The sequence below is a fragment of the Cottoperca gobio genome, chromosome 14, assembly GCF_900634415.1.
Source record: "Cottoperca gobio chromosome 14, fCotGob3.1, whole genome shotgun sequence".
In the NCBI taxonomy this organism is placed as follows: domain Eukaryota; kingdom Metazoa; phylum Chordata; class Actinopteri; order Perciformes; family Bovichtidae; genus Cottoperca; species Cottoperca gobio.
This window is the reverse complement of record NC_041368.1, coordinates 5,730,920-5,803,008: the sequence shown is the minus strand read 5'-3', so window position 1 is coordinate 5,803,008 and position 72,089 is coordinate 5,730,920. Positions and strand designations below refer to the sequence as shown.

Sequence of the window (72,089 nt, the reverse complement as noted above, 5' to 3'; positions counted from 1 at the left end):
TGTTGGATGCGCCAAAGCCAAATCTTAATTTTCCTCGTTTGTCATGCTTTGTTTCTGTCCACCCGGTGTACAACTTTTTTTTAATAAACAAATCGATCCATTTGACGTCTGTAGAAACACGCGCTAACTAGCATGAAATGGTGAAACGAGTCGCCAGTATGAAGTACCAGGTTGGTGAATTATCCTCCAATTTAGCGATATAAATTATTTTTTAGCAAATGTCCATATTCATAAGCATGCTTATGATAACATATTTTTTTAATGACCTTAAGTGTATTTATTTCTATACTAGCCCATCACGTATCTACCCGTCCAAGAGCACATTCACCATTGTAGTGCTGATAGACCGCCAAAACTGGCAACTCCGCAGTGAGTCAGTGTTCCGGCAGAGCAAGTTTAAATATCTTGTTTCTGGTCTATATTTACATCTTTTATCAATTATTATGATCAATTATTTGTATTATTTGTAGGCTAATAGAGCAGACACTGTGTTTTAATGGGTTATATGTAATAGCCCTGCATGTTTAGTGTTTTTATGAAATAGCTGTATTGACTCCATAATCATATCTATCACCCCTTTATTTAGCCTACTGCCATGCAAGCCACCAATCAAAACCTCTTAAGAGGTGGATCTGAAAAAATAAATAAATAATAATAATAATAATAATAATAATAATAATAATAATAATAATAATAATAAATATATATATATATATATATATATTTATTTTTTTTGGAAAGCTTAGAATCTCGTCCATTTTAATATTGAGATGAAAATCACAACAGCGGTACAATCAGCTCCTCAAACTAGCAAGTACACTCAAAATCAAAATCATAACTTTGAACCCACTTACCTATAAAGCCTCATAAATATCCTCTTTTCAGCAATATTTTGAAAAATAAGGCATTGCCAGAGGTCCACACGTTCGTTTCCGGTAAAAAGATATCCACTGTGAACATCGTCACATCGATAAAAGCCCATGAACAGGTGTTGCAATCTGTGAAATCAGCTGATCGATTTTTACATTGTGTGATCATAAACTTTCATAACGTAATATCTCGTGCGTTCAGCGCTGCCCAGTTACTTCCTGAATGTTAGACGGAAGCTTAGCGTTAGATTGACACTTCATTTGAGCCAATCGGAGCTTCGATGGGTTTTTTACAACCTTCATGAGCCAATGAGTGTCAACTTGATAAGAAAGTGCCCACCCTCTTCTTTTGTTACAGACTGACCCTGGATCAACTCAGCGTCCTGGTGGCGCGCGCATCGTATAGAAAATGAGCGCCTCGTTCGTCAGATGCTTCACTTCCTATGGTTTGTTTTTTCAAAATAAAATTCATTTTCAAAATGATATTTATTATTTAGTGTACAGAAAAAAATACAAAAAAAACATAAAAATATTAGAATAAAATGTAACACTTGATAACACTTGGTTTTATGTTTGTATTGTGTTTTCCAGTCCATACCTACCAGCTATACCCATCTTCAGGCATCTTTTTCAACAACAAACTTCAGGCGGAGTGTATTTTCTTCAAATTCAGTATATTCAGACCACTATTACTCAGTGCCAGAAGCACTTGGAGTGATTATTCAATGTTTTGCAAGAACAAAAAGAGAGTTATCTTTTGAATGAGACCAAAATCATGCAGCTGGTGCAAATGGTTGAAAAGCAGCTTTCAATTTACTTTGGGTACTCCTTAAGAGGTGAAAGCTTGGCGAGCCACAGGAGGCTCGCGAGCCGCGCAATGAGTAACACTGCGGGTTAGCGCATGCGTCATCGTTGTGGTTGTCAGCCAGAAGTCAAAAATGTACTTTGTATTCCGTTTTAAGCCACATTTTACAATACACTTTTTAGAGCTTAACCAAATATTTAAGACGTATGAAGGATTTTAGTCATAGGAAGTCTAAATCTTAAGTTATCAGAGAAACAAGCTGAGCAAACTTTAGCGGCAGCTTGGCACGCAGCCCATCCTAGACGTCCTTCGTCCGCCGAGCTGCGTCGGAGAAACAATGATTTTTAACAAGAAACTGCTTTTTTACTGGCCTGTTTGTTCTGTAGAGGAGATAATTTGGCTCCCTGTAAAAACCTCCTGAATGATGAACAATGAAGGAAACCTAACCCGGAGGAGCTGACTGCCTCAATGACGGCAATGTTGGTGAAAACAACAATTTCATGATCCCACGCTAATTCACCAAACTCTTTTGTTATTGCTTTGATTGAGAGACGTCTAGCAGAACATTACATAGTGTGCGTTTAATTATAGACCATCTTTTTAGTACACTCAGACCCTTTAATGGATATCAGAATCTTTTTTATTGCCAAGCAAGTTTTCATTTGCTGTGGTACGTAGGTGCTAATCGTCAAATATATAATAAATTAACAATATATACAAAATATAGACTGTAGACATTGTGCAATATACAATATAAGCATTACGTTAATGTAACGTGTGGAAGGAGAGAGTGTCAGCGGGGGTCTCTGGCCTTGTTGATGAGGCCAACTGCAGAGGGGAAGAAACTGTTGACAAAGCATCAAAACCTGCTAGTGCCTCACCCCTCTAGGTCATGGTTATGCAATGATTTCAGTTTTCATCCATTCTGAGTGCTTGTAAATTTCACACACAAAGCATCCAGAGGTGTAGCGTACTGATTATAATCAGTCGGGGGATTCATCAAGCAATTACATATTGAACAAATGTAGGGGACTTTTGGTTTGGCACTACCTGCAGATTGTACGTGGCTCTACAGTGATTTAGTGATCACAATCAATTGGTAAACTGCTCATGACATTTATTAAAGACACTACTATAGTAATGACGATATACACATAAACCTACTCACACACAAACACACAATGCTGATTTCCTTTCCCCCCGCCTTACTCAAGTGATTTCCCAGAGGGGCTGAGGGAGCTGGGCGCTGTTTGACATGTCCTCTTTTGCAGTAGCTGGGTCGCAGCTCTGCCATGATTACCAAAGCCCACATGAAGTAGTGTTACAGCCGTCAGCACATTCAGCAAAAAATTAATGGGCAAGAGATGCAGAAGTGATACTGTAGTTGCTAATTTACACCAAGTAAACCCTATAAAACATGCAAACACAAGTCGAAATGACTCAAAACATTACACCAACACCTTGTCAGAATACATCTCCTTCCTCAAAAGGAAAATCCACACAGAGAAAAATAACCCATACTAAAAAGAACAGCACATTTCTGGTAACATTTTGTTGTCTATGTTTTGTTCTCCTTTTACATAACCCGGAAAAACCACAGTTTTGCTGCAAGATTCAGAGTACAACAGGATATGCGTTATGCAAGGCAGTCCCAGGATCCCGGGTTGTTAGGATTGGAAAAGCATTTAATCTCGCTCTTAGTCCCGATACACATCCGTCATACAATGTGTCACAGTCCCTTTTCTGGCATTTAATGCTCATAAAGTTGCACACCAAATATAATATGAATGCACAAGAACAACGATACAAGCCGCCTCCAGCAGAACTGATTCTTAATATTGGCCTCTGAAAATCCTCCTACTGTCAATAGAAACCAACCAAAAGAGAAACTGGTTGTCTCTTTGTTGAGCAGACACTATGCCTTCATCAGGGGTTAAGAACACAAGTGGAGACGTTACAATAATTTGTTGCATGTCATTCATGTACTCACTGTGTTTCTAGGTGCATCGCTGCTGGAGAGTCAACTTCTTTTGAACTCATCCTTCGGTAAATTCAAAGAAACAATTCAGCCCTGTGCCTCATGAATGAGGGATTAAACGACTCATGAACGGGGGAAATGAGCACCACTTGAGGCGGACATGAAGCCATCGCTTGTCATGTCAAAGCACGGAAACTATGTTTTGTTGAGTTGTTTTGGCTTAAAACAGAGAAAGCCTGAGTAACTGAATAAGTAGGGGCGCTACTCACAAGTTTCATAACAATATGATATTGTATAGAGACTTCGGAAAACAATACAATATTTGCTGTAATCATAAAGTCTGCCATGATACGACATCCATTCATTTTAATTCAGGGGCCTGTGATCTACAATAAGAGACAATATCAGATGCCCATACAACACAATCATTTACACTTATATCAACTCACAAAAAGCAACTTAAATATGATTTGATAATTGTATTACTGGGCTATTCCAGACATTTAAATTAAAAACAAATCTATTTTTTTTTTCAATACAAACACAAATAGAGCTATATAAAAGGCAGCACATTACTAATGTGTAAGCACTGTTTGAATGTTTAGAGAGGAGGTGTGCTTAGAGGGATATGGTGATATGTGATGTGGGAATTTCAAAAATAAAAAGGTGCATCTTAAAGATGCTATGTTTCAATGTTTTCACTTTGCATAGAATTTTGTTTTTCATAAGTTGATCATTGAATCGATACATTGATCCATATCAATGTATTGTTACACCTCTATTAATGAGCTCAAAGCATTTTACCAAATAGGCCTTATCAAAATAACAACCATGCAGCTACTATTACAGTCATACTGAACATATTCATTACAGCTGCAACAAAAACAACTATTAATACTAATAATACATATTATTGGATAATGTCCATTTTTCTTATTAATTGTTTAATAATTTTGTGAACAAAATGATATAAAATATGGAATAATGTTCATTTATTTTAACCAGAGCTCATTGGACATTTTAAATTGCTTTTTTTTGTCCAAAAAGATACAAATACTCACATTTGAGAAACTGGAACCAGAAATGTTAGGCATTTATTCTTGATAAATGACTTGATGATTAATCATAAATCAGTAGTGCTGTCTGTTGACTAATCAATTAATCGTTTCAGCACACATTTTACGTCAGGCATCTCAGATATATACACACACACAGACTCGCATGATCATGGGCCAGAGATGGGAAACTGCCTGTCACTAGACTCATCCCTAAAACAAATTATTGGAGACCATTTGGGTCGGCTTGAGAGGTCCCTGGTGGGACCCCGGCCCCCAGTTTGTAAAGCATTACAATTAAATGTCCTATAATGCCGAGTATGAGGATTCAGCATTTTACTACAGGTGCATGACACGGTTAAATAGCACATCATAGGGCGTGCATTTAAGTGCGGCTTCCAATTTCACGGTGCAAAGTACGTGTCCGCGCGCGTGCGTAAAGTAGTTCAAATCCAGTGCAACTGCAGAGCAGTCAATATCCTTGTGTGCCCTCCAGTGAGCAATTCAAAACAAAAAAAGACACAGCGAGGAAACACGTGCAGTGAGGTCCATCTGCATTGCACTAGCAGCTTTACTTATATATTTACACAGCAGCTCCGAAACACACAGCCGGCCCCCGCGAACCATGACTAAAAACACTAATGCACTTGAGATGAGATGATGTTAAAAGTTTAACTTACCCAAATGAGTGCTCGGGCGTGTTTGAGCCCCTTTAAGCGTTTCCAGTCAAAGGGATCCAAAGGGAGGGATGTCCCGCTTGTTTGATTCACTCCACTCACAGCCGATGATTAATATACACTCGCAGGAATGCAAACATACAGGCTTCTGTGCGAGCGAGAAGGCAGGATCAGCTGCTGACCCGAGATGTGTCCCATGTGTCACACCCTCTCTTCCGGAAAATACGGACAGACCGACCAGACCGACTCTGTTGTCTACAGTGAAGCCTGAGTGCAGACACCCAGCGGCGGAATGTACACACAGCCCGCAGCTGGCTATTGTTGCACCACCACTGCAATGTGCACACAGCAGAAGAAGAAAAAGGGCTGCTCACACACACTTTGTGACTGCTTTGAGTCACGTCGACATCACATGGATTACACCAACTTTTATTATTCCACCATAAATGAATCCACGGGTCCTAAAATCCGCCCTGTTCCCGCAGCATGACCAATGCCGTGCCAGTATCCACCGCACTATTATAATCTACTACTATCACCATCTCTGATTGACATGATGTACTACAGCATTATGCTGCAGGGAATTAGATTATACATTTTATAATCGCAGGTGCCACATGTGGGATTTTCTTTACTGCTCCTCTATTGAATATTGCATTTAAAGAACAGTGGATTTATGGAGCAAACGTGCAGCTAGCGCCTCTACTGGACATGTTTCTAAATTTCATTTTCCAATTGAGAAAATTGGATCGAACGTCTCAGTAATTAGTGAAGATAAGCAGAGCGGTCATTTGTGACTGCTGAGGGTAACAATCTAATTACTGACTCCACTGTAACATAGACACTGAACATATTGTTCAATAAAACCATCTCTGGCCATCGCAATCAGGGATATTACCAGTTTAACCTTCATTTCCCCAAGGGACACGTGGTGAGCAGTGGTCCTATTATACAGGACTGTCTCAGAAAATTAGAATATTGTGATAAAGTTCTTTATTTTCTGTAATGCAATTAAAAAAACAAAAATGTCATGCATTCTGGATTCATTACAAATCAACTGAAATATTGCAAGCCTTTTATTATTTTAATATTGCTGATTATGGCTTACAGCTTAAGAAAACTCAAAAATCCTATCTCAAAAAAATTAGAATAGTTCCTTAGACCAAGTAAAAAAAAAGATTTATAACAGCAAAACAAAATCAAACATTTGAAAATGTCCATTAATGCACTCAGTACTTGGTTGGGAATCCTTTTGCACGGATTACTGCATCAATGCGGTGTGGCATGGAGGCAATCAGCCTGTGGCATTGCTGAGGTGTTATGGATGCCCAGGATGCTTCAATAGCGGCCTTTAGCTCATTAGCATTGTTGGGTCTGGTGTCTTTCAGCTTCTTCTTCACAATACCCCACATATTCTCTATGGGGTTCAGGTCAGGGGAATTGGCAGGCCAATCGAGGACAGTAATGCCATGGTCAGTACACCAGTTACTGGTGGTTTTGGCACTGTGGGCAGGTGCCAGATCATGCTGGAAAATGAATTCCTCATCTCCATAGAGCTTTTCAGCAGACGGAAGCATGTAGTGCTCTAAAATCTCTTGGTACACAGCTGCATTTACTCTGGGCTTGATGAAACACAGTGGACCAACACCAGCAGCTGACATGGCTCCCCAAACCATCGCTGACTGTGGGAACTTCACACTGGATTTCAAGCAACTTGGATTTTGCTCCTCTCCAGCCTTTCTCCAGACTCTGGCGCCTTGACTTCCAAATGAAATACAAAACTTGCTTTCGTCTGAAAAGAGGACTTTGGACCACTCTGCAACTGTCCAGTGCTTCTTTTCCATAGCCCAAGTCAGACGCTTCTTCCGTTGTCTTGAGTTCAGAAGTGGCTTGACCATGGGAATACGGCTATTGTAGCCCATTTCCCGGACACGTCTGTGAACAGTGGCTTTTGATACCTGGACTCCAGCTTCAGTCCACTGTCTTTGAAGCTCCCCCAAATTCTGGAAGCGACTCTTCTTCACAATGCTGTTAAGGCTGCGGTCATCTCTCTTGGTTGTGCAGCGTTTCCTGCCACATTTCCCCCTTCCAACAGACTTTTTGTGGATGTGCTTTGAAACTGCACTCTGTGAACAGCTTGCTCTTTGAGACATTTCTTTTTGTGTCTTACCCTCCTGATGGAGGGTGTCAATGATGGTCCTCTGGACAGCAGTCAGATCAGCAGTCTTCCCCATACTTGTGATTTAGTTTACTGAACCAAGCTGAGTGTTTTTCAAGGCTCAGGAAACCCTTGCAGGTGTTTCGAGTTAATTAGACGATTCAAGTGATTCGTTGAACACCCTACTAGTATACTTTTTCATGATATTCTAATATTTAGAGATAGGATATTTGAGTTTTCTTAAGCTGTATGCCATAATCAGCAATATTAAAATAATAAAAGGCTTGCAATATTTCAGTTGATTTGTAATGAATCCAGAATGTATGACATTTTTGTTTTTTTAATTGCATTACAGAAAATAAAGAACTTTATCACAATATTCTAATTTTCTGAGACAGTCCTGTATACCTCACATTCACATACACAGTGTAGGAAAGCACATTTACTTAAGCACACAGTACTTGAGTAAATGTGCTTAAGTACAAATTCGAGGTACTTTGACTGCATCTCAGAAGGAAATATTTTACTTTTTACTCCACTACATTAATTTGCTATACCTTCAGTTACTTTGAAGATTCAGATGAATAATACAAAATACAATCAATAATGAAAATATGATGTTTTATTGGATGAAGATAAGACTTTAATGTTCTCTGTGTGAAATCACAAGCTGTCCAGCCGTATATATGTATTAAAGGATAAACAGCAACATTAAAGTGATGTACACATTAATGCATCAATAATTAGTACTCAACATAATATAATATAATGTAATATACATTATTCTGAATGGGTCATTTGTGTACTTTAAGTATATTTTATACTTTTATACTTTCATTTAAGTAAGATTTTGAATGCATGACTGAGTTGTAACAGAGTATTTCTACACTGTAGTATTGATACTTTTACTTAAGTACAAGATCTGAGTACTTCTTCCACTGCTGCACATACATTTAAATTAACACTTTAGAATTATAGTCTCCTACTGTTAGATATTGAGCAGCTCCAGTGGAGCGATAGATAATGGAGATTGGATTAGCAGAGAAATAAAAGAGCCTCCATGTTGGTGACATTCTTATTGAATTCTTATACTAGAAATACAGTATAAACCTAAACATGCCCAACATATATGTTTTAAGACATATAAAAATACTTTGCTTGGAATAATTATTTGTATTAAAGTTAAATTAACTACTTAGAAATTCTTAAAATTGCATCTACACATGTTCCCTCTCGAGGTTTCAAGTTCCAACAATATGTCCAATATGTGACTTTGTGTGTAAATATTGGATAACGAGTTGTGATGTCACAAAATCATCATTCCTTAAACTCAGATTTAAGGTGAGTACAGAGAAACATAACAAATATGTAAACAGCCTTCTAGTGTTGAACTCTGCACATACATCATTCTGCTCAGTGACGCATGCAAGTGAAGGAAACATAAACGTAACACATTTTTGAGTGGAGGGGGACTTTGAAGCTTTGTTGGTCATCCAGGAACATCCTGAGCCAAGATATTCTACTTAATTTGAAACATGTCAGCCTTATGGGAATTTGAAATGTAAATATTTAATACAGTTATTTTGTGTCTGTTTGTAGTCATTTGGAGTCTCTTTGTGGTCACTTTGCGTCTCTTTGTGGTCACTTTGCCCCCTTTTATAGTCGTTGGTAGTGACTTTGTGTCTCTTTGCAGCTGTTTTACATCTGTAGTTGTTTTGGTGTCATTGTCTGCCATGGAACACAGTCCATGGTTGCTTATTTAATGACTATCTTTGTTAATCAAAATACATACAACATACCTAACCCTTTACTGTGTTCTCTCTTATGTCAGCTGTATGACAGCAGTGATGGATCACTGGGAGGAGACACATACTGCACAGTGTGATGACAAACTACACAGTAATCTAACATACTGTTGGACAGCACATAATTTATATGTTGTGACATGTAATTAAAACATCCACACTCTAATAAAAAAAAGCTAGTAAGACAATTCTTGCAGGCCTGTGTCGACATGATTCAGTATCTCTGAATCTATTAATCCCACAGAAACCACTATCCTCCTCGAATCCCAAGAACCCTTCTGTATACTCTAACTGCGTGATCATTTATTTGATGTAAAAGTGATTTTCTTTTCTTTTTCCTCGTAACAGCACAATTTTGAATAATCTATGTAACTCATCCCCTCATGTAATGCTCACACTATTACTTATTACTGCTTGATTATTATTATTATTATTACTATGTACCCATGAAAGTGTAAACAGCATTTTACTGTTTTGAATGTGGTGGAGCTAATTAGATTTATTTTCTTTGTATCTTAAAACGGAATGTTTCACCTACTTTTATATATTAATCAATAAATTATTGGATTGATTGTTTGGTTTGTGAAACTTCAGAAATGAGTGCAAAATGACCATCACAATTACCCAGAGCCCACCATGACACATTGTTTGTATCATCCAACAAATGGTAAGACAAAACAAATAAGCTAACAAAAAATTAAATGAATAAAATAATTTCAAGGCAAAGCAGCAAATCCTATTATTTGAGAATATCATTTTTCATGTTTACATAGTAACTAATAAATGTTCTAATTGATGAATTGACTAAGCATTTCACCTCTAACTATATATATACTGTTGGGTAGTAATCTAGAACAAAGCATAATGAAAAGTAGTAATAATAGTAAAGGTAGAAAAGTACTAATACAAGTACTTTTTTTGCACTTCAGTACAATACTTGAGTTAATGAACTTAGTTACATGTCACCTCTTACCTACAGTCACTGTAAACACTGTATGGTGAGATGGTCGACCAAACAGACACTGGTTGTGTAGCAGTACTTCCCCTTCCCTGTCGCGGCCTTGGGGGAAGTTCATTGCAAGTTCAATTAGTTTCTTGGCAACAGCTTCAGCCTCACAGCACACCACTGGTTGACACCATGGGATAAGGGGCAGAATGTCCTCCCTCACAGCACAATCACCCCCGAAATGTAAAGTATTTTCCTGCCTTTTTTCTGTCTCAGGGCGCTTTCCTAGCTGTGTGTTCTCACAGAGCCTGCCGCACAGCAAGCAGCCTGTGCTTGTTCTCACATGAGTCATCGTGCAAATGAGCCGGCATATAACCTTGTATGTGCATAGTAAGATCGGCCACATCAGGCTAGTCTGTAGACCTAGTTCATTTCCAGATCATTATCAGATCTGTGACTCTTGCTTGTGTTAGAACTTTGTCCTCGTTTGACAGTAGTGACGTTTTGAATAATAACTTGTGTGGAAGCATGGACGGATTACTGAACAGGCCTACAACCAGGCACAGGCCCAGGGAAGTGTCAGAGCCCCCCCCTGACCTTCACCTACACAATGTCACAAAACAACAATAAGAAGAGGCTAAACACCTATAAAGTCTGTGTGTGTTGCCTCTATACAGAGGTGCTGCTGCCTTTTGTATATCTGTGCCCAGGGGAACATCGTCTCATAATCTCTGAATAAAATACATTTCATAGTCCCACAGAAACTACCATTCCCCTTGCTGAATATTACATTGAGTTGGTGTTGATTTCTCAAAGGTAAATATAATCACGCTCCCAGCAATCATAATCATTGTCGGGAGCAATTATCTTGCCAAAGGACACTTCAGCCTTCTGTTGACCGCAGGGGCTGGAGACCAAACCACTGACCCTCGGACTGGTGGATGACCACTCGACCTTCTCTCTCTGTGTGCGTGTGTGTGTCAATGGTCTTGTTATTTCACCTGGACAAAGTCCAACATGTTAAGTTTATTTCTAGTGTTTTATAAACATGCCTTTTCTGTCTTTTATCACCATTCAGACCCCATTCAATCCCGACACCTTCGTCGCCGCGTGTGACCTTTCCAGTTCTACATCATCGAGTTATCTCAGCTGCTATGTGTGTTTCACTGGGGCACCCTACTGACTTTCCCTATCCTGTATCCCTCTGAGGCTCAGGGTGGAAATAAGGGGCTGATACTGGTACTAATGAGATCCTGCTTCTATTTCCTCTGCAGCTCTTGGGATCCCACCTTCAATCCAGGAACTTCCCCTGGAGAGAGTGCGTGTCATTCTCACATGTGAGAGCTGTAGCAGCATGACAAAGTACTTCTGGCTGTGTGGTAATTGTTAGTCAGACAGGCAGATGTAGGTGCATGTTATTGTGTTAATGCAGACAATTTAAATATCTGAAGGCCGATGGATGCTCTCTGTTTTATGGAAAGTCTCGTTGACTGTCCTGTTTGAGTGGGATTCATCTGTTTGTGTTGCTAGTGTGCTTAAGGTAAGACACTACGAGCAAACACATTATTTATTCATACAATTGTCAATTTTGAAAGATTGGGCTATTTTGATTCCATGACACATCTTCTGTCAGACTATTGAAAATAAAACATCCAAAATACACATTTAGGTGTTTGTTTTACTTTGTCTACTTGTATCTGTAGATTTTTCCTAAATTCACCAAATGTTAGCATTAGATAATGCCTCATTTGCATATTTAAACAATTTCAGTTTCATCATCTATATTCTGAAAGTTTTTACAGAGGGGTTTGTTCATACATCATTCATAGGCTGATTTATTTCATATTTTATTCCTGAAAGCATGATGAAAATAGATTTTTTTTTAATGGTTGCTTACAGTATTTTCAGATTGATAGTCATACAAAGAGATAAACATAGTAATAGTTTACTCTAACATGTCAACAAAACAAAACATCATTTTTAACCTGGCTTTATCCAGTGCTCCGATTTACGTTCTGGAAATGTATGCAAATCAGCACATATTTTAAACAATAATGCTGCATTTGCATATTTAAACATGACATTTCAGAAAACGTGTAATACAAGTGTCTTAATGTAAGTAATCATCTGGGGAGGTTTCATGGTGATATCTAGTTAAAGATGTTCACCTTATTCAAGACAACAGCACAGACTCTTTGAGTTGGTCTTCATTAAACAACAAAACTAGTTCCTACTTCAACTTGAGAAGGAAGGTGCATATAAAACATCCTGACATGAACTCACAACTTTATACATACAGGCAAGGTGGTGCAACATCGCCTCCTGCTGGTTCAAAAAGCTCACTGCACACACTGTTACAGTTGTTTCTCCATCCATGGTGTGATTGGGTTGTTAACAACATCAGATGAATTATACTCCATTTTAAATCTGCGGATTTAAAACAAGTACATTCCCTGAAGCTATTCCACTCTTGAATGTTATTCCCCCCTCCTTTTACAAGACTGAGGTAACCTTCCGCCAAATTTAAAACCGTGGTGACGCCCTGGAGGCCATCCGTGAAGTTACTTTAAGAGCAACAGAGTTCAGGCGGCGGCTGGTGTTAGTGCAGTTTCACTAGTCGGAGAACTACGGTGGCCTTCAGGTAAGGTAACAATGCGAAAGGCCCTATTTAGAGCCAGAGTTGGGTTTGTCCGTTCTGAGCTACTGTAGAAACATGGCGGTGCAACATCACGGACTCCATGCAGCGGACTCGCTCCCTATGTAGAGATGAAGGGTTCATTGTATGAACGAAAACACAATGATTCTTACTTTTCGGTGATTACACACAGATGAAAAATAGTTATGAATATTATATTACAATATTTTTCTTGATGTTATTCTCAGTTATTCTCACCACTTAACGTTTGCAGGTCTGAAGTTATGATTTGATGACTTTTTTGTGCAGTCTGTTCCTATTCCTTTCTATATCCCAAAACTAGGCCTTTTGTTTCTAACATTGCATTAAAATAAGGGAGAAAAAAGTAACTTTCAAAACCCCTTTTGAGCTAGATCTTTGTTCACTGGAGAAAATAAAGCTGTAGCCTATAGATAAGCTGCATGTGGGCCCGTAAAGCACGGAAAAATACATTTGAAAAAAATAACTTTAGACTTACCCGGTTATTGAGGTTAAAGAAAACAGTTTCATCTCTGCATACATTTTTAAAATGGCAGATAAAAAAAAGAACACAATCTCTGAATAAATAACAAGATAAATTATCTTTATTTCCACGTCCTTTTCATTTATAAAATTATGTGTCCACAATTAATATTAACAAGGCAATACAGAGAATCCTTTTCATTTTTCAGAGGTGGAACTCAGGCTCTAGAGACTGATTTACTCGTCTATGCAGACAAAAAAAAAAAGGAACGTTTGGTTAATGTTATTCATATGAACCGGATCACTCCTTCACTGTTGGTAATGGTCATTATTCTTTTACAGATGGACTTTAGAGTACCGTGCTAGAGGAGTTGTCGGGGGTCTCTAGAGCCTGCATCCACACCAAGCCCTTCAATGTACAGTCATAAAACTTCATAACCCAGGATTCATCACTGCTTATCGCTCAGTGTAAACCAGACACAGTTCATTTGCAAACTCCTAAACATTCTCACACCGGATAACCATCACTGAAATGACCAGCGTCATCGTCATTATTAGCGAAAAGCATGATTCTTGTCTATCTTAAACATGAAAATGTCATATTCTTTTCCCTACAGTAAAGGACACAAAACCCCAGCAAGTGTAAAAACCAAAATGGGAACAATAAAGAAAAACCTTTCTATTCTACAAAACAAAACAAAGGAGATCCTTAGATACCATGTGCTCACAAAAAAAAAATGGATTCTCGCAAGTCTGTGTGTTGGTAAGTAGATTTCATTGATGAAAGTTATCAAAAAATTAAATATTATATACTGTATAGGTTATTATTACAGTAACAAGGTTCCATGCGATCATATTCTCATCTTCTGTACAGAGTTGAGGATTCAGTAGTAAATAACAAGGATACAGAACTATAGTGCCTGGTGGCCAGAGTGCCAGCATGTTACAGAGCCATGGAGAGCTGGGACAGGGACAGGGTCTGCTGCTCTGGACAGAGGTGCAACATTCTCATGGGGGTGAAACAAAAACAGCTGTTTAATTTAAGCTACTATTCATTTGAAACAAAATGTAGCTTCTGAAATATAAATTAGAAGGAATTTCCACCCTTAAATCTTCTCACATCGTCATCGGTCTGTGATGTTCAAAGCTTTTTTTGTGTCCCGTTGTGTTATTTTAGTGTATTTTTCATTAAATGAGCTTCATCAACTTCCACTTAAAGGGACATTTTGGATTTTCTGATGTGGGATTATATGATATGATATATGATGAGGTACTAATCCAGAGTCAATGTATTACCTACAGTACATGGCGGTTGACACGCCCCTAGTTGGAGAAACAGAGAGAACGAGCACGGCAGTTAAAAATGTACTGCTGTGGACGGAGGCAACAGCAAAATGTATTTTAGCCACCTAAAAAAAGACCAATCTATAAAATTAATATCCCTTAAAGTGTACGCTATATTTCAATATTTTCACGGCTTTACCTTGCCATCAGACAGACCTTTCTGACGAGAAACTGAAACCTTAATATCCATCTATGCTCACTTAAATGCCACCAAACTCCATTGACAAAAACAGTCATTTTACCTAGAAAAACACGTAAGTCTCCCGCTGCCTCAAACTGTTTGTTTGTGCAAACCCATTAAATCACCAAAGTCACACAATAACACAAACTAACTAACTGATTGAGGCAGCGGTAGACCAGCAACTCTCGTGTTCTGGGAGGTAAAACTACTGTTTTTGTCAAAGGAGTCTCATGGCTTTGAAGAGAGCATAGATAACGGCTTCAGTTCCCCGTCACAAGGTGTCGATTGATTGCAAGATAAAGTGGTGAAAATATTCTAAATATAGTGTACACTTTAACCGATATTGATTTTGTTTAGGTTGCTAAAATAATTTGTGCTGCTGCCCCTGTGCACAGCAGTGCACTGCTTAGCTTCAGTGCTGGTACTCCTGTCTGTTTCTCCAAACTGGACGCGCTCACTGTCATCTACTGTAGTAATACACTGACTATGTATAAATACTTCATACAACCCCACTTCTGAACTTTTCCTTTAAGTGAGTGATTTCCTACTGTACATTTACAAGAATAACGCCGGAGAACATGTGGAACTGGAAATATCTGGACTCGATGAAGTCATGCCATCTAAGTTTGGCTAGTTATCCCCTGGAGTAAGAAAAAACCCATCACCAGGCAACACAATGAATACAACTAAATACAGTCCTGTAAGTAATAACAGATTGGTCAGTAATGTTGGAAATGTTTAAGGATGGATTCTTTTTCCTTTAGATTCTAAACCACGCTCAGTCCTGCTCGTTGAAATCAGGTCTGGAAGCAAGAAAATGAGGGAACAAGAAGAAACCGGTGTCAATACCTCCTAGTTCATTTAAAGAAAATGTAAAACACAGAGACTGCCAACAGTTGCCATGACAATCTCTGTAATCATAAAGTTGCTTTATTAAATTAATTTGAATTGTTTTTGAGACAGCAGTTATTCATAACCCTCCCCTCTGTCCTATGTAGAAGCAACAAGAGACCAGAAACACCACTGACCCAGTCCGCAGAGCACCAGGGCACTACACATAAACCCATAATTAAGACTTAAAGACACAATCCAAACTGCGCGGGTTCATTCAGTCAAATACATTACTATTAAGTCATTATAAAACAATACCAAAGTGAGTCGCTAAAGCACTGAGAGAGCAGGAGGAGCTGAGGGAGCAGCACACAAAGCACAACAAAAAGGGCTTCCTATAGAACATGCCTCAGACATTCAGAGTCTGTAAGACCTCAAGTGATCCGAGGGAGCATCACTGTCTGGGTATGTACGAGTGATAGTGCCGGCGGTGGGGAAAAGGCTAATTAAAAAGGCAAGCAGAAAAACATTCATTTCGACCACAAAGTGGCGGTGCAGTGGGCTGTATAAGGCATGGATGTTAAATGTGCTTAATGATTCATTACCTAGTGACACAATCAAGCAGTTTACTTGCCATTCCTTAACTTACTTTAACTACACCATCTGTGCGATTCAACGAGCGAGAAGCCTATCAAGTCCAATCAGACAAATGAATTCAAGTAAGGCTACACACACACACACACACACACACACACACACACACACACACACACACACACACACACACACACACACACACACACACACACACACACACACACACACACACACACACACACACACACACACACACACACACACACACAAAAAATTAATAGGGAGATGAACAACATGATGCTCCAAGACGTGTATTATGTACAAAATGTCATGAAGCTTCATCCTCTCACTCAGATCTGCCTTTAATTTAGATATTTGACAGCTAAAGCAGCACAGCAGATGGACATTACATTGAGGCTCAACAGTACCAGCTGGGTGGACTGGCTGACAACTATTGTACTGATATGCCAGTTGGTTGCGGTTTGACGTTTTAGTAACACTTACTATGACGCCCATGTCTATAATGCATTAAAAACATACTTAGAATGAATTATACCCTGCTATAGCACTGTATAGTCATGATTGTAAGCAAACATTAACATACATAATACTTTATTACAATCATTATAACACATTAAGTATCATAATACTTCAGAATTGCTGGTCACTCACTGACTTTTTTTGTAAGGATCAAAGTGTATTATGTATTGTGTTTCTTGACCTTATAAGTCATAATAAAATGCTTTATAATGAGTTATGATTAATGTTAGAAAACATAAATATGTATGATTGCTTATTACTACGTACAGTGCTATTAGCAGATAATAACGTATAAGTACATTTATAATGTGGTATAGACGTGGACGGTATACAAAGTGCTAATGATATTATAACTCTATGTTTGCCACGTCTGTGGACTGACCTCAGCTCCTCGATTTAAGAGGCGAAGGAAGCGACCAAGTGGCGTAAAGCTATTCACACCTTTAGGTGGAGCGACATCTCCACAACCCAACTCAGAGGCCGATAATGTCACAACCCCAGGCCCACAGCTGCCTCCTCGACACAAGAGAGAGAGAGAGAGAGAGAGAGAGAGAGAGAGAGAGAGAGAGAGAGAGAGAGAGAGAGAGAGAGAGAGAGAGAGAGAGAGAGATAGAGAGAGAGAGAGAGAGAGAGAAGAGAGAGAGAGAGCAAGACGGGCAAAAGGAGAGTAAAACTGCATGAAAACACGATCAACAGGAGTTAGACTTAAGACAAAGAGCGATGATGGAGCAGCACTGGGACAAACTGGCCAGAGAGACAATTGTGTTGTGATGTGAAGGACGCGCTCCTGCAGAGCTGGAACTCACTGCCAGTAGTGTGTGTGGCAGAAGCCTGGGCGTTACCTCCAGATAATGTTTTTGTGGACACACAGAAACAATGGTCAAGCCGCCTCGAGAGCCGGCTGTTTCCACCATCCACATTCTTGCTGATGCTCTTCTTTTGTCTCTTCTCCATGATGGCAGGCCTCTCTCTCTCTTTCGGTCTCTGTGCTTCTTTTCAAATTTCCCTCCCCCCTCCCCTCCCACCCAGTATTTCCAACCTCTGTTCCTCTGTCCTCCCTCTCCTTCCCTCCCCAAAGTCCAGTTACTGCACCACTATATTATATTCAAAAAAGCAGAGCCCTGGGCAGTTATTTTTTTCTCTCTGCTGTTTTTCTTTTTTTCCCACACAAAAAAAACCACACACACACACACACACACACACACACACACACACACACACACACACACACACACACACACACACACACACACACACACACACACACACACACACACACACACACACACACACACACAGCTCATTTCTAGTGGTGGTTTATTGGACATGCAGGAGTGGGGAACGAGGACAGGGGAGAGAATGGGTTTCCAGCTCGTAAAGGGAAGAGGGGAGGTGTGTTTCTAAGTGTGTGAGTGTGTTAAGAGCGAGGACTTATTTCTGCTGCCATCTCTTCCGATATTTCTTCTCCTCATCACCTGCCGGGAATAAAACAAACAAACATCCTTTAGAATACATACTAGTGCGATTAGTCTATAGCTGTTTCTACTGGAGAGGGCATGAAGAGGTTGGAAATAGAGAGTACCGTTTCACAGAAGGTGAGATAAAAAGAGTTTAGGCTGAATTAGAATTGCAGGAGAGAAAAAAGAGCAGAAGAGACTCGTCAGTAAAATCTAATTTTCAACATTCATTGATTTTAAGAAACTTTATAAACTATAACCATTCAGTCTCATAACACACCACATTCGTCTGTGTCGATGCAGTGGGAAAGTGGACCGAAAAAAGCTCAACATACCTTCTAGATGGTTCCTGGCGATATATTTCAGCGCCTCATCCAGGAGGATGACTGGGATGGAAATCTTCAGGACCACAATCCACTGGGACCAGCGCAGAGGGGTCACCTGGAAGATCAACTAGAGGACAGAGGAAATCAAAGTCGAAACACTTCTAACAATGCAACACATGCTGGGCAGACCCAGTGTAGACACTTTGCAATCAAGCCTTTTCAAATAGAGAATATACAAGTCAGAACACAACAGAAAAGAGGAACTAAACAAGTTTCCAGGAGACAAATGACCGCTATATTTAGTGACCCCTGGAAACTTTCATATTGTGCGACTTTCAGGTTTCTGTATTCAGTTGTGTTTTCTTTGTAGGCCCCGAAAAGCATATGAAACAAAAAAAAAATTCTAGTATTCAATTTTCTGTGATCAGTCTGATCTAAACGGTTTTCTTGATGTGTTTACAATTTGAGAGCAGGTACAAAAAAAATAAAAGGATACCGGTACTCTTTTATTTTTGTGTTTGTTGTTGTAATACTCATGTGGGCCACAAGAGGCTGAAGTGCAATATTACCTCATGTTCTAAACAGGACTAAAAGTGTTGTGTTCATGTTTTCTTCCAGGTGAGTTTTACATTTCTCAATGCACTCTGAACACAAGGTACATAAAGTGTGTTAGCAAGTTAGGTAACATTACTGTCATGTCTTTCTTTTGGCAAGAAATATATTTTGCTAATCTGTCGCTTTTAGTCCTATTTAGAACATGTGCCTCTTGTGGCCGGAATGAATATCACAACAACACACATGTCCCGTAACTTAGAAAAATTCTAATAGAAAACGTTTTATTTTACATGGAGCAAAACATCACAGATTAGAAGTTATTTATAAAGATTATCCTAGTAAACGCAACATTTTCTTTCTCACTTGCTTCTCAAAGCTTCCGTAATTTTTTGTATTCGCACACTGTCAATAAGAATCTGCTTTTTAAGAATATCGTCATGCATTTGGCCCATGACATGCATGATTATCAGGGGTCTGCATGTGTCTCGTGGCTGAATACTTACCGGCAGAGGCTCAACGTAGAGGATTAAGAAGTGGAGTGAGAGGGAGAGGATGATGGCTCCCAGTAGCCAAACATTGACCCAGGGAGGCATCCTGACCAGGGACTGGTTCTCAGACAAACTGGCGGGGAGAAGTTTCAATAGATCATGTTGACAATTTAGCTGCTCAACCTGACATCAGGGACTTACATGGAAGTTATTCTATCATGTTCAAAGATTATACAAGAACAAGAAAGATTATGGCAAACAAACATGAACAACATTCAAATTAAAGCAATAAGCCACCATTTCATTAGAATGTCTTTGCAATTAATCGAATGTAACACTAAATGCATCACAACAATCAATGACTTTAGTATCTGTTTCTATAGGGAGCTACTGACAGACTTGCCCCATGAGTAATCCTGGCAAAAACAGACTTTTCCCTTCATACCACTGCTATTTTTATTTTCTGCCTCCGAAAAAAGCATTATTCCAATTCTTAAGATGTGTGGCTAAGCTTGATTCCTTTGCCACATTCACCAAGATTATAAAATAATATGGTTATTATAAACAGCAACATTAAAGGGATTGCTCAGATTTTTTTAAAGTGGGGTGTATGAGGTACTTATACATAGTCTGTGTCATACCTACTGTAGATGACAGTCGGCACCCCGCCTATATTCAAAATACAGCATATACTTAAAACTTATATTGATTTTTTTAGGTTGCTAAAATACGTGTTTCTGCTGCCCACGTACAGCAGAACAATGCTTTACTTCTGTGTTGCTACTCCTGTCTGTTTCTCCAAACTGGGTGTGTGCCAATCGCCATCTACTGTAGGTAATACACATAACACCTCATACAACCCCATCTCAAACAATCCAAACTCTCCCTCTAAGTCCTTCAGCAGTGAAAAGAGTTGATGTTTGTGATGGATGTGTTTTTCATGCTGTTATCCTTCAGTTGGCTGGGTAATTCTTTCCCAAGGGGAGTCTGTCTGCTGGATGACAACATTGCGTCTTCTTTTTAATTAATATCTGACAGCCGTGACATTTAAATAACGTTTACAATAACATCACAACACAAGATGACCGACCTGTTGAGGGAGTTGAACATTTCGATAGTGACCAGCACAGACAGCGCCATGGTTGTGGGGTAGCGGGATTCAAACACATCACAGTCTATGCCCTGGAACATGGGGTTCTCCTCGGTACACTGCATAAAGTGTCTCTGCAGAGAGCGACAGACAGGAGTTAGTGGGTTTGAGTGTGTGTAAGTGTGTCTGTGCTTATGCGTGTCAGCAGGAGGACCCCTGCGACCTGGTTTGATGGAGCGGAGATCAGATGGGTGAACAGCTGCAGAACCTCGGCCTCATCGCCACCGTATGTGCCATCAAACCACTTGAGTATTACGTTCCTTTTCTGCACATCACTAGGATCAGGCCAAACATTAGCGTCTCCAACAGCGAGGAATCAAACGGAAGCAAAATATAACAGACAACTACATTCTGAGGACTGGACTGTGCTGCAGCTAATTAAGGAAGATAGACGGAGCAGAACAATGTTTTGCAACTCACCAGCTGATAGAAAGACACTTGTGGGCCTTCTTCATCAAACAGGTACCACCATGTGGCAGCACTCACTGTTCCAAGACCCACATATCCTACAGGAAAAACAGAAATAAGGTTACACATACATCTAAGATTACTATACCTGTATAGATAGACGGGGTTTAGTCCCAGGAGGGAAATTGGTTTCTATACTTTAGACTGCAGGTAGACGTCAAAGATGTATGAGGGGGGGTTCTGTGGTTTTAACCTGCGTCGTCTCTTTACTGCCAGAGATAACTTTGTGTGGTCTCAGTTAGCAGTGTTACTGCTAGTAGCTGTTTTTCACTCTGATTCCATAAGTCATGTTAGCTAGTCGACAGACGTCCATCAACGAGAGGGTGTTGTAAAAGAAATTGGAAAGGCAAGGACGAGTGCCGCAGAGAGGTGTGTCGATGAACTGGATTCCAGAAAACACTACAGTCCCGATTTATCATGAATTTTGGTGGAAGTAGTGGAGCATAGGCCAAGGAAAGACATGTTTGAAGCAGATCTGATTCACAAGGCAGATACACAAATGATGTTTCTCAACATTGTGAGACATTCATGTGGTGTCGGGATTGAGAAAATTCACTTGAAACGCCCCCTCAAGTCGAGCAACTCTGAAACAGCTATCAACACGTTTAAATGCTGAGCAATAAAATACAGCACATCTTCTTTGTAGCGTCCATGTTGTTTCCACATTATGACTAAAAGCTCATGAACCCACAGGGTCAGAAGAACGACTTCCCAACTCGGGACATGAGACCCCCTTTGAAGCAACTCTTGTTCAACCCCCTTGCCTCAACCGTAAACCCGTTTATACTCTAACATAATCGCACATTGATTCACCTCCAATGGCCAGATATCTGAAAAAGAGCCAGCCAGAGATAAGAGGCTCCTTGGGATTGCGGGGAGGTTTATCCATGATGTCCAGGTCTGGGGGGTTGAAGCCCAGGGCAGTGGCAGGCAGGCCATCCGTCACCAGATTCACCCACAGCAGCTGAACTGGAATCAAAGCCTCAGGGAGACCCAGGATGGCTGTCAGGAAGATGCTGGAGACAGAGAGAAGAAACACAAACATCAGCCGAGGACGTCGGACTGAAGGTGAAGATAATATCATCTCAGTGTGTTCCTGTTCCTCACCAGACCACTTCTCCCACGTTAGAGGAGATGAGGTATCTGATAAACTGCTTCATGTTGTTGTAGATGGCTCTGCCCTCCTCCACGGCAGCCACGATGGTGGAGAAGTTATCATCAGACAGCACCATCTCAGATGCTGACTTGGCCACTGCTGTGCCAGAGCCCATGGCAATGCCGATCTCTGCTTTCTTCAGAGCCGGGGCGTCGTTCACACCATCTCCCGTCTGTGAGCAGAAAAGATTGCTTCTTAGAAGACCTGACTAACAGCATATACAAGTAATGCTTTGGGATTGTTCCTGAGAAGACCCAAACACGACGGCGTATTAGGACCATTGTAGGTAAAACATTTTTTAGAATTATGGAGCCGGTGGAGGAGGGTAATATTCCTTAGGAAATTAGGTTGATCCAACCATGCAAAAGTTAAGTTACATTTTTTTGTCATAATTGTATGACTTTTTCCTCACTAATTTATTACTTTCTAGTCTCAGAATATTCCTGTTTTCTTTATCATAAATATACGATTTTAATCTAGGGTAATTCTTTTTCTCTGAATATTATTCTTATTCTTATTATATTAAATGTTTCTTAACCCAAATGTCAAATAACAGAGGAATATTTTCTGGAGAAAACAGCTGAACATCTTTAAAAGGATAAATTCAATTTATTTATTTATTTGACAAAAAACAAGATTTTATTTTTTTACTATTCTTGCCTTAGCTTGTTTATTACTCTTCTTTAAACAGAGACTAACAGTGATTGAAAACTATCCACTATCTCATCATGCAAAGTCTCATTATAGTTTTAGATCCAGACAGGACTAAGCTAAAGCAAGTGAGATATATTAATTCGTCATGGCAGGGTGGCCTTAGACGGCACTGAATGGTGGAGTTAGTCCGACAGGCAAATGGGGATATTGTTGTCTCTCGCCCTTCTGATCTTCCCCTCGGATCAACCCCTCTTCTGGGACGTGTGTCAGATAGGAAGCAGCAGAGCGGGCCGGAGAATGACAGCTTCTGATAACAGTGCCTGAGAGAGCAGCCTCAGAGAGACCTGAAGCATGTCACGCCTCACTGGCCTCTTCTCATGCATTCTCCACAAGTCTTTCAAATAGTGCACAGTTGAAGGAAAAATAAATACTTTGTTTTTCGCCTTGCAACAGGCAGAACGTCTGGAAGCCCTGAGAGGCAAGGGAGAATATTATCTTCTGGTGATATATTTTCTATGTCTGATCCAAATAGTTTGCTCTCCTGTTTATGACTTAACAGGAGGGAAAACATTTTTTGCCAGGAAATACTTTCCAAGTTCCTTTTTCATCTCTGAAACAGGTGGGAAAAAGTTTTGGCAAGTTATTTCTTCTCTTTTGTTGCTGCTGCAAGACTCATTTTGACCACAAGAGGCAGAAGTGCACCACTACCCCATGTTCTAAATAGGATGATAAACATTCATGTTTTCTTCCAGGTTAGTTTTAATATCTCCACGCACTCTGAACACAAAGTACACATATTGTGTATTAGAACGTTAAGAACATTACGGTTATGTCGTTCTTTTGGCTAGAAATGTATTTTTAATGATATCAAAATATGTACAATGTACTACAACAAAACTATCCTGACAAAATAAAGTCACCTTATAAAATGTGTTTGTCGGTTTTCACCGATGGAAAAAAAGAAGGAATTTAGACAGATTATTAAGTCATAAACACAAGAAAACTATTTAGATCGGACGACCAGAATGAATGTGTTTCTAACTTGCCTCTCACGGCTTCCGTATAAAGAAATACATGGAGGAAGCAGAGAAAAGTATGAACGTTGGGGGTGGGTGCAGTGCGTGCTAGTGTAGGGCAGGAAGGAGCATCATCCCTCACCATGGCAGTAATCTCATTGAATGATTGCAAGAATCCCACGATCTTAGACTTGTGAGCCGGCTCGACGCGGGCGAAGCATCGCGCCTCTTTGACGGCTTCTCTCTGGGCCTCCAGCGGGAGATCATCGAACTCGCGGCCCGTGTAGGCCTTTCCTGTCACATCCTCATCCTCGCTGAAGATGCCAATTCGCCTGCAGATGGCCACAGCTGTGCCCTTGTTGTCTCCCGTGATCATGATAACACGTATGCCTGCCTCGTTGCACAGCTTCAATGAGCCCATCACCTCCTTCCTGGGCGGGTCGAGCATGCCCACACAGCCAACAAATGTGAGACCCAACTGAATGGAAACAGAGAAAAAAGAAAGCGAGAGAGGGGGATTAGGTTGCACAGGACTTTATCTGAAAACAGAATCTCACCTCAGTTCCACAGAAATGGAATTCACCCATTTTTATCTGTATTGCTGCTCATAAATCAAACAGATAAGTTTCAATGCAACAAGGAATTGTTTCAGGGAAGAATAACAAAGTGTAGAAGCGTTGAGCTTCCAGAGAATAAAGATGAGTCACTGCTGTGATTCAAACAAAAGACCGCAGCAAAGATGACACTACAGGTGAAAAAGGTAGAAATGTTAACTAACAGATATCACCAGATGACACTTCACCAGTTCATTACTTAAATTGAAACAATCATTTTTGATTTTCATTACAAGTTTCCTGAAATGTTATGTTTAATTATGCAAATGTCATATTATGTTATTGAATATGTGCTAATCTGCATGCATATCCACAACAGGAATCTGAACATTGGATAAAGCCAGGTTAAAAAGGTTTTTAGAACATTTTGGATATCTCTTTGTATCACTACATAAATTAAAAAATGACCGTCAACAGCCATTAAAAATACATTTTGGCCATGTTTTTAGGAGAATAAAATGTGATACAAATCAGGAATCGATGATATGATGTTTGAACCAACCCCTGTGTAAACATCTTCGGAATACAGATCAGAATGAAACTGGAAAGTGTGGTGTATGCAAGTACTACTGAAGGGGAGATTTATGGCTGTACCTCATAGTTTATAAATTTGCTTGCATTCTCCAAATCCATGTCCTCCTTGCGTGGCGGGACGTCATGAGTGGCCAGGGCCAGGCAGCGCAGGGTGTCCCTGCCTGTCCCCCAGTCCCTAATCTTTGACAGCAGCTGGTCGCGCAGGGCTGGCGTCAGAGTCACCTTCCCTGTTCCCACCCGCAGGTACTGACAACGCTCAATCACACTCTCTGGAGCACCCTGTGAGGAGGAGGAAAGAGAAGAACATCAAGCAACGACAGCATCAAACAGAAGTGATGAAAAGTATGTCTCTGTGTATTTGTGATTGTATAATTCATTCATGCCTTGATGAACATCTTGCTCTGGGAGCCCGGCTTGATGGGGGTGCAATAGACGGACATGGACTTGCGGTCACGAGAGAACTCCAGGGTGAACTCCTTCTTCATCAACTGCTTGATCACCTGAGAGAGAAAAAATAGGGAGAAAAGAGGACAGAGGAGAAGAAGAAGAAAGTGACTAAGAGCCAGAGCTCGAGCTAAGTAGTTGTATTCGTGGGCAGCTGTCAGGCCGGCAGCCAGTGAGCTGGCAGAGCTACTGACAGTTGATGGATGACACTTTAGACCAAGCACTCAACCACCTTGTCTGGATGTCTGGCTGCCGCCTCACATGTCTGTGTACAACAGCACAGGATGATAATGCAGACCTGGCTGAGGACAGTTAGCAATAACAACTGGAAGCATATGGAAAATAACATTGAAACGCTAACGAGAAGGAATACCAAAATACTGGGCTTGGACAGTATTTTCCACCTGTACAATCCAATACAACTGTTCTGTCATACAATGCACTTTTATAAGAGGTCATAGAGGTGTTAATTCAATCATATGTTATGCATTGAGCTCATAGTTGGTGGTGGTGTTATACTGGACTGCATTATATACCTCATGTATATAACTAATGTTGTAATGCTGTTAGAATTTCAAACACTTTATTCTAGCGCTGTTCAATCCTTGAAAACACGGATTTCAAGCACCCATACCACCCATGTAAATACTGTAGGTTTACTGTAGGAACACAGTCCTTAAAAACATCACTATCCCCTACTCCTTATCGGCATCTAATGTCAAGTCTTGTTCTACCAGTAGGTGTCCCTCTCGAGTCAGTGCTGAGCCCATCACACATGGAAAGCTGAAAGGTTAACACTGATGATGCCATCTGTCCAGCTAGATGGCTGAGATGTACAAACACTCTGTCAGGGGACTTCAAACATCTGACGGATGTCCTGAAATCTGTCAGTGTGACAAACCTCTATCAAACTGGGAGACTAATGGGAGATGATCTCAGAATAGCATGCTGGGAAATGATTCTCCCCTCATTCCTCTGTTTTCTAGCTGTGCACGCCCAGCAGAGATTTGGAAGGTCATATCATCTAAAATTACTCATGGAAAATGTGCTGGGGATGCATGTTATTGTGAAACATTAGGCTTATACATGCAATCATACTTCTGCTTGTCTGCCCTTCTGAATTCTGTCTGTACGAGGTTTGTCATTGAGCCGTGTTCCAGCTGGAAGTGACACCAACAGGGATGTGAGTGACCTTTTATGTACAGTGGTGTGAAAAGGCTCGGAACACAGACTTCAACACAATGGACGACAGGCCCCTCAGCACTGAAACACCGACATCAGCTTAGCGATTAATCCGTCTTTAACACACCAAGACATACTTCCATGCACAGGTCAGACTCAACACTTGCATCTGACATCTTTTTAACAGACTTCAAGTGTCATAAGATGCAGCTAGCTTTGTGCAAAATAGACCTGAACTCAAAGTAATGAAGTGGGCAGACGTGCCGTCTTTACAGCTGTTGTAATTCAATATTAACTCAAAACCAAACACTCGCAGGTTCACACCCCAAAGTCAAACACATCTATCTATAGAGTCTATCAAAAACCTTGTGCTTTGTTAAATAGTCCTCCAGTATGATTGTGAACCCTCAACCTGAAGTCATTTGGGATAAAATGATAAATAAGTAATCTAGCACAAATATGTATACCAGGGGCTCTCTAGGTCATTATGTCATCCCCACAACCAGGCAGCGTACTGTATGGTGTAATGAGCAGAGTAATTACAGGCTCATCGGCACAGTCATGCCGAGAGAAGTAAACAATATGCTGACTGTAGATAAGTGATTAGGATGAATACTATACAGATCTCAACAGACTTTTTAACAGAAAGTTGTAGCACCTTATACGGCATTGATTGGACATTAAAAGTGCGCAACAGATTTAACATTGCACTCCTATAAACTGACGGACTCAAAATGGACAGTTCAAAATCGATGCTGCAGAACCGGATATTATCTTCTTATTCCTTATCAAATCATGGGCGCTAGTTTACCCACAGGCTACGGAAGCCCTGAGAATTAAAACAATCTGGTGATCCATTTTCTAAGTCTGATCTAAATAGTTTTATTTTCTGTGTTTATGACTCAAGAACAGGTGAAAAAAGGTTCTCATGATAATTCATTTTAGTTATTTTTATTTTCTATCTGTTGATGCAATACTCATTTTGGCCACAAGAGGCTGAAGTGTTCTGTCACACAATACTGTGTACCTTGTGTTTACATTGAGACATGGATGCTATTTAGAACATGGTGTAGTGGTGCACTTCAGCCTCTTGTGTCTAAATTGAGTATTACAACAACAAAACACTAAAAAAACTTCTAACTTTTTTTTTCCACCTGTTGTTACTGCCAAAAAAACAAGAAAAAACAAAACGTAGAAACTACTTTTCCTCGCACTTGTTTCACAGATGAAAAAAAGCAGTTTACAGCAGTACTCCCCAACACCTATAAAACAGACTTTGATGTTTTAAGTCGGAGTTCCTTTTCAACACATACATACATGCATACATGCATACATGCATACATGCATACATGCATCACACCACAGGGTCACACACATCTCCACATGTAGCTTACCGAGTTACATGCACCGGCACGTTCCACCTTGCTGACTCCGGACAGGTCAGTCTTGAAGACGTTCATCTTCTCCACCAAGGTAGTGAGAGCCGTCTCTGTGGCTTCACCCACCTTCTCGTAAACCCCTTTGGCCTGTGAGAGTACAGAAATACATCAAAACATGCTAACTGTTTTATAGCGGCCGAGTGATACAGTAAACATTTAAGAGTGATCAAGTGATTAAAGTCAGACTCCTTTATGATGAAACATTGAGAGAAACATGAGAACATAGTCTCCAAATGTGAACAACCCTCTTGAAGAATGACTCTTAAACAACAAGTGCTGCGAGCAAATCTGTAGGTCATTCACCTCTGCCTCCGCAAACTTTGAGTCATACATGCAAAGTGTTTTTAAGTGTAGGTGAGATGAACCAGTACCACACATCATTTGTTTGTTTTGTCTCTCCTCCAGCACTCGGTTGGATCTCACACTCTGGTCACTTTTTTTATTTTTAAAACATACAAAGTTGGTGGCAAAACGACCGTTTACAAGAACAGAAACAGTCAGTCTGGGGATGATAAGTGCTCAGCACGGTTACCATGATGATGACAAAGAGGTGAGAAATCCAAAGCAGAGAAAAAGATCATGCATCTGACAAGAGAGAGAGAGAGAGAGTATGTGTGTGTGTGTGTGTGTGTGTGTGTGTGTGTGTGTGTGTGTGTGTGTGTGTGTATGTGTGTGTGTGTGTGTGTGTGTGTGTGCTCAATCAGGCTTCCAATACAGAATTGCATTTTTTACTGTTTTAGTGGGGGTTTTATTTCAAAGAAAAACAACAGTAGCATGAAATTTCAGAAAATGAATTTGATAATGATGATCATAATAACCTCATTGTAGTCCAGTGAAGAGTCATTGCACATAGAGCACACAGTGGCCAACTCCAAAAGTCCATCAAAGTCTCCACACTGGACGGGCTTGTCTCCTTTCAGTCTGGGAGGAACACACACACACGTCACTCACAGCACCAAAACACAAGGGAGAAACACTTCGCAGTTCGCTACATCTCAGACACAATAGACTAATCAATATTTATAAGTGGGGAGGACATTCAGGTGTTTGGGATTCCAAAGTTGACTTGTGGTTGTACAGTAGTAAACAGTGAGTGTGTGTGTGTGTGTGTGTGTGTGTGTGTGTGTGTGTGTGTGTGTGTGTGTGTGTGTGTGTGTGTGTGTGTGTATTCCTGACAAGCAGTGCTGATTGCATGACAACCATGGATCTCTTCTCAGTAGAGACTGCAACCGTTGCTAGCGAAGCTCCCACACAATAACCCACACTGTGCTGTTATGAAATCGACAGGTTCATGCAGAGTCATAATGCTGTACTCAACCACTAAATAAACAACATGCATATGCAATGAGCTGTAGAATCCTTCTCCTACCTAATGACTAGCAGCCGACCTGTATTCCTCCACATACAGGCGCACATTCACTAATGTTTAGAAACACATTCTGATACAGCAGAGATCGAAATGACCAAACCATTAAAATCTGACACCTAGCAACCCCTCTTCAGTTTGAGTCATTCTTCCTATTTTTCTTCCAGTAATATGCAAACATAACAACATCCAGAATTATTAACTCTTTTCCTGGTTATCGCAGAAATTGCCATAGCAACACATAAAGCACAGCTAGAAATTTTTTTTGGGAATCATTATCACTGATGTGAAATATCTCGGACAACAGACCACAGACCAGTTAACTTTATATATTATATCTTGTATTGAAAAAAGCAATCAGGATTTCAACGAAGGATGAAGGATGAAGGGACAGAGGTGTTAGGGTGGACGGACCTTCCCCAATAAAAGTAATACATGTTTAAGCTGTGACACTCACATTTGTCCCTCGGGGGCATATGTAGAACCAGTTATAGAGAACTCATGAAGCTTGCAGCTAGAATCTTCCACCTTGTCTGCAACGAACATCTGGAGAGGAGAAACACAAACAGAGGCAGTATAGTTAGAGTGCAGGTAGTCAAATATTATATATATAATTATTACTAAGTGTCTGTACACAGGAAGTTCTCTGCAGGCTGGGAAAAGATTCACTGGGGAGGTCGAGTTCAAACTGCGGCCAATGAAATCTGTAGTGATCAAGAAATCCCCCCCGGCTCAAAGCTTTTCCAGCAGTCGCTGTATTGTCAACTACTTTCCCTGATTCTTTAGTGTTTCTAAACATGCAGGCAACATGGGAGTTGCACACTGCCATACATGCTATGCTCCGGTCAACTGCTGGAAAACAAAGCACAAGTCAGATGTAGAGGGGGAAAGAGCTCGAGCTCTGGGACTCCGGCTCGTTCTCAGAAGGTTTTGCTTTGTTGGCAAATCTTTCTCCTGAAATAGCCCCAGGAAGGGGGATGCACTGGTAATACTAATATAGTGATAAACACAAGTAGTGCTGTTGCTGGTGGTTTATATGAACGAGAGACCTCACTAGTCACAGTCCAAGGCCCTCTGTGCGTTTAAACACCTTGACTGAATGACGTACATAAAGTCACAATAGGTTCAAAGACCCTTGACCTCTAGTATTAAGTCTTTTTAATAACTTGACACTCAAGTTCAGCAAAGAGTAAGCACACACACACAGAGGGAAAACCCTCCAATGACCTCACTTAACTGTGTTTGAGACTCATTAAATCTGATTGAAGAATTAATGAAGCAGCTACTTGGTTAAACTTGGTTTCCTCCGCCAGGGTGTGTGTGTGTGTCACTGACTCGCCAGCCTCCACTCATTTTAAAAAGGGAACACAGAATCGACGGCAGACGTCCAAAGAGAGTAGCCGTCGTCCCTCTGTCACATGAGCCTAAAAGGTGCGTTTCAGCCTTTGAACAGAGGAATTATTCGGGAACAACTCTCTGCAGCATCAGGGTTACTCAATTCAGTCTACTGATGTAGTCAACATAAGAGTCAGTTATAAATAACTGTCATACCGAGTCATGATTACAGCCTCTGGGAGATTAGTTTTTGTGAGAACGTGCAATTTTGCATTTGAAATATTTGACATCGACGGTGTTGACATTTTCTTTCTTGCACTGTAGTAAACAGTGGCCCCGCTGAGAGGGAGATTTGTAATACATGTAAATGGATTTCCATTCTGTAATTAAGTCTTTATATAGTAGTGTTTATTGTTAGTGGCGAGGGATTCACAGAAAACAATGCTTGTAACCCAGCATTAGTGTTCATCTCCTTTAGATCAGCCTCTGGGTTTTCTGTCCACTCTCCTAACACACTAACTGGGCTGCATTAAGTTACTAAACTGGAACAGGTAAGGCCCACTAATCTTCTGAGCCCGTGTCAAAACCAAGTTTTAATACCTTGAATATTTCAGTTGATATTATGCTTACATGGTGCATATTCTGAAACATGGCCCCTTTGTGCATCACTTGAGACATTTTTTACTTTGAAATAGTTGGATCCGTTTTTCAAGTCCAATCTCAGCTCCTAGAATAAGTTTTAATAAACGGTATAGCCAAAATACACTCTTGGAAACGTCCCCATCGAACCCTAACTGAATATTTGGTAGTGATGATCAGGACTTATGTTGGTTAAAAAATGTGAAACGGGAAAATAGTATATAGTGTTTTTTTCCTCTGTAGGACATCAGAGCAACTTATTTTAATTTAAAGCACAAAAAGGTGAACGATAATCAATTTCCAACCAAGCTAACTTTGGAAACGCAGCGGGAACAACAGCTCACATTTCCCCTTCTAGTTCAATTTAAAAACTTGAAGCATTATATTGTGAAGCAGTCACAGCAAACCAAGGTTTGTGCTGACCACAATCGTTCATCAAAAATGCGTGTAAAGCAAAAGACGTGGTCATGTTTGACAGTGGATCAGTGTTAAATATTGCAGGGAGTAGGTGAACAGTCAGGAGCCGCAACGAGCTGCAGACCTTCAACTTCTCAGCAAGTTAATCAAATGTACTGTGACCTGCTGTTGTGTGGAAAACTACATACACCCATGGCATAATGGAAAACGGCCAATTATTGTCTGACTTCTTTATTAAAACAGTGTGTGTTTGTTTGGCTGCACAGTGAACGATACACCAGCTGTTCTTCTGATGCTGAAGAAGTTGTTGTACTGAAGAACAAAAGATATCCTGAATACAAATCACATGTCTCACTGAAATATGGGCCAAAATAGCACCTCCGTTATTCCCTGTCACTTTGGTAAACGATTTTTCATTTTATTTTGGGATGCACTGTCACTTTAAGGAACTTTTAAATAGCTTCACCCTTCTGCTGAATTCTTAATTTCACAAAGGTCATCAGGCTCTATACTCTCCCACTCTAGAAAAGATCAACAATGACTTCCACTGAAGCACATCGAGCACACAAAGCAGGGTAAAAAAAAAAAAGGTTGTTCTTTCATCTGTGGTCAGTTTTTCCTCACTATCTGATTCGATGTGGTCTCCAAGGAAACAAGGCACAGTGTGATCCATGTGACTCAGTGGTAGTAGCACAAGTTTGTATTCTTCTCACTTCCTCTGAGCCTGTGTGGGGATGAATGGTGAGTAAGCCTTTTTATGTGTGTGTGTGTGTGTGTGTGTGTGTGTGTGTGTGTGTGTGTGTGTGTGTGTGTGTGTGTGTGTGTGTGTGTGTGTGTGTGTGTGTGGGGAAAAGGGAAGTCGGGATACGGAAGGGAATCCCTGGAAATCCTGCGGATATGGGGATACCCCCGAGGCAGGGGACACATGTGGAGCTATCAGAGCCACTGGCTGGTGACAAGTCCAAGAATAAGTGCAGGTGGCTAACTCTGGGGAAACATTCATGTGGGCATTTAAGCCTTGACGCACAAAAACCATAGTAACCGAGCAAACACAAGCATAGAACGAACATCAAGAGGGGTGAGTTAAGCAACCACGGACATTACTATCTCCAGGAAACACCATGGCACAAAAAACCCTGCAAAGTGGAAGTTTGATTTGTCGTTGTGAGAGTACGAGTGCGCTGCCTTATCTCCCACCAAAAAGCGGAGAGCAGCTGGCCAGGGAGTGCAGGTGGAAGCAGAAGGTCAATATTTACCAGCGTCAGCCTGCCTCGCTCTTTTTCTGTCTGGGGAGGGTTTCTGTGAGATCACCGCTCCACGTCCCTTCTGTTAGAGGGAACTCCCTGCCGCTACGCATTAATCACACCGATACTGCACGTCATCTCGGGGAGCAAGGGGAGGGATGGCTGTTTGTACCGCGAGAGTGTCTGCCTTACAGCAAACGCATAGTCCTCTGATGACAACTCCATTTTGAAACAGCAAGAAAGTAAAATGGATACACTAAGACAAAGAAGATCAAATAGAGGTCAACATATTTATGACCGCAGTAAGTTGTGTCCAAACACAGTTAAAGCATTACGTGCAGCGTCTGCATTAACTACAGTCACTACAGGACTCTGAAGGTCACCTTTAACATTTACTATTATCTAGTAATTGTCAGTAGTCACATTGGATTCTGCAGAAGTTACATACTGTCGTCTCACTATAGAGTGGTGTGGCTGTGGGGGTGTTGTCTCAAGCCATCACACTCAGCCTCTCGGCCCACATAAGGTCAACACAGGCAATCAGGTCTCGAGGTCTTCACGGATCCCGAGCAGTGGTGCAAAGTAACTAAGTGCATTTACTCTTAAGTACAGTTTTTACATTTCTTTAATTACTTTAGCTATTAGTTACTTTGCAGATTCAGATGAATGATATGAAATATGATCAAAACACAAATTATAACATTCATGCATTAATGATATAATCCAATTATAAAACTGATATTATTCTGAAATGGTCCATTTTGCATTATGAGTACTTCTACTGTTGGTACTACATTTTTAATACAGGACTTTGATTTTAATGAAGTACAAAATCTGAGTACTTCTTCCACTACTGGTCCTGAGGAACCGGGATCCGACCTGAACCAGGTTTTACTGCTTGGGTTTTCAGGTCTGTGTGTTAATATGTCTAATACCGGAGTATCATCCTTCATCATATGGTGCGTTATGTTATAAATATTTTAAGAAATATGTAAAAGATTTATGCTTAGGGATGACAAATATCTTTGGGACTTTTATTCACAGACATTAGATTGCTTAGAAAATCATTATCTTCTGTCAAATGTTTTATTGTTGGTGAAAGAGGTGAAAACAGGACTTTCATTGATTCCTTTAGTCTTTGAACCAAATCAATTATTTTTGGATGTTTCTATGACTTCACATTAATTCTTAGGACACCATTATATTCTTTTAGCCTGTGTCCGTTTGTCAAATTGACAGCACATAAAGCTGCTGCTCTCTCTCTCTTTTAGAGGCTGTTCGGGGCAAAGGCATTTTGGATCGTGGTCCAATTATCCTCGGGTCTATTCTGATAGGATCTCTCTTTTTGTAAAATGTATTTATGCACGTCAAGAGCAGTAAATCCTAGTACCTTCTAGATGAATACTTTTTGATTGACTAATAACTTATAACAACTGCCCAGAATCTAAAAGTAATAACTCCCCTTTTAGTAATAAATAAACACGATTCCAGATGTTCTAATGGAAATCACTGAATGAGCTCTGGGGACACCAGGTGTGTGGGACATGGCTTTAATGCTGCCCACTCATACTGGCCACCAGTAGCTCTGAAGTCATTAGCGGAGGTGAGAGGTGAGATGGAGGATGTAAGGACAAGAGGTGTTAACTGAGATTAGGTGTGTGTGTGTGTGTGTGTGTGTGTGTGTGTGTGTGTGTGTGTGTGTGTGTGTGTGTGTGTGTGTGCGTGTGTGTGTGTGTGTGTGTGTGTGCACCTGAACAGGAGCCAAGACAAACAGAAGCGCTGGCATTTACTCTGTGCTTGGAGCAAAGACGGCTTGCGACCAACACACACACACACACACTCACACACTCACACACTCACACACTCACACACTCACACACTCACACATTCTAACAGACAAAGGAAAGGGTGAGGCTATGCGCTACAGAACTACTCATGAATAGTTGTGGATAAGATCTTTCAGCGCTTGTCGTCTCATGTAATTATATATACACTATTTATACACTGAAACCTACGGGGCAGTTTTTGTGTTTATTCAGCCGATGTGACATTTTGGGAAACCTTCCCTGTGTAAGTGTGTGCTGACCAGGTGATATACTGTAGCGCTGTCGGTGCTGCTGGGCCATGCCAGCCCGTACTACTCCACCAGCAGCCATCTCAAATCTGCCAAATGGAGGTAAACATTACAACACCACAAGGATTATCCATCCATCAAATAATTGGGATTGGGTTCAATACTGAACAGCAAACCTTGTAGAATTCACCTCCATGAGCTTTTTATGAAATGTCAATCAAATGACAGGATGTGGAAATCCTAAACTTAGGATTCAGTTTCTGCTTTAAACTAATTCAGCTTTTGAAGGAATACTTGGAATACCACAAAATTAATTTCTCACCGCGTGTTACCTCGATTTTGTAAAGAAAACTTAGTTTGTATCGCATGCCTCCACGGTGAACAAAGAATCCAAAATCAGAGAAATGTCCTGATGAATTGGAGTAAATTGGGGCCGCGTTTAACAACAGCAAAAGTATATCAAGTCTCATCTATCCAGTCGTATGCCCACTTACTTTCCAGACACATGCATTTTCACAAAAAACTTACCATTCAACCTCTTAAAAAGGGAAGGGGGAGGGAGACGAGACAATTAACTGTCATGCTGGCTTGTTGGGAAGAAGGCTGAATAACGCTCGAGTTAGGCAACATTTTGGTGAGGAAAAACTGGAATGGCCATATTCACAGGGGTCGCTTGACCTCTCACCTCAAACATATCCGACTGAGAATTGTTCTATGGATACTCACGAGTCTATCCTTTCCAGATGTGCCCACTTTATGCTAATCCCATGCAGTTTGGCGCAAAGAAAATGCATGCAGTACAACCTGTTATTAAAGCTTATTTTAAAAATGGTTTCTGCATGCTGGTGTCTTGGAACTGCATAAAGTGACTGGAAAGCTGAGACTCAAGTGGATTTAATGAGAACAATTGTATTCATGTGTGACGTTAGTCCTCATAGTAGCTCTTTCATTGTATTGAGACCGGTTTCTGATACTTGACCTCACTGTATGAAATGAGTTCTTTTGTTCTTGCAGAAATCTCCAAATGTCAAAAGGTTTTGATACCAAATCACATCACAAGTTTTTCTATAGTGTTCTTCTTTCAAGGTTTTTTGACTGAGACTGTTAATGATAAAGCATGTGTTTGGAGAGTAGTGAGCATACGACTGAACATTATTTCCTCCGGTTTTGGATTCCTTGTTTACTGTGGCACGAGAAAGAAACTACATTTTCTTCAAGAAGGTAAGGTAAGTAACACAGAGTGAGTGACTAATATACAAATGATCATTTTGGGGGTGAAGTCTTCCATTAACTGTATGGCCAGAAGTCAAACCATAGCATTGCCACTTACCCTGCAGACGGACATCTGGTTGGTGGTGAGGGTGCCCGTCTTGTCAGAGCAGATAACAGAGGTACAGCCCAGCGTCTCTACTGAGGGCAGGCTGCGGACGATGGCGTTCTTCTTGGCCATGCGACGCGTGCCGAGGGCCAGGCAGGTGGTGATGACAGCAGGCAAGCCCTCTGGAATGGCGGCAACAGCCAGGGCCACAGCGATCTTAAAGTAATAGATAGCCCCTCTGACCCAAGAGCCACCGTGGACGGGGTCCCCGAAGTGGCCAATGTTGATGACCCACACGGCCACACAGATGAGAGAGATGACCTTTGACAGCTGCTGCCCGAACTCGTCCAGCTTCTGCTGCAGAGGCGTCTTCTCGTGTTCTGTAGCCGCCATCTGATTACGGATCTTACCGATCTCTGTGGAAACGCCGGTAGCAATGACCACACCTATGGCACGGCCTGCTGCAATGTTTGTGCCCTGCAGAAGAAAGAATTGAGAGAGATATAGGTGCAGGGAAGTAAAGCAGAAAGAATCTGTCAAAAAAGAGGGTTTGGTCGCTCCTCAGAGTATCTTGTGGAATATTTGTGAATTTCTAAGGACTTTTATCTTCCCTACTGTCTGAAAAGGACTTTAATTAGCAAAGACTTATAACACTTCCTAGATTAATTGTAATGCATCTCAACTTGTAAACAAAACATTCTATGTTAATTGTACATTTCTTAAAATGTTGTATTATTGCTTAGTCTTAAAACTTGATGACAAATGATTGATATTAAATAAGGGGGGTATATTCAGAATCCATGTTTGGCTTTTCACCCGTCCTGCAGAATATTCAAACTTTTTCTTGAAATCGTTTTTTTTTATATAATTACAGTAACTACATTCAAGTGGAGAAACATGACTCAGCGAGCTGCAGGGCGATGTGCTTACAGAAAACAGCATGTTTTTTTTGTCTTGGTTGACGGCTCTGGGGTCAGGGACAGGGTCAGTGTGTTTGATGATGGACACAGACTCCCCTGAAGAAAAAGATCGTACGAGACAATTGTACAGGGTTAGGTGCAAGTGAGACAGGAGATTATTAGACCAACAATGTGATGTTTTGGGTGTGACTCAAACAAAGTTACACTTACAGCCTAAAAGGAGTAGAAAGTACAGGCAATATCACAGACACTAAAATAACACAATGTTAATAACTATTGGTCTTCTTTCAATAAAAAAGGTACAAGGGAGCATACTCTAGCCATACTAAAGCCATGAAGCAAGAGTGTGTGGTGCCTGATGAGAGATGGGACATACCTGTGAGGATGGACTGGTCCACTCGCAGGGTGGTGGACTTTATAGATGTCACTCTGATGTCGGCAGGCACCTTGTCACCAACTAACACAAAAGCAAACAAACAAAAGAAACAGGGTGGGATTATCAAAAAATATTATATTGACTAGAATTGCCGCCTTGTATGTGTCCATGTCTGTCCAAAATGTCATCACTTCATAATTGAATCCTATTAGACATTTGTGTGAAATTAGCATCATTAGCGTATGAATTACTGAGTTATGGAAAAAAATAATAATTTGGGAGGTCACAGTGACCTTGACCCCAAACATGTCATACGTTTATCTTTTTCAAAACATACGTTTCAAGAAATTCCCTGCAGGCTTTCCTGAGATGCCACATTCACAAGAATGGGACAGACAGGCATATGTAGATACGCTGTCACCAGCGCAAAGGCAAAATAAAAGCTTAAAAAGAATACCAGTGGGTTTAAGTTAAACAGGACTATTGACCCTTCCAGACACAGCTAAAATGTAAAGCCACTGAAAAGCCACTGAAAAGCCACTGAAAAGCCGCTGTGTCGCGGCGCAAGCCATTGGAAATAAAAAAAATTCAAAGTGCAGCGGTGGCTTTGTGTCTGAAAGACCCATAAGAGTCTACAGCCGTGCTAGCAGCTCTCTGAGGCTTTACTTAGTGTTACCAGCTCTGTGGTTTTCCCGTGTAATTGTGCTACTTTTAAAGTGTTGCTGCAAGTTGAATTTTCTTGTCCACTGCTTCGGTAGACCTATTTTACATTCAAATTACATGAATGACATCTATAAATGAAAATGCATATTTTAAACGTAATTTTGTATTTATTATCCAGATCAGCACATACACACAGACATGGGTCACTCATGCACGCACGCACCTCTCAACCCCGGGGGAGAAAACTACAGTCACTGCATGTGAAGTGAAAACAGTACATTCATATTGTCCAGGCAGAGAGGACGTGGGAAAAGGGAAGCGAAAGAGACAAAGACACAGATTAGTTTGTGCGTCATTGAATCGCTCTAAATCTTCACAGAGCTATGTTTTGTTATGATAATGTACAGTATCTAGTTTCACAAAGCTGTTTGTAGGAAGTCGGTGAAAGAATTGTTTAGGAAAACTGCTTTTAATGCTGGCACACTACACATGTGTGATGTTACTTTGTAAATATAACAATACATTTGGCAATGATAGCAATGCTGTTGGACTTTAAAATAAGTGTATATAGTTTGGCAGAGGCATATTTAAAATGCTGGTATTGGGCTGGTTTGATTGGCCATTGCACTGGTTTTGGGCTGGTTAAATATCTTAAATATCTGTAGCAAATTTCACAGCAACCCATCCAATACTTGAGACATTTCACTAAAACAAGTCAGGGGCTCAAACATAATCGGGGTACCAATGACAAAACGTTGTGCCAATCTATCCAGTGCAGTAGATGTCAACCAAGAAGTCACTGGTATCCTCGAGAGACCTTAAATATCTGTAACAAATGTCAACCTGCTTGCAGCACTAGAGGAAAGGTCAGGGGATCATTAAAGTAACAGGACTTCATCCTCTGTGGACCAGAAGTTCTGTACAGAATTTCACAGGAATACATCCCATCGGTGTTGAGATATTTTAGTCTGGTCCAAAGTGGTGGATGGACCAACATTACCATCCACACAGCCAGCATGGCTAAACATGACCAGAACACCTACAGGAGCTTCAAAGAAGAAAAAAAGAAAACAGGACATTGAAGAGGACAAGACATACTTCTAAAACATCTTCCTTCTGAATCTTTGCTTTGTAATGTCTTCAGGTAAGTGAACATGTAAGTGTCGCTGCAGGTGAACACTCAGTTACACCCAATCGAAGGTCCATGTTTAAACAAGAAATCCTTAAGCAAAGAAACATCGGCTGGTTCAGCCTAAGCTCAAGCGACAGCCGCAGGTAAACAACGTCTCGATACAACCTTGATGGAGTCGCATTGCAGTTTTAGAAATGATTGATTATGTCCCCTTCTCTTGGTTCTCTCTTCCCTCTCTCTGTTCCTCTGAATCACCACATCTTTACATACGTTAGTCATGAGCTACAGAGGCATTAAATCTAAAAAATGCATTTCATCTTCTCCACCACAGTCTTACTGTCTGCTTATTAAGCCTGCATATTAAACTCCTATTTCATAGGCAGACCATTATAAGTATCTAATGCCCCAAAACAAAATAGTTATTGCTTCCTCTTTGTCAGAGCCCGACAGTGTACATTTAATGGAAATAAGTTCATCATAGAAGGACAGAGCTAGCGGATGAAACATTGATGTTTCATCTATTCATTGAAATAGATTCATTGATCTCTGAGCAGAGGAATGGGAAATTGTTCCAAACACAGCCGACAGAGACAGATGTAATATTCTTCACTCGTTTCTTTCCAGTATGATGACAAAGAAAAAGACCCGATCTTTACTTTGTGTAATAAGAGTCTCATTATTGCAAAATCCTCGGCCATCAGAGCTTCTCAGCAGCGAACCGTAGGCTATTCCTCTACCCAATCAGTCGGTCAAACTTTATTTATAAAGCCCTATATCACAAATTTGTCTCAGGGGGCTTTACAATCCGTAAAGTATACAACACACTCTGTCCTTAGACCCTTGCAGCAAATAAGGAAAAATTACCCAAAAGAAACCCCGTAAAAAAAATGGAAACCTCAGAACTGAGGAGGGATCCCTTTCCCAGGACAGACATCGATAGATATCGTGTGTACAGAATAAACAATGACAACGTAGACAATCCATATGACAAAAATGATTATGTGAACATGTACGAGGCTGCTCCTGGCCGATTACTGGTGGCAGGAAATAAGATGGATGAAATAATACTAACCCAGCAACATCGGAGACTGTTGTGTCCACATCTTTACAGAGGCCTGGCTTCATCGTGGCAACCCACATCAAGCTATTGTACTTGACGGGCGGAGTGCCGGGCGGATCGCAGGACAGAGCGCTCAAACATGGTGAACATCGTTTACCAGATCTACATTTCTTTACTGTTCAAGATGCCGGCCACATCTGCCCAGAGAATTCATCATTGTTTCCGTTTCATATTTTTTCTTGTGTAGAACAATTAGATTACGACTACATGTCGTTGTGCAACCCTGTGTTGCAGAATGACAATAAATGAAATAGATTTTCCTCGCTCACGTACTTCCTCTGTACAAGCAAACTTCACAGTGAAAAACTTTTCAAAGTGATTTCACGCTGATGCAAGTTTTTTTTTTTTTTTTTTCATTTCTTTCTGAGCTCGATAATCTCTTCTCGACATTTGCTCAATGTCCCGAGACCTCGAGGGGAATTTCTTCACAGTCTTTAACGTGACGGGACATGGTGAGAGCGATAGAGAGACCAAGAGGCCGCAGTGTGTGTAGCTGAATAGCCTGTACTTCCATTTCTGTATCATTTTCTCTACATTTCTCTGTCTGACACCTTGTGCTGGGCTGTGAGAGAACAAGAGTGGGAGAGGCGGAGGGGGAGATAAGTGTGTGTTTGTGTGGGAGATGGCTGGGGGCTACAGGTTCACTGTAGCAGGACTGGCCGAGGGCAGAAAAGAGAGGCTTTTCAACACGCCTACCCACAGACTCCTGCGCCCCGATCCACTTTCTGCCACGGCCTCCCACAGACACGCTCCATCTGCTAGAAGACAAATGTATCCTAAAACAGCCATGGTGAGTTTATAAACAGTCTTTTAAATATCAGAAAGATCAGAAATGTGTCTGACTATCATTTGTAGTGCTTTGAGTATCAAAAAGCAAGAAATTATATATTTTTCTTTAACATCTACCGCATGAATTCATGAATAAACTGGAACGTAAAGCGAATGAGGTCGGGTGGTTTGGCCAGCCGGCGTTCTCCTTCCATTTGGTAAAACTGGACTCCAAACAAAATCTCTTGCATAATATACTGGCAAAGAGGTCTTCATCCACATGCAGGCTAACCGGGACTCGCTAGGTTTCCATCTCTTCGGGTCCTGTGTAAACCCTCGAGGAGTTCCCGACAACCAGACCGCTGCAGTCACTCCATTAAAAAAACTAAACAGGAAAGTTCCAGTGGAGGCGCAAATCACAACTGTGTGGTAACCGTGGCTGGCATCGCAGGCAGTGTACTTACAAGAAGGCAGGCCGGCAGCAGCTGGAGAAATTTGAGTAAATATATTGTTTTTGTTCATTTCTCTCCTCAAACAGCATGTGTGGTCAACGGTGTCCTTTTCCAATACCCCCATACAGTTTATTTTACCCCCTAGCATCCAGTTCCCATGGAGTCACCACGGACTAACCAATGGAGGAGAGGGTCGTTCATTTGTTTTGTTTGTCTCCATATTCCTACATGATTCAGTCAGAAGGGTGTGCAAGAACATCTGACACACGCTTGAGAAGTGAGAAAAGTGTGTTTCTATCTCGGCTGTTTACCCGTTTAAAACTGCTTAGCAACAAGATTATGTCAGACAGAACGAACGAAGTGCTTAATATGCGACTCAAACCTCTCCTCAGAGTAAACTTAGCACTCTGAAAATGCACTCTGTACTTATAACAAGCTGGAAAAGTGTTAACTATTGCCTCGTCTTCAACAGAATTTCACACCAGCGTGTCCAGCCATCTCTGCCTGCAGAAGGAAAGATCACCTTCTATGCCATATAAGGACAACAATGCACAACTGCAGAGACACATTTAACTGTTAACAAAAGCCTTTCCTCCATCATCAGAAACCTTATTTAAAAGGTAATAATTCAACTTTACTCCCCATCATGACAGTTTCTAAGATTTTCAAAATAAATTGTATTCATATTTTACCAGTTCATTTGTGCTTTAATATGAATTTATTAACAGAAAAAAAACAGCTCTCCTTATCTAATGTTCATCCACTGTCCTTGTGGATTGTTTAAAAAGGCACACTTAAGATGAGGCACCCATGACAAATCCCCTCTTCACCTGTCGTGTCTCCCCTTAAATAAAAATAACATTGAACATAAAAAAGTGGTTAATGTTGCGAAGCGTCTCTTTCCCCACTGTGGGAACACCAACATGATCCGCGAGCAGCTGCTGACAGCCAGGAATAACATAATATCCCTTATTCAAACAGCAGATGGTTCATTTTAAGTCGTATCTGTTCGCCACACTGTCATCACAGGTGTCGTTAAAAACTCCACCCCGTGAACTGCAGCTTCACCGAGATGAGCTGGGCATGGAGCGTTGTCATGGTGACACTGTTGGTGTTGAGCAGTGCTACCTGTGTGGGCGCGGACACACACACACACACACACACACACACACACACACACACACACACACACACACACACACACACACACACACACACACACACACACACACACACACACACACACACACACACACACACACACACACACACACTTAACTACAGGAAGTCAATATATTGTCTTAGTCTTTTACTTATAAAAGAAAGAAGGACAGAAGAAGCTTTACATCATGCACTTCTATACATCAGCCTGGTACCGGCTTTCATGCATGAGGGAAAACGGATCCGATTGTACCGTCAGTGTATTCTTAATGCATTTGATTATACACTCATTTAGTTTCAGTTGCAGTTTACATCCATGACAAAATGTCATCACTTCATCATTTTATCCTATTAGACATCAGTGTGAAACATAATGCCTCTGGCAACACAATAATGTTACGTAATATTACCTGATGACCAAAATTAGATTTATACTCTGGCGGTTTCATTCAAATATCATTTCTGCTAGCTGGCATGGGAGATAAGGAACGCAGGGAGAAAAGTAAGAAACGTGATAGTAAACAAAACCTTGTCACGCATCGACTCATATTAGAGCTACTTCATGTCAGCACTTACAGAACATAAGTTTGCCATTATGTTACATTACGTGGAAGGTTATCAACGGAACATTGCTGCAAGAATTCATTTTGTTAAAAACGACAAAATCGCATGACTTTACAAAACCTTTTAAGGATTTGACTGATTCTATGACTTGCAAAAAAAAGCACTGGAAAAGGAGATTTATTAATTCTATGACTTCATCAGGTTTTTCATGACCCTGGGAACCCTGTACAAGAAACAGGAAGGAATTTAGTCAATTTGAGGGGCCAGTGTGAGGAATCCTCAATGATAGTATGTTGGATTGATGTTTTCATTTTTGAAACCTGAAATTGAATAGCGCCAAGGCTTCAGTGTAAACACGCAGCTTGGATAATCTCCTTCCTTGCCTCTACATGCTGTGATTATGAATGAACGCTGTGATCTCTCACACATCCCTCTGAGCTGTCTGAGACGAATCACTAGCCATGCGAGGCCGAGGATTGCGCTCTCAACAGTGGTCATGTCGACTGGTGAAGTGATCTCCTCGGTGCTGCACGAGTGTGCGCTCGCACATCAACTTTTGCATACACAGATGTTCTGGAACCGGAGTGACAACAACACTATTTTTAGATGAGGCTGCCCACACATGGGAGATTTTACAGCGGGGGAATTGTGTGTATGTGTATGTAATGTGGGGGGAGTGTGAGCGAGGACCTGACAAACATACAGCAGCGTCCAGGTGGTGAGACTGAGAGCATGGAAAGCAAAAGGGGGGAAAGCTGCGGAAAATTAAACTGGGCCTTAAATACAAGGGGTGACCACAGCCACTTGCACAGAAACGCAACACACACACACACACACACTCTACTTTGAGATATTCCAATAGTGTTTCCAGACTCATGAATGGGTGGCAAAGGCTGTGTGTGTGTGTGTGTGTGTGTGTGTGTGTGTCAGCACTAGCATACAGGCAGCAGGGTGACAGCAGTAAGAGTCCATTGGAGGTAGACAAAGTGTAAATTAGTGTCAGTGTGACAGTAAGAGTTCCACTGGGTGCAGTCGCAGCTTACCTGCCACCTCCACGATGTCTCCCGGGACGATGTCTCTGGCTTTGATCCTCTGGACAGCCTTGCGGTTTATGCGGTACACCTTCCCCATCTCTGGCTCATACTCTTTCAGAGCCTCAATGGCATTCTCAGCATTGCGCTCCTGAAACAGAGAGATGTGGAGAAGAGAGAGTCGTGCCGAAGACAATTTAAATATTTTGGGGTAATTGATGTTTTACAATAAGTATTTAAGCTCTCAGGTTATGGGATCATGAAAAAACAGGCAAGGCAAATGCACTAATAGAGAAAGAGCAGCTTTTGAAAATTAAATTCTCTTTTTTAAAACACTGATGTGTATAGAAATGAATACACCTTATTATTATTATTATTATTATTATTATTATTATTAATAATAATAATAATAATAATAATAATAATAATAATAATAATAATAATAATAATAAAAGAAATGGTAGAGAGAAAAATAAAAAAAGACACATCTTAGGTCTCAAGATATAATTTGATTTCTAATTCTCATGGTTATTTTTTCCCTTCCATACATTTAATTTCCAAGATCCTTCTAATTATTGCTACTGTTATTACTGGGAACAATCTTTCTTTTAAGTATTTTCTCCAAGTAGTAGGATTAGTGTTTTTTTATTTTTTTTAAATACACCAAAAACATATGGCTGTGGTTTTTGCCATCTGCTCACTGCATTCTCTGCAGCATCTTGAAGTTTAATTTTCTTACTTTGAATTTGGGGTGTCTTAAAAAAATCGAATTATAATCTTTCACAAATATTCTATTTGAGTTAGACGTCTCATGGATGTTTTTGCACATTTGTTTCCACGTTGGTATCCCTTTGAAGAGTTATGCACTTGTTCCACTGTGTCCTAACAACAGCCTAAACTGAGTCCTAAACTCAGAGCAATTCAACGCGTCTTCTTTCCCAAAGAGTCGATGGACGCCCCAGCTCTATTTTTGACAATTGCATCAAAAATTCCGGTTTCTTCTTCAACACAAATGAACCGAGGGGGCACTTTGCATGAGCTCCCTGGTTTGTTTAAGTTTTGACTTGGCAGCTTCATCCCATTGCAATGTGCCATTAGAACATACAGGTGTTAGCACAGGGTGTCAGTTTGAGTAGAGCACACAAATAAAAAGACGCCAAAAAGGTGAATATATGCATCATGTAACAGCTGGTGGACAGGATAACATCTTTTTATACTTTACTAGCTTCTTAGTCATTGTTTGCTTTTGCAACCATGTGGACACCTTGTGGAAAGAGACAACGTTACTCGTGTGTGTGTATATACTTTACACAGTGACACTAGATGAAGACAGTGTCTCACCTGCCAGACCCCGATAACAGCGTTGGCGATGAGGATAAGAAGAATAACGACAGGCTCAACAAAAGCGGTGGTTGTCTCCTCTCCCTCCTCAAACAGAGCCAACACCTAGATGAACAGACGGTACATAGAACATTTAATACTGCAACTCAAGTTACATGACGGCAACAGAATACACATTTTCAGGGACGGCTTGCTCTGGAACATATTTGAGAGAAAACATGCTTGAATGTTGTTGCACGAATATTTGAATAAATAGTATTTGGACAGAGGAGCTGCAACTCAGTTTAAGTGAGTGTGTGTTACCTTTAGTTCCAACCTGATGCAAATCCACAGCCCTATCAGATGAACTTAAAAACACCTTCATCGACACCACCCATCGTACTCCAAATGTACTCATTACCTCCGCCATTGAAGAACCCACTGATTCAAATACGAATATGAGGCGCAAATCCAAATCACGGGGCAGATACACTAATCATTTTCCACTTTTGTTCACATGATCACACGAGGTGGGGCTTGCCTTCTAGTTCTTTGAGAGTTTGTTACTACTAGCGACCCCTTTCAGTTACAAGCAGTCATATGATCCAGTGTTTATGTAAAAATATAGACTAAGTCCTGCCAGCTCATTCAAGTCAAACTATCATACATAAGCCTACAATAGAAATGAATGTGAACGAGTTAGCTCTAACAACATCTCCACAAAGACGGCAAATGTTCGATCATTCTTATGTTACACTATGTTACTGTACTTTTGCCATTTCACAGCCAGATGTAGTCTGATGGCAGCTGAATACTAGTAGATTCAGCAAAGGAGTCAGAGATGGCCGTTACTTTATGTTAGCTGTTGTAACAACCAATAAAGTACATCGTTAGGAGATCATAACGGAAAAAGCTCCCAACTGCGACACAGAAATGACTTTACCGCGTTATTTTGTCGATAACTACTGCACAGCAAAAGCAGCAGAGGGGAGAGAAGGAGCGATATCGTGGATCTACTTTTCCATGATCTGATGGGGCTTATCAAATGACAAGAGTATATTTACCCCCCCCCCCCCCCCCCGGTGTATTGAGCAGCAGAGTGTACGTCGAGGCAGGCCTGAGCCCGGTCGATAGCTCATCATTCCCCATCATTGGGGACGGTGACTCTCCCTTCTGAGCGGAGATTGGAGGGCAACAATGGCAGTCGTCTCAGTAAGGACGGTTCAAAAGACACAATCAGCACACATTCAGAAAAGGGTTTGAATACCTAACTGCTACTTTCACGCTGAATAGGAGTTCAAATGGAGAGATGAGTAGGCTTTCTTTCGGGTTTCAGAACTCATTGAGGGAAACTGCTTGCATTTGGCAATCTGAGCCTAAATGAAGCTCGAATTCAGCGTTGGGTTTCCAATCAAAGCTTCATTACCAAAATAAATCTCTCCTTACAGCTTTAAACATTGCACTCTTCACACCCGCATGCATAACTGAATACTGAGACGCATGCCAACAGATGGCCCATTATATCTCAACGTTTCCCAGAGTTTTGGAACATCACACGGTGCTCAGCAAAATGGAAAAACACAATTTATTCATATCAAATTGGTCAGAAAAGAAACCCTCTTAAGGTCACCTATTGAAAAATGTACTATAAACAAAAGGAGGCTTGAAAGCCATTTCAATAGTCAGTTGACTTTTTAAGTCACTTGCTGTTCTCTCTTAGACTCCCCAACACTGAGTCAACTTAGTGACGTGGAAAACCAAATAAAAGATTAGCCCCATTTCTTCCTTCAACTCAAAGGGAGGAAGTGTACCGATTGTTTTCAGGTGGCTGCTGTGTGGCTCTGCTCTATTCAACTACCAGAGACCAGCTCGTAGCTTCAGCAGTATTACCATACATCAATTATGAGAGGAAATAATACAATTCTTTAATAAACTGAGGCACACTTTTTTTTTTGGCATCTTTGCCTTCATTGGTCAGTGGTAGAAAGAGGGGTATGACATGCAACAAAGGAGGTCAAAGAGAACGTTCTATAAAACATAGCCTCAAACAGCCTTTTGAACAAGTCACAGTATCTTTCAAGCTTTGTTTTATAGAATGTTCTCTTTGTAGCCGCCATTTATGTGAAAATGACGGAAAGTAAAAAAAACTAAAGTGTAAGCCGTCTTAAAGTGTGTTTTTGTGCTTCACCTCTAAAACACTGTATAAGGCCACTTCCCCCCCCCATTGCATCAGCTGCTTACAGCATAGCTAACTGCCTTTGCGCATAAAAATGTCTTATAATCTAACAATTAACGTGTGTACTATTAACACTTAAGTCTCATTAACACACAATAATATTAATACAAATCTTACAATGACTTATTACTTACTAAACAATGCTTATTACAAGGACCTCAATATAAAGCCTCACCAAGTAGCCTAACACAACCTGTTTTGTGTGATGATAAGCTTCACTCGGGAGTCATGCAAAGGAGGCAGGAGAATCTAATCAACTCAATTTGAATACATTCAAAATAACAGCCAAATGAGTCCGCAGGTCATTCTACTTCAGCCACTCCTTGATTATACTGGCGATGTACAAAGCAGAGAGCAAATAGAAAGGTTAAAAGGTTATAGAGGACTATAGGAATATCAACTGAAATGTGTGTGATCAAGAAACGCTGCTCTGGAGTGAAATATATGCGAGTTTGAGTCAGACAAGGTCACAAGGAGCCTCACTTTAGTTCCAGAGCTCAAACTACTGCAGGCAACGATGACATTGTAAAGCATTAGAGTCTGTGCAGCAGTGGAACAGGGCCGTGTTCCACTATAAACAACCTTTTTAAGCCCGATTTACACGAGGAAAAGTGAGCCCACACTCCAGAGTCCCGCAGTTACAGCCTAACACAACAGCAGTTAGAGAAGATATATTGTGTCATGTACATTTTTAGAGCAACTTTCCTACTTTCAGAAATAGCAACAGCAATTCCATCCCGAGACTCTGGGGACGAACTGGAAAAGAAAAGTTATTATGCAGTCAGGATTCCCTCACTCCACCCCTCTCCGACCTTCACCACCCTCGGGCTGCAACCAGGGTCGCAGTGTGAGACGCTGCAGCAGAGGGAGCTTAGATTGATAGTTTTGTTTCCAGTTGAGCAGAAGTGCTCTGCTCGTTTCTGCTCACTGAAACCATTTCAACAAAGGGGGGGGGGGGAAGGAAAATCCTGTAATGCACAGGTTTCCACATGAAAATGAACCACAAACTAGGCTGAGCAGTGTTCTAACAGGGGAATAAAGCAAACCCTAAACCTAATAGAGCTAGTCTATAAGGTGGCAATCTTCTTGCCAATGTCCAATTTGAGTCTCAAATCCCATTAGAGACTAAAGATCAAGAAAACAAATAAGATGAAGGGCACTGGCACTATAATTAGCTGGGTGGTACTTACAAAGGAGACGCAGGCAGCGAGCAGCAGGATCCTGACCATGAGGTCTTCAAACTGCTCCATCATCAGCTCCCACAGGGACTTGCCTGAAATATACACGTCACACGGCTTTATGCATCTACTTTTTTATTTGTGCAAAAACAAAACAGTCGTGACTTTACAGGAACAACAATGATGATAGGAACGGGGGGGAATACTAAAAGGAAGAACTAAGAAACAAGGGGATGTACAGAACTTCACATCACATACATAACGAAACAAACCTCACAAAACGATAATAGTCAGAATAATTCTAATAACAACATCTTGCAGTTGCTGTGACTTCAATGAATGTAGCGAATGCTTACGGGGAATCTGTGAAATATGGCACGAGTGTGTATGATTGTGTGTATAAGGTTGAACAAATACATTTAAACAATAACAATAGTAACACATACTTAATAATGAATAATAATGAAGCTAAATGGTAATAATATGGGAGAGAAATAACTAAGATAAATAAATAGTTTGATATTTTATACAAGTGTTACAGTGTGGAGCTACCACAACACTTTATTTAAAGCTCAAGTCTTCCACTGTCAGGACTCAAAGTGTGTCCTTATACTTAAGGGTGGAACAGATCTGTAAGATGTATTGACATTGGTTTCTTAGTACTGACAAGCAGTAGTAAATAAAGACAATCCCTGTGTTTACAGGAGGAGTAGTGGTGTGTGTCCATTGGTGAAAGCTCCAGTAATGTACACTTCCAAAGTTTAGCTCTCTGTCCACGGAACAGAAAAGATCCTGGCTCAAGACACCTAATCAGGTCGTAAAGGGAGGAGGATCACAGCACGCTGGGAAAATCAATATTTACCTTCTTCAGCTGGGAGCTCTGTGGAAGTCACACCACGTCGGTTGTAAAGGGATCGAATTGGCGGGGCCGGAGAAAGTGGAGAGGGTGGAGGGTGGAGGAGAAAGACAAAGAGCAGTTAATACATTTGATTAACTCCGCCTGGCTGTGAGATGCATCCACACGTACAAATTGCCCTGCAGAATCCTTCTGCTCCGTTGTGATGAGAATATGCTCGATGCAGGAAGGCAGAAGAGTAATACTGTCAGATTATTATTGGCTGTTGTATTATTAATGACTTGAATAACTACCACTCAAAGTCTAGGATATGCTATTCTGAACTCAGGGTGTAGTAAACTCCACCTTCAATAGCTTTGGTGTAGTTTCAGGCATACAGTATCAACTCAGCTGCATAATGACTCTCAGAACAAGATGTGATTACTGTAATAACCAACAGCTTCTTAGAGCCCCTTGAGGGAAATGTGTGAAATTGGACTATATAAATAAAACTGAAATGGTTGCATAAGACATAACAAAGGCCTGTTGTACCAGTAAGACTGTTCAACATCTGTTAGGGCTGTAACAAGTGATTATATTCATTATTGATTAATCTACCCATTATTTTCTCATTAATTGTTTGGTGAATAAAGCAGTTTTAAAAAGGCCATGTTGACATTCATATTGCTCGTTTTGTCTGAACAAACTGTAAAAACACATAAACATTAAGTTTGATATTGAACAAGACAAGTAGAAAATATTCACATTTGAGAGACTGGAAGCACTTAAAGTTATTTGGCTTAACTTAACTTAATTGTTTCAGCTCTAAAACCTTCCAGGGTCCTATATTACCTATAGTATATGAGAAACGCTTTATTTTATGGTAGATGCTGTCTGTACCAACAATATTTCTTTATGTATCTATATATAAGTATTAGAGATAATTAGCTACATCAGAATTAGCTAGCAACAATTTTAATAATCAATCGTTTAAGTAATTGATCAAGCAAAACAATATAAAACGTTTACTGGTTGTATGAATGTGCAGATTTGCAAACAATGCTTCAATAATTAAAAATAATAATCATTGAAAGAGTAAACATTGGAAACAATCAGTAGTTGTGGCCCTATCTGAAATGACTTCGAATAAAGCTAATCTTTCTTAGATTGTGAGAACACTTTTCCTTCATCAGGACTGTGGTGATGTCATTGACATTCATGCTGCAGCTTCACTCTCTAAACAGTTGGAGTTTATTTCTCAGTGCTAAACCCCCTCCTTTTCTTTTTACATCAGTATGTGCATCCGTATGTGGGTAAGCTCCCACAGAAACAAACCGAAGAATGAAAACGCGTTACTCTTTTCTTTCACATCATCTTGTCATTTTTCATCTGTCATTTGAAAATGAAAAGCTGATGTTTTTTGGCATTTTAAAGCAAACTGAAGATCTGATCTGATTACCAGAACACGACACCCACCACACAGATGAGTCACTGCTGTGAGTAGAAAACACATCAGTCATGTTCTAAAAACATTCCAATTGACAAGTACTGTTGATCAGTGCCACCACGATGAGACGCAGGCATGCTGAGTCACTGCGTTGTCAAATCCTCATCAGGTCCAACGCTACGACCGAATAGGTCCAATGTAACAAACAACATCCATCACATCTGAAGAGCGTGATGAGTGAGAAAAGCATACATCTGACTGATGTGCACATTTTCTTCTTCATTTTGCACATTTGTCTGCTATCAAAGTCTTTGTTTTATCATTATTTTTCACATTGGATTTCCCTCGCAGTGGAAACCCCGTGTTCTTCTGCATGTTTTGACCAGATTGCACTACACGAGTACAAAACGTGACCGTGTGGAGAGAGGGGCTGGAAAGAGGAAAGGGCCATGACGTAAGCCCACAGCCTCCTTCCAAAAACCAAATCCTTGCAGCTATTCACATTGCACTGGCAGAAAGTGAAACTATTTGACTTCATGACTTCTGGACTCGTTCCACGGCTTCAAAATGTGCTTTTTTGGTAGTCAAAAGACAGAAAAAGCAATCTGGGAAATGTCGCCAAAGGAGATGAAAAAGTTGTTTCAGGTGGTACACTTCTCCTGATTTGGCTTGCAATAAAAGCAGTTGATTGTACAAACAAGCCATTAAAGAACAGAGAAGTTCTTAAATAGGTATTAAAGCCAAGCATTTGATAAGCGCCTCCAGTCAGACCTGCACATGATCTACTGAATATTCTTCTTCTATTAGACAACAAGCTTCTTGGGAGCCGGCCTAATAATAGCTGATGAGTCATCGTGGATTGCTTTTCAAACTTGCTGTCTGGAGGGTTTTCAGAGTTCAGGTTGGACACGGTTGAACTCATGGGGGACTTTTGGCTGCACTCTGCCAGCAGCAGCAATGAGGAGGAGTGGGTTCTGCTGTTTTCCATGCTCTACCAGTCTGACATGAGCCTGTTTCCCCATTACTGTGCCTCCCTGGTTGTATAATGCTTTTATGGCAGACAGGCTGGCTACAACTCGAGTGCTGGAGACAAAGATGGATTGATGGAATGGACAAGACAGACGAAAGGGGATTAAGGGCAGGGGGGGGGGGGGGGGAGAGAAAGACAGGGCTGGAAGTGTTGAATGGGGTTCCCCGACTTCCCTCTGCCAAGGATTCCCTCAGTCATCTGGGCTGTGTCAACCCAAAGGCTTGCCCAGGCACATTCCTGAATACTGACATCACCTCCCTCTCTCCGTGTCCCCACAGCACCTCCCCAGTCCTCCTCCCTCCCGGCCCAGACAATGAATAAAAGAGCTTGTTTACTCGCAGCAAAAAAGCGAGCAGCGCGCGGAGCAGAGGGGAGACACTTCCTGGAGACAGTTGCCAACAACAGCAGAGAGCTGCTTTCTGTGTCCGGAGAGGCAGAAAGAAAAGCAAGAAACATGGCCCGTCTGGAGAAGGAGCTTTCAGTGCAAGATCCTCTTACGCTATTCTCTCGAGTCCATTAACAAATTACAGCCCAGATTATAAGGACCCCCAGTAAACATCACATCTTAGTGTGGTTAAGTATTAACAAGCCAGGCCTTCTTGTTTAAACTACAAACATGAGAAAGTTTTCAGCAGTTACCATGACGACTTGACTCATGAAGGCTCCTTGAAAACGAGCATTTTTTACGAGGTAATGTACCAGTGTGTCAAAATGTACCAAGAATAACTGTTATGCAATCAACAGGGCCTTGATGCAGCACGCTCTGACTGCAGGAATCTAAACCCCCCACACATTCTGATGATGTGAACAGGCTCGTTTCTAGCCTCCGCAGGCTGCTAATACAATTAGCATGAGCAGTAGCAGACACACCTCCAAATAAACAGCTAGCAAAAATAATAATAAATCAGACATGTATCGGATTTAGGACCACATATTAAAGAGGCCCACATCTGAATTGAAAATATCAGATTCCATGTGATCTGTGTTTTGCCTGCAGTCTGAACATCTTGGCCCCAGCTCCTGGATCCCGCTCCATTCATTGTCCATGAGAATGTAAAACAGGCCTATAAATACAATGATGGTAACCCCTAATGACATGGTCTACTATAGCTTCCTATATCCACTCACTCTCCTAATGTATTCTCCCACCGGAAAAGGTTGAATGCATTACCCATATCAAATGTGAATTATAAAAGTTCTCCTCTCTAACCTTATTATCTCTGCTACACAGAAGGCATTGCAGGTAACTGCAGAGACGTTTGTCTGCAGTCTGACAAAGTTAATGTTCCCTCCATTTACAGAAATGTCAATAGAGGGCTTCCCTTCTCTTGAGGAAGTCATACCCGACCATGTCAAGTGGGCGAGTGTCAGCAGCAGCTATCTTTTGGTGCCTCGCTGACCTCTGAACAGCCGCCCGGAGGGCTCAGAACAGGAGCAGAGGAGGAAGTGGTACCAAGTCACTAATCACTCCTCTGCAGCATTATGATATGCAGCTCCGCTCATACTGGATTAAAGCTGCTGCACTCACACAAAGCAAACATATAAAGAAGTGTATAGCCATCCTAGCTGCTCTGTGAGGCTAACATTTCACAATGGCAGTACTAACATGCTGATGTTAGGCAGGTATACTGTTTACCATGTTCACCCATCTTAGTTTAGCCTGTTAGCATGCTAACATGTATACAAAGTATAACTGTTAGCATGCTAACATGTATACAAAGTATAACTGTTAGCATGCTAACATTTATACAAAGTATAACTGTTAGCATGCTAACATTTATACAAAGTATAACTGTTAGCATGCTAACATTTATACAAAGTATAACTGAGGCTGATGGGAATGTAATTAGTTTTTCAGATATTTATTCATCAAAGATTAGGGTAAATATTTGGATTATATCAGTTGAAGTCATTTAGCATAGTCAACATAGGTCTTTTAATGTTTTATGTGGAGGGTTTTTTTGTGACGATTTAGCCATTTGAATGGCAATGTTCGCCTCCCCACGTCTCATCTGCTTTTTTGCAAGAGCACCGTCGATTGACAATAGACTGTGAGCGGTAAAATACAAACTAGCTTTTTCCCCTTAGTGCAGAATTATAATGTTATAATGGTTATGAGAGACTAACCTCATGGTGGCAGTAGAGGAAGGTTTTGGGGATCATAGTATATAAATCATCTGGGGAATATAAATGTCTGTGCAAAATTGTTGTTCTAGTATATGTAAAGATTTGTCAAAGGATAACTGAAAATGACCACCTGGTGGGGCTAAAAGAGGAGTCAGGGGATCATCAAAGTTATTCATCCTCTGTGGACAAAATCTCATAGCGATTCATCCAACAGTTATACTTTCAGTCTGTACGACACTAGTGGACCAACCTCAGGGTGAGCCTCGAGATGCAGTTACATTTTCAGCTAACATTAGCCAAATGTTTAAAACCTGCTGACACATCCAGACCCTCAAGCTGAAAAGACTTTGATAGTATAGTTTTGCATACTCTTGACAAAGTTTCCACATTTCAGAGAGAAGCAAATAATTACATAACCATGCACAAGGGGATAATAATGATGAAGTGCCCTGCTCAAGTCAATTATTATTATTCTAGCTGCTGTTTGATTAACTGATCCACCTGTAATTCTCTCCATGCCGGAGACGTATGAGGAAACACCATCAACTGTCAAAGCTGCACTGCGATACGTTCATTTGTGAGGCTCATCTCTGAAACACTGTTGTGTCAGAGAAGGAGAATTTGTTTCAAAGTGGAGATTTTATCTTTTCTACCCAATTAAGACAGATCCAGCTCAATGGCTGCTCCGGCTGCCCATTGGCTGGACTGTCTCTGACGTCATCAAGCTGTGGTCAGGGAAAAAGAGACTGGCTTTTCCCTCCTGATGTTGCACAGGACAGCTCATGCTGAAATGAAACTGCAGAGTCACTCTCATATCTGTCCTGGGAGAGTAAGACATCTACCTGTGCAATCGAGTGCTGTGTATATTGCAGTTGTAGATTTTTACATATCATATCTAACTGAACTGTTCTTAACTACTTTATCTTTACAGTGCTCGTTGCACAGTAGATTCAGGTTTAAATAAATAGTCTAATATACACCAAGTAAGCGTCTTGCTCCAAATTTTAGAGTCACAGTATGATGAGTTCTGCTGGCAGAGGAAAAGGAAAAGGGCCTGTCAACCAACAACACATGCAGGAGGTGATTAGCACAGAGCTCGTATCTCGTCAGGGCTCAAAGCTTCCTCTTTAAGGTCACAGCTGTGCGAACTGAAGAACCATTTTTTGAACATCCCAACAGGCTAGTGAGTAGCGAGGAGGATGGAACCCAGTCACCCAGTAGCCAATTGGAGAAGCTAAAGAATGTGAAAAATAGTCAGTAATCCCCCGAACAGCAGACTGAAATATCTGTGTTAACACTTGGATATTTATAGGCTTTATTCTAGGTTTAGAAACCAGAGCGACACTTCTATCCAATCAAATGCCTGGTACAGTACAACTTTACCCATCAGAGCCCTGCAGAAATGGAGGCCATTCACACTAGTGAAAATTTCAAACTGTAGAAATATTTTTGAAATGGCTAAAAATAAATAGCACATACACCCACTAACACTAGAAGTATCGGTCACTGTAAAAGCCTATAACTTCAGCATGCCCATACAGGATAAAAGTCCTCTTTGATGTGCCAAAAGTATATTAATGGATAAGTCTGGTGATATTCTATATTTTCCCATAAAAAGACCAAAATCTACAACGAATTTGTACCTAATACTAACACGTGTTGTTTGTGTGGCCAAAGCCATATACATCCATTTCCTCTTCGACATGCCACACTGTTGCAGTGAGTGACATGTACCAGTATTATGACGAACCAGGGCACTGTAGTTCATTTTTAAATTCATTTGAAAAAACTGGAAATACTCACTAGAGCACCAAATCTCCAGCTGAAAATAGTCCCCAATAATTGCATCAGTTACTCCTGTTTAAGTAATGTTTGCAAAAAACCACAGTGCCCAACTGTTTTATTAAATTATTGAGCCTTTTAAAAGTAGATATTTATGACTTTTGAAAAATGTACATCTTCAGTAGGAACAAGCAAACGAGCTTGGGGCCGAGTATAGAAAAGTGTGAAAGACAAAATAACACATTTTTCCTTTTGGTCTTTTCATGGTATTTGTTGGCAATAACCAAAATACATAATATCCCCAGCCTTTCCTTTGAATCCTTAGAAGCTTGATATCTATCAATATGATATCCATGTCGGCTTTAAAAAATGGAATTAGTCATGTTATGATAAATTCTCTGGAAGGTAGAGTTGTCAAACATAAATTATATTAAATTTAGAAGAAAGAGTAAAAGAAAAAAGAGTTTATTTAAATAAATAAAAAACGAAATTTTATGGTAAATTAATAAACCAATACCAGTTTGATTGATATTCCCTGGAGTGCAAAAAAAACAACAACAATAATTTAGGAAAGTAAATAAATCTGTTGCAAATGAACCCTTCATTTTCACAATTCTTATTTAACCTTTTTTTTCTTTTCTTTTTTAAGTGTATTGGTCTGTGAAGAATCTCGTAAAATTGGACAAAAATGATTGAGGAGTCACAAATTCTGCATCTTTTTAAATGTAATAAATCATGACATCATGACGTGAGCATTAGAAAAACCACCCATTCAAATTAGAAGTAAAATCATTTGGATACAAAACTATAGTATAGACAACAGAGTCAGTGTCTCATGTCATGCTCTTTTGGACAAGCCTGTCCCAGTGAAGAGGAACAGGTTTACACTTCATGACTTTTGTCGTTATTTTTCCAACATACTTTACATGTTGCTCAATATGCTGTGCACACAGCTCATATGTCTCTGAATGCTTTTAGAAGACTTCATGTTCACATTAGGGTCAGACACATACTGTACAACGTATGCTCCATGTACACAGCCCACTCCTTGAAACACAAACACCTTTGTGTGCACATCTCCTCATTGGACCGGGTCATGGCTGTGCCTTAGAGCTCGGTGACTCAACATCATCTTACCATAAGGAGCATGATGGTGACTGACAGATGCAGAGGTGGGAGGGAAGGAGGCAAGAAGGCAAGACAAGTGACAAGCTCGAACAGGATCACAGCTCCTTTGAAGGCAGCTGGGCAGCCCACTAGAACAGGGAAGTGACTCAACACCCCAAGGACTTCAAATGACTTTTCTACAACTTAACTCTCCATTTTCAGCCCACACAACTCCAACGCTGTTACCACAATTTAAACTCTCAACTGGACCATTTTCAGACGGTAAAGTGGAGGCTGACAAACCCCTGATTGTGGAGTGTGCTGCAATGTGCAACCTGTGTGTGTGTGTGTGTGTGTGTGTGTGTGTGTGTGTGTGTGTGTGTGTGTGTGTCTCGTGTGAAGGAGGAGGTGCAGCAAACGGCAGAACGCCTCTCGTATTTCAAACGCAGGAGCGAGTAAGTCAGGCAGCTTTTATGTCGGGTTGCAGAACAGGAAGAGAAACAACACTGAGTGAGATCCCACTAGAGGAAGTTCGAAATGTTATTTGTGGCAGAAGCTAGTGTGCGGATAGTGTGATTACATTGCATAAAATAACGAGGATGGCATCACCTGATAAGCACAACTTGGGATTGCTTCAGGGACACGAAACAAAACACTATTTTTTGTGAGTCATTGAATTATCACTTTTGGAAAAAAGTTCACACGTCTAATAAACAAATTATTCAATAATTAAAATTACTTAAAGTGATAGTTTGGATGTTTTGAAGTGGGGTTGTATGAGGTACTTGTACCATGCGTAACCTACTGTAGATGACGGTCAGCACGCCCCCAGTTTGGAGAAACAGACAAAAGTACCAGCACTGAAGCTAAGCAGCAAAACGTATTTTATTTACCCAAGTACTGTACTCTATATTTAGAATACTTTCTCCACTTTAACTTGCCGTCAGACAGCCCTATCTGACGAGAACTGAAGCAGTTACCTATGTTCTCTTCAAAACAACTAGACTCCTTTGACAAAAACATAAATATTTTCCTCACAGAACACGGGAGTTGCTGGTCTACTGTTGCATCAATCGCTTAGTTAGTTTGTGTTATTGTGAGACTTTGGTGTTTTAAAGGGTTAGCTTAAATTGACCAAAGACACACAATAACACATTCAAACTAACAATTGAGGCAGCAATAGACCAGCAACTCCCCTGTTCTGTGAGGTAAAATGACTGTTTTTCCTCAATGGAGTGTGGTGGCTTTGAAGAGGACATGGATGGATATAATGGCTTCAGTTCCCCAATCAGAGAGGGCTGTTTGACAGCAACAACTAAATGTCTGTTTCTTCAAACTGGAGGCGTGCCGACTGACTATGGATAAGTACCTCATACAACCCCACTTCAAAATATCTTTCCCTTTAATGTCGAACTTGTGTGCAGAGTGCACTAACCAACAGGTGAAGCAGATACGGTTTTGGATGTTGGGCAGATTGTCTTTGATAACATAATCTGCTTGAAAGTCAACATCTAACATTGTACGCTGCATCATGATGATGCAATGACTTGCATTATAGGTTGCTTAACCTGAATATATTGCACAATTGTACTCCTCTCCTAAAGGGAGTGTCGAAAGACATTTTAACAAGCCAAGTGATTTATTTAACCATACTTTTATTATTAATGCCTCTTAATTTAACTCTAATTTATTATTTCAAAGTCTGAAAAAGCTTTGACTGCGTAATTTGTGAGATTATAAAGCAGGATTTGCATAAATGTTAAATGACAGAAGAAGAAAATTAATCAATAAATTAACTCCCTCCTGTGAAAAACCCTTTCTTCCGTGGAAACTCCCTCATCTGCGTGTCAGCAGCGCCTTTGTAAATGTGCGCCCTTGGTCAAACCCTTCTCCAAAAACATTGATTGCTCATGAGAAGAATATGCCCCTTTCTAAAATTGAGAGTGTACACACCACAATGATCGAACACCGCAAGCTGTAACAGCACAAACATTCTTGGTGCACCCACACACAGAAAGAGAGCGAGCGAGAGAGCGAGCGAGCGAGAGAGGGTGAAAGAGAGCCCTTTGACTTCCTCCACTACATCAGAACCAACTATTTAACAATCAACGTGATAAACTGTCTTGTAAATTGAGATGCTTGTAGTTTTCGACAATAAACTAGCTAATACTGTGTGTGTGTGTGTGTGTGTGTGTGTGTGTGTGTAAAAAGAGCTGCTTTAAATGAAAAGTGTGAATAAAAGGTCAGCCGCCTCCTTCCTGCAGCACAGACTGCTTTGTAGAAAAGACTGTCCAGATGTGGCAGTAACAATTTTCCAACATCTCAGAAAGGGATCAGAAACGCTGACGCTGCTCAGTGGAGGTTTTACTGTCACAGAACATGAAAGCGCAGACATAACGCCAGGAAGCCTAGACGGCGTTCACCTGTTTTTACTTACAGCGTGGCATTGAAAGGAAACATTTGATGTGCTTTGTTGTAAATATAGGAATCCTAAAATGCAAGAATCTATGGCATAAAGAACAAGGTCAAATCAATAATCTCCTGTTCCTAATGAGACAAGAGTGCAGGGCTGCAACTAAGGATTATATTCAATGTTAATAAATCTGCAGATTATTTTCTAGATTAATAGATGAATCATTTGATTTATTAAAAGTCAGAAAGAAAAAGTGGAAAATGTTGCTTAAAATCCAAATCTTTAATAGTCTTGTTTTCTCAGTCCAAAACCCAAATATATTCACTTTAATGTGATATAAAACATATAAACATATAAAAAATCTCCATATTTGAGAGGCTGAAAAGAGCATTTTCTGACATTTTGCATGAAAAATTACTGGAGCGATTAATCAATAAAGAAACTGTTGCCAATTATATTTGTGCCGACCAATTTATCAATTGGCCGACTAATCTTTAAGATTTTGCAATGTACATTAAGATATGAAAAATAAAAGCCAGGCCAAAGCATCTGACCTCAACGCATATTCAACTTCCAAGTTATGTATAGAAGCAATGAGGCAACACAAGCTCGTCAGGGTTTAACTGCGGGGTTGATAGGACAGCTAACGGATACTTCTCAGTTGTTTCTAGAAACAGTCAGTCATCCATCCCAAATACCCGGCTGATGGAGCGTGTTAGACGTCCCCGGTCCCACGGAGGATTGTTGGGCATGAGCCAAACATGTCACCTCATCCTCATAGCATGTCAGTGCTTCCTCCTACAGAGCAATGCGACCGTCAAATCATGTCAATCTCACAATCTCACAATCTCCCATTTGCCTTATCGTGTCCAATCTAAGACACATACACAGACTGTGTACGCACAGTGGAGATCTTGTTTGTGGACATGTTGATTTAGGTTAATGATCCTGCTGATAATGACATCCTGCTAACTATGCCTTAGAATGAAACATTGTGCATGCATGCCAGGGGGAGAGAGGTAAGCGTACCACCTGCAAAACAGCTTTGATCGGCCGCTGCCTGGAACAAAACACCAAGGCTCACACGGAGTGCTTGCAGTCAACTACAAGGTCTGCGGTTTGTGAGCAGAGGGGAAGGAGCCATTTAGCAGCAGTACATCTCTCTGCAACGACTTGTGCTAAAATAGTCAACAGACCCACGCCAATTTAATGCAGTTTCTTCCCCTTTTTTGGCACGTGAAGGAGCAGCTACAGTGGATAACCCCTGTAAGAGTCAGCTCCTAAAAGGGAAAAAGGGCATTCCCTCCCTCCTGCATGTGTGTGTGTGTGTGTGTAACGCGCTCATACAAGGCAGGAAGTTCACAGCTAAAAGCGAAAGAGATGTTATCTGTGGCAAGACGTTGCTTTTTTCCATGAAGTCATCACAGGCCCCTGGCTGCAACAAAAGGGCTACTGTTTGACTTGCACAATGTGCCGCTCTGCTCCACAGCTTGGCCACACATGCAAATGACAGGCCAGGAGGTGAAGGTGTGGTGATGTCAGGTCCGAGCTCCACACAACAATACTCATCCAACACCAGCTGAGAGTAAAAGATGAAGAAGACTGAAGGGGGGGGGGCTGCTGCGTGACCCACACTGCTCAAGAAAAGCAATATTTTCACCTGAAAGACACCTGATAAATAACTTTACTTGCACTGATGCTTTTGACAGTAGAGGTTATTTCTTTGTGATCTTTACCACTCTTCAAATGTTAAATGGCTTTACATATCTACTTCCCTCTTGTATCTCGTAATTAGAACTGGAAAGTATACAGCAATGTGCAGAACAACTGTTGAAAGTGAAAACAGGTTGTTCAAGATTTGTTTCATTACATCCACCGCCTCATCCTCTTCCACTCCTGAGCCTGCTCTGCACTTCCTGATCCCTGCATGAGAGCTTGGGGTGTCACATTACCGTGCTCAGGGGGGCTCATCTTTGTTTTAGATGAGAATAAAGTTTTCTATAGTGAACTACTATATATACACACCACTGACAGAGTTTCAAAGGAGACCTGACACGCCATGAGGTGATCTCAGGGAATGAGATGAATACAAATTTTTTTTTTATTAAGTATATTTGCGTTAATATCTCCCTTGTGCAGGTGTATATGTGTGTGTAACTGGTGTGATACGCAATGAATGATTTCAACATATGCACCAATGAATGTGCCACTTACATTTCCACTGACTGTGCGCCAGAGTCAATAGGATTGTTTTTTTACGCACACGATTTGCATCAGCCTGAAATATAACGGAAGCAGTTGGATTTCAAAGCAAATGAATCGATACTGCATGGAGGCAGTAATACATACCAGCTATGAAGTGTAATTAGGATGCAGTAATATATTTAACTACTCACCGTTTGGTCCATATCTGTCCACATTGACTTTGACTTGCTCCAGAGTCAGCCCAGTGTTTTCGTTCACACTGAAGTTGTCTAAAACTTCAGTCGCCGATTTAGTGTGTGCATTTTCCATCTTGGCGGACTGGGCTTAGATGATCAGAACGAAATGCATGTAGTTGAGTGACATCTATTGTTGCAATAGGCGGGTGTGCGGGGGGTGGGGGTGAAACGAACAGCAGTAATTTTCTCCGCTGCACGCTGAGGCGGCTGAGTGTCGGTCTGTCTGCTCTGTCACCTGTCTGTCCCCTGAAGAAAAGCTCCGGGTCCGCGGTACAGACGCTGTTGTTGCTCTGTTGGTCGACTGCTGCTGCTGCTGCTGCTACTTCATCTCCATCTGAAGGTGTGCTGCGTGTGTGCCGGGGCGGACCGCCTCTTCGCTGTTGAGCACTCCCTCCTGCGCTCCCATTGGTTGCGTGTACCTGAGCGGAGGGTTCCTCTGCCTCGTGCGACCACTTCAAACATCTGCCTTTAAAACAGGATACATGCAGCTCTGTCAGTCCTCGTGTTTGCTACAGTGCACGTTTTTAACTTGTTGTAGGTAATGCTACTATGTGACCTAATTGTATTGTTTCTTATGGGGAAATGATCTTTTTGCTTCTAGACTTCAACTCAGCTGTGCATCAGCGCCCCTGGAGCTGAAGGGGACAAAGTGCCTTGCTCAAGGACTATTAAAATCAAAATCAAAAATACAATATGTTCCCTCTTACCTGTAGTGCTATTTAACCATATGGATTGTTTTGGTGCCAAGCCAAGGGCCATCTAGTTCCCTATAAGGCAGACATCTTTACGACTCCAACACTCGACAACTAAAACAATAGGATTAATAAACAGCACTACAGGTAAGAGAAACATATAAATATATATATTGATTTTAGTATTAGCCCTACCTTTAAAGCAATGGTTTTCATTTCCTCAGCACCCATACTACTGCTGTTAATGTGAGACCAGTGCAGAGTTACAGTAGTAGTTTGCATACTGCACACAACAGTGTCCCCAAATATCTTGTCACTTTTTCCACATTCCATTTTCCACTGTGAAGTTGTCTTCACAACTGACATAAAGAGAGGAAAACGTAGCTTGTAAATTGTGGTTTGTTGTAGAGTCAGTGAAGAAATACTGCAATCACTTTAATGTATGTGTTTCACACATAACCAGTTTCTCTTGTGCTCGAGGGAAGAGAGATGAGCAGGATGGAGTAATAGCTTTGTCAGTATGTTTTTAGTTTGAGAAAAATAAATAACATACACTGAAATGTAACTAAGATAGTCAGAAATTAGACAGCTTTGCGCTTTATGATTTCACTGTAGCTGTCTAGTGCTTACCCAAAGTCTATTTGTTGTATTGAAATCATTATCAACAGCTGACCATGATCTCCCAGAGATCATTAGAAGAATGATGGCGGAAGGGACGATCCACATTTTTCCTGTTCTAATTTCAAATAATTGGTGTATTTACGTAGTGAAATTAAAGAAAAGGAAGACAATCACAATTAACAGTCATTTCTGAAGCATATTTTCAAGATGCAGGTAATTTGCCCACATTTGTGGAGAGGAAGCTTGAGTTTCTTTTCTGTTTTGTAGGTAAGAATTTCTGATTTTTACTGAGCATAGCCGTCACTTACAAATAACATTTAATGTTTTTAGTTTTTTTATTTACAGCATTTTTACAAACAGGAAAATGCAATTAATACAATAAGCATACTTTTACAAAGTGTCAGTCAGACGTGATGGTGGTGTTGTCCTGTCACTGGTGAAATGAGCTGGACAATAGCAGCCAAACAGAATGTCTCAAAATCTGACAGCTGTGTTCTCTGTCCTTGCATTCCTGCCAGACTGTTCTCTCAAAGAGACTTGGCATGAACATCCTTCTTAAATCCACTCGTTGCTGTCCTGGTATTGAGAAACAGCTTCAGAGTCCTCAGGATCGAGGTTGAATACCATCGCTTCAGAGGATGTTTGCTGACACAGGGTCACCCAGGAAGTCCAGTGAGTTAAAAGTGAGTTAATTCCCTGTATAATATATACATCAAGCCCAACAAAGTAATAGTAAGCTATAGGAATAACAGGTATTTGTACGTGTACAGTAATAGCAGGTAATGCAAGAATCTTGCAAGTACATTAGCTTCAAGTAGACCAAACCATTAACTTCATTCCACCATTTTGGAGTCAGGATAGCTAACATGCGGTTTTGTTTGAGGGGAATCTGGGTCCCACTCGCAGTGAGGGAGTAGTGAGCCGCTAAGCTGACGCAGAGCGAAGTGAACGCGCTGGGGTGTATGGTTCGACCATGGCCTGGATGTAGGAAGGACCTGATCCATTCACAGCACGGTAGGCCAGCACCAGAGACTTGAAGCAGATTCGGGCCACCACTGGTAACCAGTGAAGGGAGCGGAGGAGCTGGTGTAGTGTGGGAGAACTTGGGTTGGATAAAGGCCATGACACACCAAGCTGATATCGGCTGTCAGTCAATGTCTGGCTGTCGGTGAGCGTCTGTCGGCCTTTGTTTTTGTGGTGTGTCCCGCACTGTTGGCACTATTTGGTTTGTAAAAGAAATCACTCTGATTGCACAAGAAGATAAACAGACGTGAGGAAAACAAACAAATGAATAAAGCCAAGAGGGCACACACAGAGGCGCCTTCTGGGTCAGTAGGGGACGTATCCTCCTGATGTTGTAAAGAGTGTATCTGCAGGAGCGGCTGTTGCAGCGATGCTGGCAGTCCAGTGTCACTCCCAAAGTCCTTGCAGTCCAAGTCGTGGGACAAAACATTGATTCTTGATAGTAAGGTCTTGAGTGTATTTCCCTCTGATACTTTGTGGAGTCAAATATGGTTAAACATATGGCAAGTGTTCAACATCCCCTCCCTTAGCATATTCTTAATAATTACTCATTTGTTAACTGATTGTTGTTTTTAAGTTTTATTTTTCTCTGTTCTCAGTCTTTGTTTTTTGTTTTGTTTGTGAATGACTGTCTGACTTTGTTTTGTTGCTTGTTAGTTCCTTGTTTTTAACCTTATGTTCTGTACGGTGTCCTTGAGTGCCATGAAAGGTGAGATAAGAGATACAGTAGTTTTGAAAATATTTATTGTTATTCTCACTTTCCCAGAGCCAGAAACTAATAAATGATTTAGGACAGATATTCTTTATTTATTTAGTGTAATCTGAAGTTATGTCAAAAAGCATTATAAGGCTATTTTGAGTATTGTTGATTGTGTCTTTGATTAAATAATATAATCACAATCCCATGGCATCCAGGAATTGAGTGGAACTAAGCAAGTATACTGTCTGAGGGGACGCCTACAGTCTCATCACATATTTATTCAAGCTTTTTTATTTTTTCGTATCTTCTTGACTGCCTGGAATGTGTTGCTTCTCAGCCTGCTCTCCTTAAAATTGTGTTCCCATACAACAAAGCTATATTTTGAGGGAAAATATGTCTCCATCAACACCTAATTGAGATTGCAGTTTTGTTGTATGGGAACATAATTTCTCTTGACCTCTTTTCCCCTCCAGGAGCACCATGGGGTCTAGGAAACCCCATAAGTGCTCCTGTGATCATCATCAGAGTCATCATAGATAGTTGAACAACAATCCTCTCTGCTCTCCTGTTCTAGTCTATAAAAAGCTTTCAGAATGACACCAGTGGCAATATACTGCCCGCAGTAATTTGACATTTTAACCTTCCAATAAAGGTTTCCTTTTTCCTGAGACAACATGATTGCATCTTAGTGACTGAAATTATTGATTTTTATGAATCCACATTGATGCACTAATTCACTTTCCTTGTTTATCGCGCTCCAACACACTCACTTTGGCCCTTTCCAACAACCTGTTTCAACCAGAAATACATGCAGCAACACATCAACATGTTCTTTCCTTGTGACTTTAAGCACCCCGGTTGCTCACATTCTGGCTAAAATTGGTGGCTCATAGCAAATTAATGTATTTGTTTTCTTTTATTTAGCCAGGAAGGTCTCATAGAGATACAAGAGCTCTTCTTTCACAGAGTTATTCTCAAGACGGCAGCACAAGCAGTTTTACATGTCAGAACACATATAATACATAAAAACAACACAAGGGAAATACATACAGGCCATACCAGCAATATCCATAACACATTCCACCTGATTCAAGACTTATGTAAAGGGCAACATGTTTCCTTGAAGGCAGTTTGTAAAATCATTAAGAAAAAAGGGAGTACTTCTAAGGTATGTATATAGATATATATATATATATATATATAGATATATATATATATATATATATAGATATGTATATATAGATAGATATATATATATATATATATATATATATATATATATATATATATATATATGTGTATATATATATATATATATATATATATATATATATATATATAGTGTATATATATATATATATATATATATATATATATATATATATATATATGTGTATATATATATATATATATATATATATATATATTATATATATATATGTATATATATATATATATATATATATATATATATATATGTATATAAGGTAATATTGTATAACTCATTTAATGCCCAGGATGCATCAGAAACAAATATGCACCTTCAGTATACACACTAAGACCCCATTGAGACTTGAACTTCCTGGTAAACTGTCACTTCTTGGAAAACAGTAAAGGTGACCTCATGCGACATGTGCAGTAGGTGTAACCCAAACTTCCAACCAATGAAACCATCACACATCTCTGATCCTGCCCTCTGTGCCGAGCCTATGATCAAGTCAAATTTATTTTCTTCCTCTATCTATGTCCTTTTGGATTAAACTCTTGAATGATGCCTGTTTCGTCCTGATTGGCTGCTTGCAGGAAGAAGTACTCAGATCTTATTCTTCAGTAAAGGTAGTATTGCCACAGTGTAGAAATACTGTGGCAATACTACCAGTATCAAAATATACTTAAAGTATCAACAGTAAAAATAATGCTGCAGCTAGTTAGCTTGTGAATTTCCCCCAGGAACCAAAAAAGTCTCATCTAATCTTAATCTATAATACAAAATTATAATTCATTCATTGATTACATTGTATATCATTAATATATAACTGCAAATTAAACTAGTAACTCTAATAATTAAATAAATACAGTGGAGTAAAAGTATAATGTCATAGGCTGTATATAAGAAGTTGACGTAGTCATTGTGACGTCACCTATTGATTTGTGGACTACAGTTTTGAAGCCTCGAGTTTTGGCTGTCGCCATTTTTTTTAAAATGCAGAAGTGACAATATTTGGACAAGATTAACTTTCATGAACTGAAAACACTGTGAAAAGGGGAAAGTTCTAACACAAAGACACGGACAATAAACACACACCTCATAACGCCGTGGTAGCAACCTGTCAATCACAAGGTAGCCCCTACGATAAAGCATACCCTGTTTTATCATCTATTTAACTCTGAATGCGACCTTAATTTACAAAACAAACATTATGCTGTATTGAAGAAAATTTGAAACTAGTGATTGAGATTAAGAAGATGTTTACTGAGGGAATAAATCAAGAGCGAAGTCGGGTAATTTTCTCATTTACTTCTACACAATCTGACTTGTTTTTGCAACCAGTGGAGTCGGCCCCTGCTGGCCATTAGAAATAATGCAGGTTTAGGCCCTTCTGCATTGGCTTCACTTTTTTAGAGCCGCAGATTGCCGCCTGGGTGGAGTCGTAGTATGAAGAGGCAGAAAATTGAAATAATCACAAAGTCCCAAAGTCGGACTCAATCCATTATAAACCTGTATTATTTATTAAAGAAACATCACTGTGAAATGCTTTATGAGTGTGGAGCCCCTGTTGGGAGGAAATCAGCACTTTATTCATATAGTAGCAATGAATTTACCCAGTTATCATTGGCTTGGACGAACTAAATGCAAGTAGGGAAACCAGTGTTCCAGGTTTCTTTTCCATCACTTTATCCTGAGTGTAAGGTTACTGCAGCACAATCTCCCAACAGCATGCAGATGCTGAAATGGGTCCACTGTTGGATATCACAGGTATGGACTGGGACCTCGTTGGGCACAAAATATTTAAGGAACAAGGTGCTCCAATTCTGTCCTCGCTCACAGCCGGCCTCTTCTCTCACAGCAAAAAGATTTATTTATATCTGGATCTTATGTAACTTCCAGAAGTGCTGTCTGGAGGATGGTCACTGGCTGCATGAAGTTCTTGGATGCTAAGTGCCAACAAGTGTCCTCTCACTTGCTTTTGGGGGTTCAGTTTTTGTCTCTGTGTGAATATGCAGACCCAAAGATTTTCTATTTTAAAAATCGGAGCTCACTACAGCTCTCTCAGATCCCCGGCAGACGCTACAACCACAGGTTCCACTGCTTCTGCTCGCTGCCCACTCACACGCACAGTCAGTGAGATTATCGTGAATCATCATCAGTATCGATTTATGGTTCTCTTTAATCATGTGTGTGTGAGTGCCTTTTGCACCAGCCCTTGCGGTGACATAAATTTCGAGAGAACCCTTTTAATGCCAAAGCTCTCATGAAAAGGAAATCCCCACCCGGACCCCCCTCTATGGCTCACTCCCTCTTTCCCTTCAGTGGCACACACTGGGGGACTGTGCTAGTCTCAGTGCCGGTCACACAATATTTTCCACACAGCGCTGTCAGCCTTCCAATAGCATTTGCCTTCCCCCTTTTTGCTTGCAGCTTTAATTTGCATGAGGGAAATGAGCCGTGGCCTACCAAGCGTTAAAAAAAAAGACATTTCCCTTCACCTCGCACGTCATCACAAACCTACTGTACTCCATCTGAGACCAAACATGACATCCTCTGTGCACCTGGACCTGAAATCAGGTTTTGACATTTGATATGAAATGTATTTTGAATTTGACTGTGATAAACAGGCACTCTTGATGTTTTTTTCTCAGAGCTCGGTACATTTGAAATCTCTATGCTGCTTGTACAAAAGACTGGAGTGTTGGGAACAAACAGCTGCTGCTGCCATTGACTTTAATTCAAGGAGACATGAGTCAAAAAAACAGTCTGAAGCAGCTGTACCTGACAAGCAGCTCAAGTGGCAAGTCGACCCCACCCAACCGCCTGGCCATTAATAAACCTCTCCCCTCTTTTCCCCTTTCTGCTTCCCCTCTTCCCCCGTTCTGGGGCTTTGCACATCATTTAATAGTCTGGAGCAGCAGGATGCCACGCAGCCTGTCAGCCTCAGGAAGGGAAGGGAAATGTTTTATATCAGGGGAGAACTGTGTGCTTAATAACTCAATATTTGAAATACAGTTCTCGAATGATGCTTGAAACAGCAGTACATACTTGTGATGTCCAGTATTGAAGAGGTATGTTTTGAAGCATCAGAGACATGGAGAAATAAAACCCTTTAATTGTGTAAATATCACACAGAAGCAATGATTTTTCATGTAAAAAAAAAGATGTGATTTAACACGTTTAATTAGAAATCATTACAACGCAAGTTGCCTCATTACTTACAGTGGCATGAAAAGAGATGTCAGCAGAGTAGAGCAGGGCAACAATGGCAAATGCTAAAATATAGTGAAACAATAGCACAAGCAGAGACGACTCATTAGGTGACTGTCAGTATCACAGTATCACACAAGATATGTCCAAAGTCATAATATTAGCTAACATTAGCCACCACAAGCTAATTGTCATGCCAGACCAAGTAAGGCTGTAGCAGCCCTGAGTGTACTGATTATAACACAGGTGTGTTTTATTGCTTTAAACTGTTTCTTTTTAAGACTATGAATGTGTTATTTATTCTTTCAAAACTTACAAAGTCTCTCTTTAAATGTCAATGCAAGGGCGGATATGATCCCATATCTGACACAGTGGTTAGACTTGTTTGGTTAATTCTACCTTCATGTCCATATCTTCTGGTGGTTCTAGTTGGTGTTGTAGGGAAACCAATGCAGTTACAGAACATTCAACTCAAAGTCTATATTTACATCAGTGATTTAAATAGAAGTGTGTAGGTTGTTTAAGTGAACCTAATTAGTCTGCCTGTCACTCTTTGTCCCTCCAACATTGCTCAAATAAACCATTTGAATTAATCAGAACAATTCTATCGCTCTTGATTAATGTAGATAATTTTGTGTGATGTGATTAAACTGCACAACCTTTGACAGCCCACTTTCTACACTCGTCACTGTTCATTTTCCATTCTCCCTAAAGCCAACACTTCAATTCTGAATAGGCTAGCCAGGCTCCAACACACACACACACACACACAGACACACACACACACACACACACACACACACATACACACAGACACACACACACACACACACACACATACACACACACACACAGACACACACACAGACACACACACACAGTTTGCTACTCAATCGATTTAATTCAGGATGATTCACAGTGCGATGACTGGGGTCACTTTGTCACTCAGTCTGTCTGTAATGGAATGAAACGTTGCTTATAAAGTAATAACCAGAGTCACTGATGTTGTGTGTTTAATAGGCATCCCAGTGCAGGCCTGTGCTGAATGCACGGTCCCATACACAAACAAAGAGTCTGTAAAAGATTAACAGTTCCTAGAGGGCAAGGACAAGATAGGAACTACGTTCATGACTTCGGGAGTTGAATCTCTTACTGTCAAGATGGCAGCGAACATAAAAACGTTGATTTATTCATCTCGTATCGAGCACTACTCTTGTGGATTATAACATATTAAGTATGGAATTAATCTAGAGATGCTCCGCTTCCAAATGAGGCCAAACCTTTCAATGCGTGTCAGTTTTTAAGCCACAACAAAGGCCAACATGTGGCCTACACCAGACTGGGTAAGGCTTGTTTTTAGCCTAGCCAATCATTGGAAATGCCTTTTGCTGCTACAGCAGTTGTTGATCAGTTGCGACCCCAACCGGCCGGTTAGGAGTCAGAAGTTAATGACGGTATAAAACAGACAATACAAGTGTTTTATTTGTTTAATTTTTTATTTATCAGCCCAACCACAAGAGATCCTTGTCATAATCCAGATGATCACAAAACATATTGGACACACACACACACACACACACACACACAAACACACACACACGCACACACACACACACACACACACACACACACACACACACACACACACGACTGACCTTTAAAAGAAGTTTGAATGCTTTGGCATCATTTTAGTTCTTTAGTCCTAAATAGTGGGAAAGACATCTGCATCATA

General features: G+C 40.6%; 2 protein-coding genes across 2 annotated transcripts in view; both read right to left on the bottom strand.

Moving 5' to 3' along the window:
* The window catches only part of camkk1a (calcium/calmodulin-dependent protein kinase kinase 1, alpha a), a 67,721-nt gene extending 61,931 nt beyond the window's left edge, over positions 1-5,790 (bottom strand). Inside the window, exon 1 of the mRNA XM_029447507.1 lies at positions 5,388-5,790. The gene's annotated coding sequence lies outside the window, so the exon portion shown is untranslated. The remainder of the gene's footprint in view (positions 1-5,387) is intronic.
* A 12,432-nt stretch (positions 5,791-18,222) lies between these two features.
* On the bottom strand, positions 18,223-63,238 carry atp2a3 (ATPase sarcoplasmic/endoplasmic reticulum Ca2+ transporting 3). The gene is made up of 21 exons (XM_029448749.1): positions 62,857-63,238; positions 50,582-50,599; positions 49,732-49,814; positions 46,327-46,431; positions 44,998-45,136; positions 38,095-38,175; positions 37,729-37,814; positions 36,811-37,275; positions 30,229-30,317; positions 29,224-29,326; positions 28,361-28,492; positions 25,724-25,840; positions 25,401-25,619; positions 24,335-24,670; positions 22,474-22,694; positions 22,180-22,382; positions 21,319-21,404; positions 20,839-20,972; positions 19,764-19,881; positions 18,715-18,832; positions 18,223-18,397 (listed from the first exon to the last, which is right to left on the bottom strand). The coding sequence occupies exons 1-21, from the start codon at positions 62,972-62,974 to the stop codon at positions 18,354-18,356; spliced, it is 3,015 nt and encodes a 1,004-aa protein (XP_029304609.1). The 5' UTR covers positions 62,975-63,238; the 3' UTR covers positions 18,223-18,353.
* Positions 63,239-72,089: the final 8,851 nt, after the last annotated feature.

Coding starts and splice junctions, on each gene's coding strand:
- atp2a3 (XM_029448749.1), bottom strand. CDS start 62,974: ATGGAAAATGCACACACTAAATCGGCGACTGAAGTTTTAGACAACTTC. Junction 38,176..44,997: donor AGACATCGTGGAGGTGGCAG/GTAAGCTGCGAC, acceptor CTTTTGTGTTAG/TTGGTGACAAGGTGCCTGCC. Junction 28,493..29,223: donor CTTCACTGGACTACAATGAG/GTTATTATGATC, acceptor GTACTCTCACAG/GCCAAAGGGGTTTACGAGAA.